Below are 72,089 nucleotides of genomic sequence, written 5' to 3' on the forward strand. Positions count from 1 at the left end.
GGAAACTGGCTAGTATCAGATACGTCGTTGCCAGAGACGATTTGCGTGTGGTCAGTGGCGTGTGTCAGAGACCTAGCGCGGTCAAGAACTGCCGTTCTTATAGGGAACAGTGGGCTCCCAGGAGCTGGTGATCAATTTCCCGTGTAAGGGGAAAATGAACTGTTGCACCAACACGATTGGACAGCTGGAAACCGACCAGTATAAACAACTGGTTCGTTTAATCATGTGACCTGCTGGAACGAAAAGGCTTGTGGAGCCGATATTCGGGTATTTAATCCTGGATGAGTCAAAACGAAAATATCTCACACTTAATGACAGTTGTAAATCACTTCTGCTACATCTTCGTCAACTCTGTATTAAGGGCAGCGATACATGGGTTTGCTTTCAATGCAGTGAAGTTGGAGCCGGAGAACGTGTTGCAAAATGTCACAGATTAGTGATTTGCCTCCCTCGTACAGGAAGAGAGTTATTCCATTGGGGCGCTAACCATCCCCACAGTCAAGACCGTTCTTGTTGTCCTCAGCCGTGAGTGTGCTGTGTGTCTTATAGGAAAGGTTTGCAAATGGGTGTAATGAGGGAGCACGTCTCCAAGATGTAGGCCCGCCTAACGCAGTTGGAGGCATTTTTATATATCTAGCTTTAATAGGGTCAAGGTGACGAAGGAGGCTGTATGTAGTCTGGCCACACTTAACTCCCACCCCCAGCTAGAAAGGGCTTAGTGCCTCGCTCAGGTCATCCTTGACTGATCTACATGTCATCCTGTCTTCAAGTCATTAAAAGGTGCCTCTGTCCATCTTCTTCAGTACAGTCAGGTTGGCTGAAAAGAGATCTCAAGCATAATGGGGAGAGTCCACACGAAAAATCCGTCTCTCAAAGCAGTGATAGAATAGATATCCACCAGGATTTTTCCCCCAATAAATTCTGATATAATTGATATCTACTCTATCTGAAGCCTATTTACAAAAAACATTACTCTTTTACTTGTTTCAGTCATTTGACTGCGACAATGCTGGAGCATCGACTTTCAGTCGAGCAAATCGACCCCAGGACTTATTCTTTGTAAGCCTAGTACTTATTCCATTGGTCTCTTTTGCTGAACCGCTATGTTACAAGGACATAACCACACCAGCATCGGTTGTCAAGCGATGTTGGGGGGACAAACACAGACACACAAACATATACACACGCATACATATATACATATATATATATAAATTCAGAAGAGTGGTACAACAAGGCACCAAAATTTACTGGAAAATAGCAATCGATATAATTACGACGCTATTGTATCAGGGTTTTATTTTGCTGGAAATTAATACATTTGTATTGAAATATACATATATATATACATACATACAACGGGCTTCTTTCACTTTCCGTCTACCAAATCCACTCACAATGTTTTGGTCGGCCCGAGCCTATAGTAGAAGACACTTGCCCAAGGTGCCATGCAGTGGGACTGAACCTAGAACCATGTGGTTAGTAAGCAAGCTACTTACCACACAGCCACTCCTATGCCTATAATTAATTGTATAAAAATTTCATTAAAATTAGCCTACCTAATTAAAGATTCTATATTATACCTATATAATCGGAATCAATATCATTGCTGTTTAAGCATTTTACAGCCTGACAACATATTCTATCAATACAAATAAAAACAAAAACACAGAGAAAAGACTACACATGCACGTGATTCACATTTTGCACTTGATGGTGCAGCAAAATCATGAAATGAAAATTAACACAATTGAAAAATAATCATAAACCTTTCTTTATTGCAATAATGATGATGATGATGATGATGATGATGGTGGTGGTGGTGGTAATTATGATGATGATGATGATGATCACAACAGCAACTGCAATTTAGTGATGACATCAGGATGGAATTTGGCCAAGATAAATGCACAAAAGCTCTCTTTATCACAGGGAAAGTGACAGAAACATTCAATGTGAAACTTGACCAACAGAATTTTATAAAGGAGTTAGAACCAGAGGAGGATTACAAATACCTGGTGGTATTTGAAGGGGATGGAATTAAGCATTCAATGATGAGGGGGGAGGAAAGATCAGAAAAGAATGTTATCGCAGAGTAAGGGCAATCCTCAAGACAGAGCTTGGTATTTTGGGATTGCATCGACCCCCAGGGTCATAACCTTTTTTTTTTTTTTTTTACTTCAACAAAATGAAAGGCAAAGTCTACCTTGGCAGAATTTGAAACATAGAGATGAACGAAATGCCACTTAGCAGATTGCCCAGCATGCTAACAATTCTGTCAGCTTACCACCTAATGATGATGATGATGATGATGATGATGATGATGATAATAATAATAATAATAATAATAAGAAGAAGAAGAAGAAGAAGAAGAAGAAGAAGAAGAAGAAGAAGAAGAAGAAGAAGAAGAAGAAGAAGAAGAAGAATCCTTTCTATTATAGACAAACAGACTGAAATTTCGGGGAAGGAGACTCATCGAGTTTATCGACCCAGTATGCAACTGGTACTTAATTTATCGATCCTGAAAAGATGACAGGCAAAATCGACTTTAGTTGAATTTGAACTCAGAATGTAGCGACAGGCAAAATACCACTAAGCATTTTGCCCAGCATGCTAATGATTCTGCCAGCTCACAGCCTTTCCAAATGTAGCGACTGATGACATCTTGGTAAGTGTGTTGCCCAGTGCGGTACCAGCTTGCCACCTTCAACAATAATAATGATAATAATAATAATAATAATAATAATAATAATAATAATAATAATAATAATAGACCAGATATAGTTGTCAAAGATCATGAAGAAAAAAAATGCTTTCTAATTGATGTATCAATACCAGCAGATGACAACGTTTCTCTAAAAGAAATGGAAAAACTTTCAAAATACAAAGACCTGGAAATAGAGGAAACTCGAATGTGGAATCTAAAAACAGAAACAATTCCTATCATAGTAGGTGCCTTAGGTATAATAAAAAATATTCAGACAAATAAATAACAAAAACACCAGGACTTACAAATATATATAACATACAGAAAATTGCACTACTGGGCACTGCGCACATCCTACGCAAAACACTTTCAATACAGTAACCATAAGAGCATCACAGCAAACCACAGCACATACCCAAGGCGCACAGAGCTGCGCTCGGTAGTGAAGTGAAAGCACGTTATAAAAATAAAACTACTGAATAATAATAATAATAATAATAATAATAATAATAATAATAATAATAATAATAATAATAATAATAATAATGATAATAATAATCACCAAGACCAGAAAAATGTTGACAATACATGGAGTCTTCCGACCGATGAGTAACACTGATAGGCTGTACTTATCCAGAACTGTACCAAAGCAGAAGAAAACAGCCTAGAGTGGTATATAGAAAATGCCATGGAGCCACTGTTGAAACACACGAAGAAGGCCGGCATCAGCAAAACTGAAGATTGTGTAAGTAAAGAAAAATTGAAACGGAAAAGTGAACAAATAGGTGCAGGAGTGGCTGTGTGGTAAGTAGCTTGCTTACCAACCACATGGTTCTGGGTTCAGTCCCCCACTGCATGGCACAATGGGCAAGTGTCTTCTACTATAGCCTCGGGCTGACCAAAGCCTTGTGAGTGGATTTGGTAGACGGAAACTGAAAGAAGCCCATCGTATATATGTGTATATATATATGTGTGTGTGTCTGTGTTTGTCCCCCCCACCAACATCGCTTGACAACCGATGCTGGTGTGTTTACGTCCCTGTAACTTAGCGTTTCGGCAAAAGTAGCTGATAGAATAAGTACTAGGCTTACAAAGAATAAGTCCTGGGGTCGATTTGTTCGACTAAAGGCGGTGCTCCAGCATGGCCGCAGTCGAATGACTGAAACAAATAAAAGAAAGAAAGAAAAAAGAAGAAAATGTACAATCAGTGTGCAAGAGATGTGAATGCCATGACAGATACAGAGGACCAGTGGCTATGGATGAGGAGGAGTGACCTGAAGATGGAGACAGAAACACTCATATGTGCAGCTCAAGAACAAGCGTTAAGGACCAATTATAGGAAGTGCAGAATTGACAACACTACCGATAACAACAAATGCAGAATGTGTGGTGAGAAGGCTGAAGTGGTATGGCATATCATTAGCAAATGCCTGAAATTGGCACAATACGAATACAAGAGATGCCATGATAATGTGGCAAGAATGATCCATTGGGAACTCTGGGGAAATCACGGCCTGCAAAGAGCAAAGACATGGTGTGAGAAAACTCCAGAAGGAATCACTGTAAATGAGAATTGCAAAATCCTGTGGGATGCAATGATCCAATGTGATCACCTGGCCAGACACCAGAAACTGAACATTGCTGGGGTGAATAAAAATGAACATTCAGTTCCATATTTAAGAGATGAGGAATCATGTCCATTATTTACATTTGACAGAAGAAGAATCGTACAAGATCAGAAATTTTGAGGCTTAATTGATATCTTCAAACCCGTACGTGTCTGGTGTCTTTTGTTTTTCAAAGCCCCAAATGGATAAAAGGCAAGGTAGACTGCAGAAAAATCTGAACTCAGAATTTATAGAGCCAAATTGGAACAAATACTGCAAAGCATTATTCTTAGAATCCCCTAACAACTTTGTCAATCCATATTGGTCTCAATAATTGATTTTAATATAACTCAAGGTCCCCCAAGTTTTGGGGGACAGAGGGTTAGAAAAAGAAGCAAGGATTGACAAAATATTGAATGGGAGAAAAGGTGATTCATTAGTTATGATTTCATATACACAGGTACACAGAGGGTTGCATGCAAACGACTATGTATATATGATGTGTGTGTGTGTGTGTGTGTGTGTGTGTGTGTGTGTGTGTGTGTGTGTGCATATATATCCTGTAAAAAATAATAATGGTATTTTTATATAAGCTTAAAGCTTATGGCAATCACTGGATTTCCTACACAGATAGGAAAGCCTTATTGTTTCTGTAGGGGGCTTATATGACCCTTTATTAGACTATTTTCCTTAGTCACTGCTTTGTGATTGCCATAAGCTTTAAGCTTATAGAAAAATTTCATTCTTATTATTTACAGATTTGTAAACACGGCACCGTATAAAAAAACCCATTTGCACTGAATACATATATATATTATGTATTATTTATATGTATGTATATACCTTGTATATATGTGTATACATACATACTCATTATATATATATATATATATATATATATATTTAAACATATACATATGCGTAGGTATGTATATATGTGGAATATATATTTAATTTCTATACATAAATATGCATGTGTGTATGTGTATATATGTATGTAGGTAGGTATGTAGGTGGAAGACAGACAAGAGTACAAGATATAACAAAACAAGGCATCTTCACTCAAGTTATGAGTTATTCTAGAATTGAGTGTAAGGGTAGTCTATACTGCTGATGTGATGTCCTTTGATTTTGTTTATAAATATCCTCCTTACAGCGTATAATATCAAGGCTACAGCTATACCAAGAAAGAAACTGCCAAATATACTTCCAACAAGAGTACCTGTAAAAATAAAAGTAAAAATTAAAATATTTTGTAAATATATTAAAATACAGAAAATGCATTTTTTAAACTTTTGCAAAGGTAAAATGTTTCTAAAGGAAAACCAGGTACAAAAGATGTAAATTTTTGAGCATTTAAACATGAATAGGAAGTTTTTTAAGTTCAGATCACTCCTGGTATGCAGACATTGCCCAAATGACGTTAATACCAAATTCAGGATTCATCAAAGGTTGAGACCTTGTGCCATACAGCCCCTAGAGACTACTCAGGCTCACAACACATAAATACACAGCAATACAATTACCTTCCTTCCACTGGCCCTGTTCTATTTAACATTTTTCCAAATAAAAGAAGAGAAGGGTTTATTCAAACCTCCCTTACGCGACAAAGGTGGTCAAACACCTTTGGATGGATCCCTCATCATGAAATATCAAACAAATGACTTGGTTTATGGTAGAAGTAACTTTTAAAGATTGAAAAGAAACGGTCGCAGAGGTGGAAATAACACTCTCTTTACTCTTTTACTCTTTTACTTGTTTCAGTCATTCGACTGCGGCCATGCTGGAGCACCGCCTTTAGTCGAGCAAATCGACAGCAGGACTTATTCTTTGTAAGCCTAGTACTTATTCTATCGGTCTCTTTTGCCGAACTGCTATGTTACGGGGACCTAAACACACCAGCACCGGTTGTCAAGCGATGTTGGAGGGACAAACACAGACACACAAACATATACACACACACATACATATATATATATATATATATATATATATATATACATATACATCTATACGATGGGCTTCTTTCAGTTTCCGTCTACCAAATCCACTCACAAGGCTTTGGTCGGCCCGAGGCTATAGTAGAAGACACTTGCCCAAGGTGCCACGCAGTGGGACTGAACCTAGAACCATGTGGTTCGTAAGCAAGCTACTTACCACACAGCCACTCCTACGCTTAATGTTGAGGTTTAACTGAAAAATCTTTATATTTCATCAGTGGCACAAGGATGAAGTTGTTAATCCATTGAACAACATCTATTCACTGAATCTAACGGTTTATCTTTCAAACCAGAGATGGAGATGTAAAATAATTTGGACTGTTGAGAGGTGTCGTTGGGTGCTTGATGTTGGTGAAAAATGACAATGTCTTTCTAAGGCTGCATGTAAAAGTAATTAAAACACTCATGAACAATTCACAGAAATTTTATTAACCGCACTGAGTGTTGTATGTGTTAGTTCTGAAAACTAACAGCACCAATTACATCCCAGGAGAAACAGAATACTGGGATCTATGACAATTTAACTGGGATATAGCAATCTGTGAGTGGACCATCACGACTGGGAAATAAACACACTCTATTCATGATGACAAAATCTGTGTCTTCTAAAGTTTGGAACGCCTTAGATAAATTGATCGAAGGACATGGTGCAACAATAGTGGACTGTACCAAGAAGATGTGGTCATTCATAAACAAGCTTGATTTATGGATAATTCAGTTTCAATGGGGTGAATTTGCCTTTATCAATCAGAAGCTGTAATTATCAGCTGTGCCAGCCATTTGAAGAGCTTGCAAATGGATATGAGAAGATGCTTCCAAGATATCTTCAACTTGAAGCCACTGAAGTGACTCTTTGACCTTCATCATTATGATGTTATTAACGACCAAGATCTTAATCCCAAACTTGCAGCCATTCTTCTTGAAGAAGAGGGTCAGATAACTGGTTTTGAGATCAGTGGGCCTGGGATTTTTTGATCATAAAAAGTGGGCCCGAATGTGATAAAGGTTGAGAACCACTGGAGAATGGAGATGTTGAGCAGCTGCCTCAACATTCTGGAATTGCCAGCCAAAACCACCTTTATATACAGCTTAATGAGAAAGTTCTAAAAAATTGAATCACATGATTGTTCAGTTAATTGGTCAGTCACATGAAACGACAATGGCTTAACCATAGTGTTTACTCAGCAATCCAGCAATTCACTTTCGAGTTTTCTAAAGGACTATCAAGTGCCATAACAAACAGGTGACTGGGTGGTTTTGTGATTTATGGGGGTTGGTTTGATAGATTAAAGACAGATTTGGGAGTTTATAGGGTGATTTAAGGGTTTCTAGTATGGTTTAGTAGTTTACAACATCCTAAATTCAAACAAAATCCAATCAAAACCATAAATATATGTGAAGGAAATACATACAGGTGTACATATTTTGTTATCTTTGAAAATGCATGTTCCTGTATATGTATGTGTGTGCATGGGCACATGTGAGCAGTTGTATGTGCATACATGTTTAATAACTGAATGAGTGTATGTATGCATGTGTATGCATGTTTTTATAAGTATGCACATGTGTATGTCATCATCATCATCATCAGCATCGTCGTTTAACGTCCGCTTTCCATGCTAGCATGGGTTGGACGGTTTGACTGAGGACTGGTGAGCCAGAAGGCTGTACCAGGCTCCAAACTGATCTGGCAAAGTTTCTACAGCTGGATGTCCTTCCTAATGCCAACCACTCCGAAAGTGTAGTGGGTGGTTTTACGTGACACTAGCACGAGGGCCAGTCAGGCGGTTATGGTAACAACCACATTCAAAAGGTGTTTTTTACATGTTACCTGCACAGGAGCCACTCAGGCGGCACTAGCAATGACCATGCTTGAATGTTGTTTTTCAGGTGCCACCGGTACATGTGCTGGTAAGGCGACGCTGGCAATGATCACACTCGAATGGTGCTTTTTATGTGCCACCAGCACAGGAGCCAGTCCATTACCCTGGCAACAAGCACGCTTGGATATGCTTTTAACGTTCCACTACTGGCATGAGTGCCAATCAGGCGGTACTGTTATTGGCCACATCAGCGATTTTGATTTCATTTCACTTGCCTCAACAGGTCTTCGCAAGCAAAGTTTATTGTCCAGTGAATGAGGGGTACTCATAAGTGGGATGGCTGCACCCTATATTCGAATGTGCTTGTAACATTCCACTGGCACGAGTGCCAATCAGGCTGTACTGTCATCGGCCACGTCAGCGATTTTGATTTTGATTTTGATTTCACTTGCCTCTGTGTCTATGTCACTGTATGCGTATGTGCGTTTTGTCAAATCATCAATGAAAAATTAAGTGCAATTGCATAAAAGATTACTTACTTTGACTAATCGTATCTTTACTACTTTGTGCCAAACTTTCAGTGCAAGGTTTTGAAGTTGGTTGTGTTGGACAACTGCATACCATGGGTCCTGGAAGGATGAAAGCGGCTGGTGAAGAAATAACATTTCAGTTTCACTCAAAACATCTAATTTTATCCCACAAAATGTAATTATTTTCAAATATTTTAATTAGTCTTTTCCACTTCCAACTTTACAACTTCCAACCCGAAAGATATCTTTCATGCTTTTTATACAGATTTAGCTGAGTTGTTTTATTTTGGCTTAGTTTCACATTATTCTTGATTAAGTCTATTCTTTTCAGACATTGTGTATCTGGGATCACACTATCCAATGTGCTTCCCCTGTTTTAGACAGTGGTGATTGATATCAGGGAGTTCTTTTTAGCAGGTGGTGCTGGTGCCATGTAAAAAGCACTGGTGCTGGTGCCATGTAAAAAGCACTGGTGCTGGTCTTAAATGTACCTGGATATACACATTTCTATACTCTCTCTCTCCTCACCTCTCCCTCCCTCTATCTCCCCTCCCCCTCTCTCTGTATATAAGTGCATGCATGCATGTGTTTGTGTGTGTGTATGTTTGTTTCTCTGTGTGTCTTTCATAATCACCTTATAACTGCAATTTGACCATGCTAAACAATAATCATTTACAGATTGTGTGAATAAAATTATATCTAACTCCAAGTATAAGAAACAGCCTAAGATCCTGTACAATTTCCATAAAATACATCAAAACACAACAAACAAACCATATAAAACCAAACCACCAAACATTAACAAAAACACAACCCCAACATGGAATCCAATTAAACAAATCAGAGAATTTTGTAACGGATGTCATTGTAATTTCAACGTAAATCACAGTGATTATCTCCTCTCATCTGCTAAAAATCAATTGCACTTTTAGGATATCATTCAAAGCCTGCAAGGTCATCAAAGTAATTTCAAACTCGTTAATGATTTCCTTTGATGTGAGAAAGGAAAACTGAAATTACTGCTTAGATGTTAATTTAATTTAGTATATATTCATTGTACTCCATCGGTTACGACAAGGGTTCTAGTTGATCCGATCAACGGAACAGCCTGCTCATGAAATTAACGTGCAAGTGGCTGAGCACTCCACAGACACGTGTACCCTTAACGTAGTTCTTGGGGGAGATTCAGCGTGACACAGAGTGTGACAAGGCTGGCCCTTTGAAATACAGGTACAACAGACACAGGAAGAAAGAATGAGAGAAAGAGTACAGCAGGGTTCGCCACTGGACTCTGCCAGAGCTTTAAGTGTTTTTGCTCAATAAACACTCACAACGTGTGGTCTGGGAATCGAAATAGCGATCCTACGACCGTGAGTCCGCTGCCCTAACCACAGGACCATTGTGCCTCCACAGTATATATTGGTATATCTAAATTCCCTTTCAGTTGTATTACAATTATTGGTTGTAATACAAAAAAGATTACACATAGGAGTTATTGTGTTTGGACACTGCTCACCTGCTTGATTAGCTTCTATATACACTACACACCTGTGATTTAATCTCTACATACAATATGCACTTAATATATTGGTCTCTATATACACTATGTACCTTGAGGATTAGTCTGTGCATACACCAAACTTACAGTGGAGTAAAGTTTGTGTGTACTATACGCTTTAGTGGTAAGTCTGCATACAATGCACACTTGAAATTGAAAAAGACTTCTCATGTTGTAGGTTTACTTCTGGAGAAGAGTCTTAGTTCCAAAGAAATATGAGGAATTATGTCTTCCTGTAACCCACTTAATAGAATCTGTTAAAAAGAAATGGCCTTCTGAGGAAATGGATATGTGGATTAGATTCCAATTATTCTCAGATATATGTTTAAAATGGAATCCATTTTAAGTATGTCCAAGAACAAATCTGTTTGTTGTTTGTAACGAAACTTCAAGAATATCTAAACATAGGAATTCTTTTTATTGCCTGGATTGTTTAATTTGTAATATGTTAACAAAGGTTTATACTTTTAGAACTAGAGAAAATAAATTTGAGCTCAGACATGAGTAGAAACAGATTAAAGAATTTTAATTCCTGAAAATTTAATACAATCATTCCTGATATTTTCTCAATACTTTTCTTATGAGTTCACTGTTCATTTGCAAGACAATTTCTTAGCAAAATACAAAGAACTAGTTTGCTGTTTGCATTCATTAGTCACATCTAAGTGTGTGTTTAAAACTGCTAGAGATGTTTCATGTGGTAATTGTAACCAGTATACCAGGTGTAATTAGAAGAGATATTACATAGATCCTGATTCTTTGATCAGAGCCAAAACTGAACAACATTTCCTGTTTTGCAGTAAAGATTATTTGCCAGCATAACATGGCAGTCCTGGTTTAGGACAAATGTTGCTGTAATTTAGCCCCAGGAGATATCGTCTCCAGCTGGCTATATGACATGATCTGTCATCATCATCATCATCATCATCGTTTAACGTCCGCTTTCCATGCTAGGATGGGTTGGACGATTTGACTGAGGACTGGCAAGCCAGAAGGCTGCACCAGGCTCCAATCTGATTTGGCAGAGTTTCTACAGTTGGATACCCTTCCTAACGCCAACCACTCCGAGAATGTAGTGGGTGCTTTTACGTGCCACCGGCACGAGGACCAGTCACAAGGTACTGGCAACAGCCACACTCAAAAAGGTGTTTTTTATGTGCCTATAATTTCGGACAAGGGAATCTAGCATCTTTACTCAGCTCAAAATTATAAGGACACAAATCATGTCGTATAGCCAGCTGGAGACGATGTCTCCTGGGGCTAAATTACAGCAACATTCGTCCTAAACCAGGACTGCCATGTTATGTTAGTAAACAATCTTTACTCCAAAGTACCGTTGCTGAATATCTCTCATTGTAAGATTTACAAATAGTAATTTTCACATTTCCTGTTTTGTTCTGGAAATTAAATTCTCAGTTAATAGAACTAAATGTTGTTTAATGAAATTATGTAAATCCTTCTGCATTTTACATTGTATTTTATTTATGCAACTGCAGTGGCCCACTCACATTATGCTCTTAAACAGATCAAAGTAAACATGAAAAACACAACCAAAATAGATTACTTACGAATGGTAGAAAAGTTAGGAACTTTGGTTTTGGTTTTTCTCGTAGAGCTTGGCTTTGTTGATGATTTTGAAGTCATGGATGTTGTGTGAAAATGTTTATTCGTTGATTTCTTGTTTGATAAAGTCGTTTTGAATGTAGTCTTGGAAGGTGTTGATGTCTGGGAGCTCGTGAAATGTATAACAGATGAAACTTTGGGCGTGTTTGAGGTGGTGCGTTTAGTAGAAGGAACAGAGTTTCTTGAAGGAGATGATTTAGTTGAGGCCTTTGAAGATCTTCGTGTGGTTGAATGGACAGAACTTGTGATGAAGGATGTTATTATAGGTTTGTTTGAGGTTTTATGTTTAGTAGTGTGAACAGGACGTGTAGAATGTGTAGTTGAAGATTTCAATGTATGTTTTGTGCTGTGAGATGCGGTTGATTTGAAAACTGAACTTGTGGCTGGTTTGCTGGTAGCTGTTGCCTTATATGCAGTCGTTGATAATTCCAATGTTTTTGTGGTTGAAGAGAATATTCTGTCTGCTGAAGACTTCCATATTTTCTCAGCCGTGATGTTCACAATCATCTTTTCCTATAGTTCAATATTTCAGATAACAAAAGATTTTACTAGAATTATACATGCAACAAACACTCACACACACACAACTGAATAACTGATACCTTATATAAACTCAACCTCATTCATTAATCCACTAAACAGAGATAAGTGACAGGTTTCTTCCAGGGAATAAAAGCTTCCGAAAAGCCTTTATGAGGTGTTTACTCGAACAGTGAGTAGACAATAAGTCTGGGCTGGGCCTACAACAATCATGATCATTAGTTCTTCTTTTAATTCTAACATCAAATGAAACGTTTGTCAGTTATATAACACTGTCATTGCTGTGTCATCTGTGCAGCAAAAGTGGATTGGGAAATTTATGAGTTGAATGTCTTGAGCTGCGATGATAGAGCAACCATTGACATATTAAGCCAACAGCCTTCACCAAACTGATTCAACTAGTATGGACGGTTTAGAGGTTCATCATCATCATCGTTTAGCGTCCGCTTCCCATGCTGGCATGGGTTGGATGATTTGACTGAGGACTGGTGAACCAGATGGCTACACTAGGCTCCAATCTGATTTGGCAGAGTTTCTACAGCTGGATGCCCTTCCTGACACCAACCACTCCGAGAGTGTAGTGGGTGCTTTTACGTGCCACCGGCACAAGGGCCAGTCAGGTGGTACTGGCAACGGTCGCTTCTGTTTCAAGAAAACGATACTCTGTTTGTTGCCATGACAGCTAGGATGCCTTGACAGCAAACAGTTTCAGCTTCCATGCTTAAATATCTACATCACTATCACCCTCTTTTTCTTGCATGTTTGCTTTAACTCCCTCTCTTAGTCAGCTTCTCACTTCCTAGAAACCTGTCTTCTTCACTCTTACTCTCCCTTTCTCATTGTTTCACATGTTTTCTCTCTCTTAGTCTCTTCATTGACTACACTTTTTCAGCTTCATCTCTCTCTCTCTCTATCTATCTATCTATCTATCTATCTATCTATCTATCTATCTATCTATCTATCTATCTAGCTGTCTATCTATCTCTCTCTCACACGTTCTTTCATTGTATATTTCGCTATACACCATCACGAAAACCAACATCACTACCAATTCCTCCATCGCCGCCACTCTCATAACTCATAACTGTTTACTTCAGGATCTTATAATTGTAATAATTACTTTTTAAAGCTATCTCTACAGATTTTCCATAGAAATTAGAACCAGCACTGAAAATCATATAGACGTCCTAACTTTCAGATACATAAATGTATTCATATATAAAGCATTGTAACATTCAGTGCTGGCTCTAATTTCTAAAAAAAATCTGTAGAGATAAATAAAAAGTGATTGAATTGCACTGCTAACACAGGTAGGACATAGTATTGACATATAAGCTTTTAATATACTTAGTAGTATTCTATAGTTACAAAATGAAATACAGTGTCCCTGCCAGTAATCAAACTGTGTTGATATCTAGATAACTATGACAAAAGACCAAGACCTCTGGAGTTATGCTGTGAATGAGAAGACCCAGCAAATAAAGTGAGTTCACAGCTGTAACCTACACCAGTGTCACATAACCAGCCCCAGCCCACTCAAAGGTATCTTGGATCATAGGGTGACATGCCATGCTTGAGGAGACCTATTGAGTCAAGTACATCAAAATCAAATCAAATCACAATCAAATGGAAATTGCAGTTGTGATCCCTGTGCCAGTGGCACGTAAAAAGCACCATCCAGATGTGGTTGATGCCAGCTCCGCTTTGACTGGCTCCCATGCTGGTGGCATGTAAAAAGCACCATCCGATCGTGGTCGATGCCAGCCCCTCTAGCCCTTGTGCCAATGGCACGTAAAGAAAGCACCCACTACACTCTTGGAGTGGTTGGCGTTAGGAAGGTCATCCAGCTGTAGAAACACTGCCAGATCAGACTGGAGCCTGGTGCAGCCTCCTGGCTTCCCAGACCCCAGTCGAACCGTCCAACCCATGCCAGCATGGAAAACGGACGTTAAACGATGATGATGGTGATGATGATGATATCGCATTTAATTGTATTTCAATGACTTAACATATGATAATTTAACCAGCAGATGAGTATATACAATGACGGAAATTGTGCAAAACACTTATAGCTCTCTATACATACCTTCAAATTCATTTTCATTTCAATTGAAAAATTCCACCGATTCATCATAAGTCCTTGGATCATCATGTATGCTATTTCATTATCTTTTATGCCACTTCGAAATTGTTTATTCTCTTCTTTAGGGGCATCCAGCAGTGAAGCAGAAAAAAATAATTTCTTTTTATCCAAATCAATATCCATCTGAAACGAGATCATAGATTAATACATAAGAAAATAAGGTTCTGATATTTTACAGTCAGTTTTGTATGTGTGCATACATATACACACACTGTTACTTCATTAGAATACGAAATAGCTAACTGGAAGATGTTTCAAACCTACATAACCACATTGCTGCCTTTCACATCTATTTGTCCCTTGACATAGGTATAGCTGAGTGGTAAGAAGTTTACTTCCCAACTACATTGTTTTCGGTTCAATCTCTCTGCGTGGCACCTTGAGCAAGTGTCTTTTACTATAACCCCAGGCCGACCAAAGCCTTATGAGTATTTTGTTGACAGAAACTTAAAGAAGCACTTCGTTTATATATATATATATATATATATATATTATTTTACTCTTTTACTTGTTTCAGTTATTTAGCTGCAGCCATGCTGGAGCACCGTCTTTTAGTCAAACAAATCGACCCCAGGACTTATCCTTTGTATGCCTAGTACTTATTCCATAGGGTCTCTTTGGCTGAACAACTAAGTTACAGGGACGTAAACGCACCAACATTGGTTGTCAGGTGACGGTGGGAGGACAAACACAGTCACACACACACACACATATATATATCAGGCTTCTTACAGTTTTCGTCTACTAAATCTACTCACAAGGCTTTGGTCAGCTCAAGGTATCATGTAGTGGAACTGAACATGGAACTGTGTGGTTCGGAAGCAAGCTTCTTCCCACACAGCCACTCCTACCCCTATATATGGTGTTAGTGTGTTTATGTCCTTGTAACTTAACAATTTGATAAAAGACACTGATAGAATAAGTACCAGACATTGATAAATACTGGGTTGGATTCGTTAAAGTTCGTCAAGGCAGTGTCCCAGTATGGCTACAGTCTAATGACTGAAACAAGTAAAAGATAGAGAAAAAGGTACACACTGAGATTGAACTCAGGAAAAATACATTTATTGATGAAATCAAAGTAAATATCATCATTGTAGTTGCTCTACCCACTAGTTACATTATATATTGTTGAGCCTCTCGGTGGTAAGGTGGCTGAGTTCCTTTCAAGCATTCGGCCTTATGGGGGCAAAGTGGCTGAGTTCCTTTTGAGTGTTGGGCCTCACAGAGGCAATGACCAAGACCTTTGGCATTATGTTGTGCTTGAGAAGAAGACCCATAAAGCCGAGCAAAATTGCAATCACGGCAGATGCACAAATGGTACCCATGCTGGTGACATGTAGAATCATCCATTACACTCTTGGAGTGGTTGGCGTTAAGAGGGGCATCCAGCCGAAGAAACAATGCCAAATCAGACTGGAGCCTTCCAGAATGCCAACCCATGCCAGCATGGACAATGGACGTTAAATGATGATGATGATTTATCCCAGCCACCACATTAGATACAGCATCATTTCTATCACAATTTCGTTATTGTATGTACAATCTTCTATTTAAGAATATAATCGGAAACATTACCTCTGTGTGAGCTATTCGAACAGGTGTTATTTCACTCATATTTGAAAGTGCTACTTGTAATTGCTGGACTGAAGAATGATCTGTCAGGTACCTTAGAATTGTCCTGTTTTTATTGTTCACTGGTAATAAATAAAGAGAAAAGCAGTGAATGAAAAGGCAATGAGAAAAACGTCTTTTTACATATCCGCTCGTATCTAGAGCAAGTTGGACAAGGGAGTCGATGTCTTTGTAGAGAAAGATTATTTTCTCACTGTTGGTAACAGAGGTAATAATTAACAAATTATGTAGTGCTCAGCTCAAACACAAAGAGGAGTAAAGTCACATGGAACTAAAAAATGGTAAGAATTGCAACAACAATACCAGTAAAAAAAAAGGCAAAAGAGAGTTCTCAAATCAATCAAACTAGGCATTTCATCCATTTGGGTATGCTTTTGCAGAAGGTAGTTTGACAATAATAAAGATATGTTATGGTGAAAGTGTGGATAATTTTTTGACTTCCCCTCATGTATTATATATATATATATATACACAGAGCCCTTCTTGAAGGTTGTGCTGTGTTGACAGACTTGCACTTAAAATACCCACTTTTTCAATCAAATTTTGTAAGTTACTATGGTGACAATGCTACCTCTATTTCTCTTTCTTTCTCCTTCTCTTTCTCTCTCTCCCTCAATGTATTTCTCTCTCAACAACAACTTTTTTCTTCCCCTTCTATTTAATACGAAGGTCTTTTTTAAAATCTAAGCTACATTCTCTATATGCTGAATGACGCAGAAACACACACACACACACACACACACACACACACATTCAAACTTTTTTAAATGACTATATATATTATATATATATATATATATATACACACATATAGATTTGTTTTGAAGTGTGTTGCATTGTGTTAATAGACTTGCACTTAAAATTCCCGCATTTTAAATCAAAACTTGTTAGTTATTATGGTGACAACACTATCTACCTACCTACCTATCTATCTATCAATTTTTCACTCTCTCTCTCTCTCTCTCTCTCTCTCTCTCTCTCTCAACAACTTTTTCTCCACCCCTTCTAAAAATACATTGTGACATATGTTCTCATTCTTCCCCTTCTTTTCCTCCCAGTAGTAGATGTTGTGACGGACAGACGACAATCCACTTCTCTTTTATAATATAAGATCTGAAAGAGAAACGAAGTTTGAAGCCAAGATGATCAATAGCTCTGCTGGAGAAAGAAATTAGTTTAGCAGTTAAAATAAACATCAATTTGAGCAGCGATACATATTGTTATAGCTAAAAGCAGAAACAGAGAGACAGAAAGACAAGCTGGCAGACAAGGAAGCAGATGGATGGATGTATGGATGGATGGACAGACAGGTGGGTGGACTGACAGATGGACAGACAAACAGACGAATGGACAGACAGACAGACAAATAGAAAAGATCTACTGAATCCTTACCGTAGAACTGGATTGTAAAATGTACTTTATCAGAATAACTCGCACACGGAGTGATGTCAAAAGTGGACCAAGAAGGAGGCGCTGTATCAAACTGATAAATATTATAAACATATGCTTCTGGATTACCAGGCTGCAAGAAAAAGAACAGTTTGGTTCTACCTTAATTGATAAAGGGAGAGGATATTGTTGGTGATGGATGTGCTTATTTTAAGGATGAGTTGCAGCACCATGAAAGAAAGAGAAGGATTGTGATGTAACAAACTAGAACAGACACTGAACTGTAGAGGATAGTTGGACAGATGGAAACTCAAAACAATGTGACCTGAAGTCATTTTTTATGCCTGGTATATGTTTCCAAGTCCCACATGTTGATAATAATGTAGCAATCTGTCTTCAGATGAAATGTAACTCTCAGTTGTGATGGTTTATTTGCATGAGATGCAGTCTGGGACTTGGATTCTTTATTTCACGGTCCATTATGTTCCTATGCGCCAGTAGGTTCCAACATAGACCACAATGAAAGTGGACAAGATGAGCTCAGTCAACCTGCGCTGGATTAACCATTGAGTAAAATAAACACACACTAAGGGCACCCAGGGAAGGCGACACCACCGAAGGGGTAAATGGTTTATGACACGTAAAAAAATATTGCATTAAAGTTGTCAAAATAATATTCTTTTCTACTCTGAGCACAAGGCCGGAAATTTTGGGGGAGGTGGCCAGTCAATTACATCAACCCCAGTACACAGCTGGTACTTAATTTATTGACCCCGAAAGGATGAAAGACAAAGTCGACCATGGGTTGTCAAAATAGTATTCAAAATAGTTTATGCGAAAGGAAATTTAATTTCAAAGTGTTCATGGTATCACAGTGAAGACCAGATTGCAATTATACAAAAAAAAGTAGGAGAAAACTTTTCAAATATAAATAAAATGAAATTATACAAAAATAAACATTATTTTTCATCTTAGTTTTGCTTCATTTTGAAAAATAAAAATTTATTTTATGGTTTACTATTTTGAATTACATATAAATGGAGGCACCAAAATCTTTTTACTGCTTAGCCTGTCTGTGGATCTTAATCTGGCCCAGTAATCAACAAAGCATGGCATTTCTCTTTGGTCTCGTGTACCTCAGCACAGCATTTGTGGTTAATGAATTTATTGATACAGCTTAAAATGAGAAGGATAGTGTTGTGGTATTAATACAGTCGGTAGAGGTAGGGAGGCTCAGAAATGTAGTTTCCAGTAAAATAACACAAATGATACAGAAATTCATAACTTATTGAAGTTTGTTAAAACATCAAATACAAAATGTACGCACCATCCAAACATCCACACGGAAGATGACAAGTCTTTCAGCAGTTTCACCGATATTGTCTGTCCAATTTTTCTGAAAAAAGAACAAAACAAAACAGAGGACGTTGAAGACTTCACAATATAAGATTCCATAAATGTAAATAGAAATAACTATTTCTACATAAAAAGCACTCACTACACTCTCGGAGTGGTTGGCGTTAGGAAGGGCATCCAGCTGTAGAAACATTGCCAGATCAGAATGGAGCCTGGTGTATCCGCTGGCTCTCCAGACCTCAGTCAAACCATCGAACCCATGCCAGCATGGAAAACGGACGTTAAACGATGATGATGATGATGATGATATATACATGCATGTATATATATAAATATATACATAGAGATAACGAAATAATTTTATTCTCAAACTCAGGATAATGCTAGTAATACAGCATAATCTAGCCATATTTTGCAGAAAAATCTGACAGCATTATCCTGCGTTTGAGAATAAAATTATTTCCTTATCTTTCAATACATCTCAATGCTTCTAAAGCAAACTTTGTTTGTTGACTTTCAACGTCAGTTGAATTTAATATCTCTAAATGGCACATATTCTCACCTGATGACCGCATACACTTGATGGCTTCTGCTATGCTGAGTTCTCAACTGGTGGCACTTGCATGTGCAAGGTGCGTGCAAAACATATATATATATATATATTGTTGTATTTCAGCATGGTTGTTTGTTTTTTTGACACTATATATTTTTCCTTCACTCGTTTATTACTGTTCTTTTATTATTTCACTCCAATGGAGTAAGTGGAGCAAGAACACACATGGAAACAAAAAGTGTCACTAAAGAGGTCACAGATGTGTGACAAAAGAATTCTGGACAATGGACATGAGTTAAGATAACAAAATAAGAACAGTAATAAATGAGTAAAGAAAAAATATATAGTACGTGTGTTTACTTGGCAAAAACAAAATGACTATCCTGAAATACAACAATATCTGTTTCAGTACACGATTTCACATCCGGAATCTTGCAAAACGAATTAATAAACATAAGATATATATAGGGAGATGTACTTGCATAGCAAGTGACTTGATCTGAGATTGTGTGCTGAAACGAAAACAATTGCAGCGGGGAAGATGTTTATAAGCCATTTAAATTTAATTTGTCAAAATATTTTCATTGCCTTGAAACCATGACCTGTTCACTCACAGAATTTTGTCAGTGAACAGGTTGCGATTGCAAAGCAATGAAAATAATTTGACAAATTAAATTTAAATGTTGAAGTGAATTTAACAGATTTTGTGCGTTTTTAAATGGCTTATAAACATCTTCCATGCTGCAATTGTTTATATATATATATATATATATATATATATATATATATATACAACTGGCTTCTTTTAGTTTCCATCTACCAAATCCACTCACAAGACTTTGGTCGGCTAGGGGCTATAGTAGAAGACACTTGCTCAAGGTGCCACATAATTTCTATCTCGTTGATTAGATAATTGATTGATTTGTTGTTCTGAGTTATTGATATTGACCTGGCTTTGATACTTATCTCGTGTTTTCATTTACATCAGAAGATAAGCAAGTTATTTATGTAATCGAATATACCATAAATCCTCGAGTATAATCTGCACTTTTTTCCCAAAATTTAAAGGTCAAAATTTCTAGTGCGTTCTATATACGAGGTTAAAAATGAAAAATATTTTCTTAGCAAAATTTTCTAAGTGATAAATATGTAAAGGCAATTTACTTAATATCTATTTTTCACTGACGTTATAACTGTTATTTCTTTATTTTCTAGAAACAAAGTGCACAAAAAAGCTACACATTTGCATTATGTTATATATACAATAATAATAAAGACGTTACCGTATATACGTTTACAAACCAAGGACGTTATATACACCTCCTTGGCTCAAGTTAGAGAAGGAGTGCGTATTATACACAAGGTTTAGGTTTTTCAGAGGTACAGCCCCCTAAAAATCCTCTGCGTATTATACTCAAGGGCGGACTATACTCGAGGATTTACGGTACTTGAAAATAAACTACATTTTTCCATAACATTGCATATTTGAAGAATGGCTCAAAACAATGTATGTGAATGCATAAATTTATTGAACTTATGACATATTTGGGTGGTGGTGGTGGTGGTGGTGGTGGTGGTGGAATAGGACATAATTTATTTTCCAATTTTATTTAATGACTATTTGAAAATGAATTCAAATCCTTTAATTGGATTTCAAAAATTACCTGCGTAAAATACCATTCTATAGTGATGTTTTCATTGGATGCCTTCTCAAAATGATATCCAGTCCACACATTACACATCACACCACGGAGTTGACGCTAAAATTACAATGATATTACATCTAATGATATTACAGCTCAGACAAATTGCTAAAAGTAGGGGGATGAAATATTTAATCAAATGGATTCGACCAGAGAAATAAAGATGAAAACGACAAATGTTAATGGAACAAAGTGATAAAGTCTCACTGCCTTTGTCACATTCTAAAACAACTGGATGATGCTTTTAATTCTAAATAAATGAAATAAGTATTTAGAAATGAAATAAAAATTATTTAACATAACCAAAGTTCAAAATTTCCCCAAGATGAAGGCTGGAGGGTATATCAGCCAAAATGTTGTGTTAACAACAAACAAGATGAGGACAAATATCCATCAAATGTAAATAATGTAAATAACTATTCATCTCTTAAATATAGAACTGAACCATGAATTTGTTGTTACATAATACATACCATTCCAATATATTCAAAGGTGGATTTTTTCAGGAAGAAGAAACTTAAGGCATCAGTCATTTTCAATTTTGAAGAAAATCTTTCCACAAATCGATCACCAATCTGAAGTTTCTCAACATTCTGGCATTGTCCTGTTGCTTTGATAATTGTGTACTTGTGACCTGTAATCAAATCAACATAACTGTATTAATACAATAAATATTTTAAATTGGTCATAGAACTTGTCGTAATATGTTAAATTACATATAAAAACTATAGATTTTTTTAATTTACTCATTTTCTGGTTCTACTTGTAAGTTGTGGCATTCTTTTATTTGTTTTGGTCATTAAGCTGTGACCATACTGGAGCACAATCTTGAACAATTTTAATCAAATGAATAGATCTCAGTACTATTTGCATCTCGTGTAGAGATTTTAGAACTAACTACTTGGCTGAATGTAAGATCAGCAGGAGTGTGTTTATTTATATATTGCAAACTAGGATGAACGACTGCCATGTTTAGCAGACAGGTATAACCAGTACCAATGAAGGGTTATACCGGGAAACCAGTTGCTCTATTGATTCTTGTCAGTGCTAGACAGGAGTTGTTTGCTCCTTTGTTTGCAATATAACGGACACAGATAATGTATCATTAACCAGCTGTTAAGAAGAGTAGTAACAGTGTTCAGTATGGAACAATCGCATTGAGGTGGTAACGCCCATTACTTTTTAGAGTTAAACGTATTTTCATTATAATGTTGCAGATAAGACCATACATACATCTGAAATGTTATTACGAGTTCAAATATGCCAGTGACACATTCAAACTTCATAAATACGCCATTCACTGTGTTTTGTCAAGGAGAAAATTTCTCACTGTACACAAATGGTGTAAATGCACCTAAACCAGATCACAGCACCACCTATCTAGACTGCGAGATGCTAGCATTTCAGAGTGGTTATCTCCTTTTCAGTCCCAGAAACCCAATGTTGGCTCTGTGTGCTAAGAGAGACAACCTCTCTTTTGTTATTCCAGTCAACATATGGCAGCTGGCTGTGCAAATTGATGGCTTGTCATGATTAAATTATGGGGTCGGAGCGCTAAGCAGTGATACGCATAAACGACATGTCGATCTGCTCTACCAGTCGATGTATATTCACTGGAATGATATAAAAGAGATTGTCTCTCTTATCAACTCACAGTGCCGCCGTTCAGTCTCTGTGACTACAGAGGATATAACCACTCCAAAATGTTTGCATCTCACAGCCTGGATAGGTGGCGCTGTGAGCTGATTTAGGTGTATTTACAACATTTGTCTACAGCACGAAATTTACTCCATGACAAAACACAGGGAATGGCTGCTGAAGTATCTGAACTGATAATAAGATTGCATTTATACACATCACTGCTTAGCTCTGCCACCTCGTAATATATATACATTATATCTCACAAACTTTAAAACTTGTCATAAATATTTACTATCTTACCAGTGTAGTAGTCATATATGATTATATTGGCACCATGGGAGACATTTTGGTTTTCTATTTCATGCAAGACATATTTCTTGTTCATGTCAAATATTAACTGTAGAAAAGTAAAAACAAAAATAAACGATCGTTATATATTATCTGCAAAAAGTAATTATAAATCATTCTTGAAATGCTGAACTTAGAAAACAGATCTCACACAATTATAATGGATCCTAGTTTTTAAAAGGTTTCTTACCTTGCAAAATTATGCTAAGAAAGGGATCAAAATTATACTGTATAGTATGTGCGAATGCTTAATTCTAAGTTCGAGCCATCCTTTTTATTATGTTAATGGGCTTTGTAAAAATGATCTTAGTCAAAATTTTTCATGTCCACAGACTCCTAAATCTAAAGCTTGAATTTATCAAACATTTATTCTCTGCTGTGGTGCCGTGATAAGCAAAATGGTTTCGGTTCTTGGCTGAAACTTCAGTTTTGTCACAAATATTCTCAAGAAATGATTTACATTTGACGGATATTTGTCCCCATCTTGTTTGTTGTTAACACAACATTTTGGCTGATATACCCTCCAGCCTTCATCAGAGGTCATAAGGAAATTTCATACCTGGGTTCTTATTCCTAAGGTATTTTTCGATGTTATTATTATTATTATTATTTTATGTTTGACTTTTGTTTTGCATTTGTACAAGTTGGATCCAAGTCTCACCCAGAGACCTCAAGAGACAAGTTAGAAGTTCATGTAGGTGTTATGCCTAGGGTACCATATATTTGGATTTGTACAGTTTTGTTCTAGTGAATGTTTAAGAAACCATAAGAAAATTATGTGTTTGTTTTAAAATTTGAGATCACATAGACAGTATTTTACGTAGGATATGGGCAGTTCCCATGAGCACTATCTTTTGAACTTCAGCCATTTTGGGGTTTCCTGGCATCTGAGCTAGGTAGTAATCAGCCCGTTTCGCTGTCATTCCCAGGGCACCTATGACAATAGGTATTGTTTTCGTCTTCAGATTCCACATTTTGCTAATTTCTATTTCAAGATCTTTATATTTGCTCAGTTTTTGGTAGGTCTTGACAGATACGTTTATATCGATTGGGACAGTCATATCAATGAGGAGGCATGATTTTTGTCTGAAGTCTTTCAGTATGATGTCTGGCCTATTTGCGTCTATCTTTTATGTCAGTTTGAATGGTGAAGTTCCAGAGGAGTGCGATGTGACCATTTTCAAGTACTGGGGGTGGTTTGTGTTCCCACCAGTTTTTATCATGGGGCAAGTCCAGGTTTTTGCATATTACCCAGTGAATATATTGTGCAGCTCTATCATGCCTGTTGAGATACTCTAGGCGCAAGCAGACTGCACATGGAGACAACATGATCGATGGTCTCATTTTGTTGTTGGCATATACGACATAATGGGGAGCTGCCGTTCTTTAATATGTTCGCCTGGTAGTTCTTTGTAGGTAGGCATTGATCTTGGGTTGCTATGATAAACCCCTCTGTTTCTGATTTCAAGCCAGAGGCCATTAGCCATTGATGGGTAAGGGCTTTGTCAATATCTGCATTATTCGCTCTCTTTGGGTATTTGCCATTGAGAGGTTTTCCATGCCATTTTTCAGTCATAATATCTAAGGCAGCAATTTTAGCACAGGTTTTCAAGCGCTTAGCTTTTTCTGCAGGTGTTTCTAGTTCGTCTAATTCTTGAATTTGTTGCAATTGGAATTCACTTAGATATTCCTTTGCCTGTTTTGTTACTGAGTAAGATGCTTTCTTGCTTTCATGTTTTGAGACAAGTTTTAGCATCCAGTCCTCAGAGTTTTTCAGATAGGTGTCTAGGCCAATTGTGGCTACCTTCATTGTTAATGCCAGCTGTAGAAGTCCACGGCCTCCCTCTTTTCTTGGCAGATAAAGACGTTCTATATCTGCCTTAGGGTGGTGCATTCTATGCATTGTCAACAGTTTTCGTATTTTTCTGGCAACATTACATATTTCAGTAATTGACCAGTTAACGATATTATTATTATTATTATTATTATTATTATCATTATTATTTAGGTCACTGCCTGGAATCGAACTCAGGGTTTTGGGGTGAGTAGCCCACGCTCTTAACCCCTATGCCATATGCCCATGGCTGATATACCCTCCAGCCTTCATCAGGTATCTTGGGGAAATATCCGTCAAATGTAAACAATGTAAATAATTCCTCATCTCTTAAACATAGAACTGTATTCTCAAGAAAGGAGTACATTTCTTATCTAAAGAGCTCAGTCTTACCTTTTCAGTAGTTATCTTCTCGAGGAATATTTTCTCATAGTGCATGGCGAAGACATTTGGTATTTTAGGCAAGGATATGTTATGAGATTTCATATTTTCACAGAATATTCCAAATGGTAACTAAAATCAGAAATTATCATATCAAGTATTCTTTTAAAATTACTTCTCTAGATAACAAGGGTAGCTTGGAGTAGTGCTCATGTGCAGGTTCCATGGACATCAACACATGAATCTATCGTGGTTAACTTTACAACGGTGGAGGCGCAATGGCCCAGTGGTTAGGGCAGCGGACTCGCGGTCATAGGATTGCAGTTTCGATTCCCAGACCGGGCGTTGTGAGTGTTTATTAAGCGATAACACCTAAAAGCTCCACGATGCTCTGGCAGGGGATGGTGGCGAACCCTGCTTTACTCTTTCGCCCCAACTTTCTCTCACTCTTACTTCCTGTTTCTGTTGTGCCTGTAATTCAAAGGGTCAGCCTTGTCACACTGTGTCACGCTGAATATCTCCGAGAACTACGTTAAGGGTACACGTGTCTGTGGAGTGCTCAGCCACTTGCACGTTAATTTCACGAGCAGTCTGTTCTGTTGATCGGATCAACTGGAACCCTTGACATCGTAAGCGACGGAGTGCCAACAACAACACAACTTTACAACAAGTTAAACACAGCAAGCTCTAGAAGAGAATTGACCAAAAACAGGAATTGAAACTGGGCTGTAGAATCAGCCTGCTTCGCTTCTAAGACGTTTTTCAATAGAAGAATGCAGAAATTACTAAGTCAGTCATAAATATTGAGGAAACAGGTTATTTATATAAAATGACATTATGTGTCCCATAAACGTCTCCTTTTTTAACAGAAAACCTTTTAAAATATTAATTCCTTCATGGAAAATTCCTGATTCACTTCAGAAATTATATATGTCTTTTATCTCACCTGTATATCTTCATAAGTAGGGTTTGTGTGGAAACCAACATAATCATTTACAATGATTCCATCTACTTCTTCGAATTTTACCCTCACAATATTGTTAACATCTGGTTTTATTTCAGGAAACGTCCATGAATCTTTAAAATATGAATGCAGATATTACTTACAGTCATAAAGCCTGGTTGAGCAATGCTTCTTTCACAACTTGTCTTAATCACTGGACTGCGACCATGCTGGGACAACGCCTTGAAGGGATAATGTGACCAAATTGACCCTAGTACTTCATATTTTAAAGCCTAGTACTTACACTATCAATATCTTTTTGTCAAACAGCTAAGTTGCAGGAACGTAAACAACACTGGTTGTCATGTGGTAGTGGGGACAAGTACAAACACACACACACACACACACACACACACACACACATGTTAATGTGTGTGTGTGTACACTGGCTCGGGAAGGAAATAGGCTCAGGGTGTTCAAACCCAGGTCCAGAAGATTTTACAAACTTCTTTTTTTATTATTTATTCATGTTCTTTGTTCTTTGAGAAGAAACCTAATTCAAGGTTCTTTTTACAGATCCCTTTTTACTCACTGTTTGCTAAACCTGAGAAAAGTAAGTAGGGAGGCAAATTTTGATTTTGAACCCCCTAAATATTTTAGGTGGTGCGCTTGCACCCTCTGTTTTCTGGTCCCATGTATATATTCTTATTCTTTCATTTGTTTCAGTTATTTGACTGTGGCCATGCTGGAGCACCACCTTTAGTCGAGCAAATCGACTCCAGGACTTATTCTTGTGTAAACCTAGTACTTATTTTATCGGTCTCTTTTGCCGAACCACTAAGTTACGGGAATGTAAACACTCCAGCATTGGCTGTCAAGTGATGGGGGGATAGACACACAAACACGCGCGCGCGCGCGCGCACACATGACAAGCTTCTTTCAGTTTCCGTCTACCAAATCCACTCACAAGGCTTTGGTCGGCCTGAGGCTACAGTAGAAGACACTTGCCCAAAGTGCCATGCAGTGGGACTAAACATGGAACCATGTGGTTGGTCAGCAAGCTACTTACCACACAGCCACTCCTGTCCCTATATTACGTAAAAGAATAGGGACTTGGAATCCAGGCAGGTACCTTATTAACACTCAGATACAATCCAGGTTCTGGCTAACCACATGAAACGACAGGGGCCATACAAAACTCCTTAAGATAAACAATTAATCAGTACTTCACCTGATAGGTAAACCCTGAGTTTGCTCCATTGCATTTCATACAACATAGAGAGGATATAATGAAGACATCAAAAAGAAGAATGGAGAATTATACATCATCAAAATTTCTTTATTGAAGCAATATTTTCATAAAATTCCAATCCAACACATGTTTCTGCTGGATAAATGTCCACGTGTCCTTTGATGTAGCAGTTATATGCATTTAGTTGATTCGAATTTAAATCAGTCGCAGTACATGTTTATCCCAGGCAGATATTACTGTGCAGCTTTGTTCAAGGTTTTACCCATCTGGGTGGGTGAAGCGAACTGAGTATTCAAGTCTTAGACAGTTCTTTGTAAAGTATGTTCATGGTGAGTGACCATAAAACTTCAGGGTAGAGGACAGTAGAGTTAGCATTGAAATACAATATGACTATAACATTTTTAGATATTAAGGGAACAGAATATTTTATTACACTTAGAAGGAGAAAGATCCTTAATTAGATTAGGAGAATGTACCTTAATTAAGATGCATTCACACCATAGACCACTCATAATGAAAATATTATAATCTATATATATAAAACTGAGAATGTGTGCCTGTCTGCCTGTCTGTATGTGTGCATCGCTAAAACTTGAGAACTATCCAACCAATTTCATTCAAATTTTACACATGCCTTATTTAGGGTCCATGCAGTGCCATGGGCCAAAACAATTGTCAACTTCTTGCCTAATGCGAGCCCAGAGCAATCTCTTATCTTTTACACTATTTCAGTATTACATGTCAAAAGTGAAACAATAATATCTCTATTGTAATGTGAGATAATACTTTCAGTTTAATACTTTCACTATCAATACTGAAACTATTATCTCACATATATACATGAATACACACACACACTCACACACACACACACTCACACACACACACACTCACACACACACACACACTCATACACACATACAACCAACTACTTACCGGCAATGTATGCATGTAACTTAATTTCTTCTTGGCTTGAGTAATTGAGACACAATTCGAAATGGGTAGAAATTATCTGACGTACTTGAGCCATATCTGTTGCCACCTGAAGAATTTGTGGAATCATTTCAGTGAGAAATACCTCTCAACATCAATTCAATGAAATTCTATTTGATGATGATGATGATGATGACGACGACGACGACGACGACGACGACGACGACGACGACGACGACGACGACGAGGAGGAGGAGGAGGAGGAGGAGGGGGAGGGGGGGAGGGGGAGGGGAGGAGGAGGACGACGACGACAATGATGATGGTGAGGAGGAGGATATTGGTGATGATGGGGATGGTGATGAGGATAGGATAGAAAGTGTTGATGTGATACAGGTAAAATTGGTCAATAGTTCCAAAGTCAACAACAAAAGCAGTGACGTGGCAATTAAAACAAAGCAAAAGCTTGTTCTGAGTTCTTTTTTTTTTTAATTGTAATTTCGCAAACTGAGTAGAGAAGTCAGAAGAGAACAATGCACCAAATACAGTTCCAGATTTAAGAGACGAGGAATTATTTGCATTATTTACATTTGACGGATATTTGTGCTCATCTTGTTTGTTGTTAACACAATGTTTTGGCTGATATAACCTCCAGCATTCGTCAGGTGTCTTGGGGAATTTCGAAACTGGGTTTTCATTCCTAAGGTATTTTTCGATATTATTATTATTATTATTACATCGAAAAATACTTTAGGAATGAGAAGCCAGGTTCGAAATTTCCCCAAGACACCTGATGAAGGCTGGAGGGTACATCAGCTGAAACGTTGTGTTAACAACAAACAAGATGAGGAGAAATATCTGTCAAATGTAAATAATGTCAATAAGAATACACCAAATGTAAGCCTTTCTACTATAGGCACAAGGCCTGAAATTTGGGAGAAGGGGTAGTCGATTACGTCCACCCCAGTAAACAACTGGTATTTATTTTATTGACCCCTGAAAGGATGAAAGATAAATCGACCTCAGTGAAATTTGAACTCAGAACATAGGTGAATGAAATGCTGCTCAGCATTTCATCCAGCATGCTGATGATTCTGCCAGCTCACTGTCTTCAATACAGCAACTATAACAACAACATTCTTTTTTTATATCGTGACTGTATGTGTTTAAATGGTAACAGTTACAGCTATGCTTAGGATTTTTCATCATCATCATCATCATCATCATCATCATCAACATCATCATCAACATCATCATCAACATCAACATCATCATCGTTTAACGTCCGTTTTCCATGCTGGCATGGGTTGGATGGTTTGACTGAGGCCTGGAGAGCCAGCGGCGGCACCAGGCTCCAATTTGATCTGGCAACGTTTCTACAGCTGAATGCCCTTCCTAACACCAACTGCTCCGAGAGTGTAGTGGATGCTTTTACGTGCCACTGGCACAGGAGCCAGTCAGACAGGCCTGGCAATGATCACATTCAGATGGTGATTTTTACATGCCACCAGCACAGGAGCTAGTCGGGGCAGAGCTGGCATCAACCTAGTTTGGATGGTGCTTCTTATGTCCCACTAGCACAGGAGCCAGTTGGGGTGGGAGAGGGTGGCATCGGCCACATTCAGATGGTGCCTTTTACGTGCCACCGGCAGAAGAGCCAGTCGGAGTGGGGGATGCTGGCATCGACCATGTTCAGATGGTGCTTTTTATGTGTCACCAGTACAGGAACCAGTTCAGGCAAGGGGGAAGGAGTGGTGCTGGCATCGACCACCTTCGGATGGTGCTTTTTATGTGCCACTGGCACAAGAGCCAGTCGGAGCAAGGGGGCTGGCATTGACCATGTTCAGATGGTGCCTTTTATGTATCACCAGCATGGGATCCAGCCAGGGGGCACTGCATTGACTACGTTTGGATGATGCAACAGGATACTGTTGATGCAGGTAGCTGGTCCCTCAAGGGGGTCAACCTTTGGCAGACTCTCCTCCACCCATTCATTCTCTACATTCAGCAATCTGTCATAATGGCATCTTCAAGCCTCTTTCCTTGCAGAATCATTAAATGCAAGTGCACCATCATCCATGCAGACACATTTCTATCACACACTGTCTTGCAATCCGAAATACTTCCGCTCTTTGGTCCTCACATTCCAGAACATTAGCAAACTTCTTTTCTGCTACTCTCTTGGCTAGATATACCTGTCCCCTAGCTTCCCTTCCCTTTTGGTTATCTGATACAGCTCCCTGTTACCCACCACTTGTCCAGTCCTTCAAGGCTTGTTTCTTTGCTCTAATGGCCCTGTCTACAGTATTGTTCCACCACCATGTTACCATAGGTCTGGAAAGGATTTTCATAAGTATAAGCTAACAAATTCTTTTTAGATGAATTATACTTTCCCTGGCATATAACTGGTATTTAACAATAAGGTGAGGGAGGTATTAGGTGAATAAGGAACGTAGATTTGTTTTTCTCATTTTCAGTTCATCACTTTTTTATTTCGTTTTTGGATTTGGTTTGCAAGATTCTTTATGTGAGTTCGTGTGTTGAAGCATATTTTGTTGTGTCTGGGGAGAGTCATTCTCTTTTGGTGCCTTATAATTTAACACACTCACCGGTAAGTGGAAATTTTACCGGTGAGTGTGTTAAATTATAAGGCACCAAAAGAGAATGACTCTCCACAGACACAACTTTTTTTCATTGTTAGACATTTACACAGAACACAGTGGTTCAAAGAAAAAAAAGTGGAGTGAGTTTGTGGAGTCGTGTTCATAGTAGAAGAATCTGTGTTGAGGGGGAATGAAGACTTTACTTGCAAAATGGTGTTAGTGTAGGCGCTTGTTTTTGCTACACAGTAATTTAACAACCATAGCTGTGAAAACAGCCAAATGCAAACATAAGCCAGTTGTTATGCTTCACTCAGGTCACTAAACCTATGGCATTCATTTCATCTATTTGTTATATTTGTCAAGTTCTGTCTTTTCTCTTCAGGTTTGGTGCCATTTATTGTCCTCTAAGACAATTCTGACTGATGACATTAACAATGGAAAACTTGGAATGTGTTTCTATATAATTCAAGGGCCATATTTTTGCTGGAGACATTTTACTCCATCTGAAAGATTCGGTTTTTGCTAATGAAAATATCCGCAAATAGAATTCAAACTGTGCAAATTCAATCTGAGGGAAGGACCTGCTCCACGAAATTATTTTATAGGTACCCCAGAAACATAAAAGGCACAAAAATGATGTAACTAATAAATCAAAATTGAATTAAAAACATATGCATAGAAAAAGTTCAATCTATTTTATAAATAACAATTTATTAATATGAAGAAACATCTTACCCAGGTTCCATGATGTGAAATTTGAAAAAGTGGTATAGTCTCTGTATGACCAGGTACACAGGGTGAGAGCTTTTGCAGTGGATTTACAGAGCAAGAACCTATTCTTGTTCCTTTCAAATCTATATTAAAAGATATGTGTATCAAAAGAAGATATGTGTATTAAAAGCTGACTATATCATCTTCATTTACATACATACACACACACACACAAACACACACACATACATACATACATACATGGCGGTTGTCTACTCTTTATACAGCGTTTGACCACCTCCTGTGCCTACACCTTAGAACCCTCATGGCATCTGATGTGGCTTTTTAAACCAGACACTGTTTTGAAAAGACACCCACATAGATTGCACATCCGATTTGGACCACCAAGAGCTACAGTTAAGTTCTGATCTTTGTAGATCTTAAAATGTCTTTTGAGGTCTCCGTTGGATTTGCAAACCTTCTGGCATACCTTGCATTGAAAGGTGTGCACAGACATAGGCAGAATAGTTGGTGGAGGTTAGTTTTCCATGGGTTCGCAAATGAGATTTGAGCCCAGCAAAAGAAAGGCATCGTCTGCCACAAACTGTGCGCACAGAAACGTCATTGTGATTCACCTCGATCGTAACATTCTTCCTTAGATCTCTTCTTTTTTTTACATACATACATACATACATATATACACATACAAACATACATGTATGTATGTATGTATGTATGTATGTAAGTATATGTGTATGTATGTAAGTATGTGTGTATGTATGTATGTATGTATGTATGTATGTATGTTCTGCAAGGAAGAGCCATGTAAAAGTGGCAACAAACATTACTGTTTCGAACTGTTATTATGCGAATCCTTTTCAGAGATTTTAAAACCAACTCCTTTCACTCATTGCAAGATCAGCAGCTGATTGTCGCTTCTTTGCTTCTATATTGTGAGGAGGGACGGATAGCTGCCATCTCTAGCAGGCGAGCATCCAGTACTGGGGACAGTTACACACCCAGAAAGCAGCTGGTCAGCTGTTCTTGCCACGCTGGGGTAGGAGTGGTTTGCTCCCTTGCTTGCAATATCACAAGCAGAGGTTGTGTGTCATTAACCAGCTGGAAAAGAAGATGTCTTCCTTGGGTTAAAAAGGTAGTGGCATTGTTCTGTATGGAACAACCACATAAAAGTGGTGACAAACATTACTGTATATATATATATATATATATATATATATATATATATATATATGAGAACTTTAGGTTAGTTAAAACATTATAACCTAAAGTGTGTTTATGCCTAAGCTTGGCACCGATACTACTGAATATATGCATGTGCTTGTGTGTGTGTGTGTGTGTGTGTGTGTGTGTGTGTGTGTACACATATGGATTGATAAGTGCTTCTATTTATAATTGAGGAAAAGAATTGCAGCTCCTGGAATTGTTTCGTATTAACGATTATTCAAACAATTGAAAAAATGAAAAAAGCATGACAATATATAAGCAACAATATTTGCAAGCATATTGAAATATTGATTAACTGTCCATGGGTGCCTCAATTGATTAGAAATTTCTTTATAAATTCATTTAGTCAATTAGTACATTCATCTATTCACATGGAAAAACAGGCATGGCAGTGTAGTAAAAAGCTTGCTTCCCAACCACATGGCACCAGTTCAGCCCCGCTGTTTGGGGCCAGCCAAAGCCTTGTGAGTGAATTTGGTTGGCAGAAACTGAAAGAAATCCATCATATATTTGTGTGTGTGTGTGTGTGTGTGTGTGTGTGTGTGTGTTTGTGTGTTTGTGTGTGTGTGTGTGTTTGTGTGTGTGCGTGCGTGCATGCGTGTGTGTGCGTGTTTGTGTGTGTGTGTGTGTGTGTGTGTGTGCATATGTATGTGTGTGTAAGGGCATCCAGCTGTAAAAACCTTGCCAGATCAGATTGGAGCCTGGTGCAGCCTTCTGGCTCACCAGCCCTCATTCAAACCGTCCAACCCATTCCAGTATGGAAAGCGGACATTAAACGATAATAATGATGATGATGATGATATATATATATATATATATATATGTATATAAACTGGATGTTTTCAGCTTCTGTGTACAAATCCATTAACAAGGCTTTGGTCAGCCCAAAGCTATAGTCGAAGACTTTTGCCCAAAGTGACACATGGTTGATGTCATTAGAAATGATGGTATTTTTAAGTTTCTGGTATTTTTAAGTTTCTGGAATTTCCATCAATCTGCTGCTTACCTGTGACTGTTGTTACAAGTTGGTTAAAGTTGTAATCATACAAACAATGTGTAACGTGAGTTAAATTTGTGACTGTTAGCTTCGAAATGTTCTGAAAATAGACTTCGTGCAATAGATTTATAGTTGAGCTGTTGATGAGTTTAGACTCAACTTGAACTGAATACTTCTCTGGTAACGGGAATGACAGCAGTCTGACTAGACCTGACAGAAATAAGACAACACTAAAATTAGATTCAAGGAGAAATCAAATTAAACTGAGAAATAAAATATGTTTGTACATTATTTACATTTGACGGATATTTGTCCTCATCTTGTTTGTTTTTAACACAATGTTTCGACTGATATACTCTCCAGCCTTCATCAGGTGTCTTCAGGAAATTTCTCATTCCTAAGGTATTTTTCGATGTTATTATTATTATTATTATTATTATTATTATTATTATTATTATTATTATTATTATTATTTATTATTATTATTATTATTATTATTATTATTATTCATGTCACTGCCTGCAATCAAACTCGGAATAATAATAACATTGAAAAATACCTTAGGAATGAGAACCCTGGTTCAAAATTTCCCCCAAGACACCTGAAGAAGGCTGGAGGGTATATCAGCCGAAACGTTGAGTTAACAACAAACAAGATGAGGAGAAATGTCTGTCAAATGTAAATAATGTAAATAATGTAAATAATGTACATAATTTCTCATCTCTTAAATATAGAACTGACAATCTGTTTGGTTTACGATAATTTCAGTTGTTGTTTAAGTTTGTGCCATAATTGGAAGTCTAACCAAAGTTTCATGTTGTTTTGTTCTGTTGAATGTTGAGGAGTTTTCTCCTAGAAGATGAATATGTTATAGTGATCCTACCAAAGTTTCCTTCAAAGCTAAATTAGTGGTTAGCATGCCAGAAGTGTCTACTGGAGTAGCCAACCCAATGTCTAATTCACTAAACTTACAGCAAGTTATGAGCTTTCAAACTTCCCATATTGAGCAAAAAACAGATAATGATGAAGAAAATGAGAAGAAAATGGACAGGAATCAATAAAGAGTTTGTAATGTCCACTACAAGGATTAAAATCGCTTTGTGGAAGAATAAGAAAGGACCCTACTGAGAAGAAAGTGTACGTCTTACCAGTGACAGTGCAGTTCCAGGGCGTTCCCCATGAAGAATTTGGGCAACAGGTCAAAAATAAAATCTGCATCAAAAGTGATATTTTCCGTAGAAGCATTATCGGATGTAATTTCAATAATTCAATATGGATATCAAGCTTATATTCCTCAGTGATCTCTCTAGCGTGGATGCCTGGCAATTATATGCCAAAAAAAATGGTAATTCTGGAAATATACGGAAAGAAAAATATTACAAATTTATAGTGTGTGTGTGTGTGTGTGTGTGTGTGTGTGTGTGTGTGTGTGTGTGTGTGTGTGTGTGTGTAGATACATACATACATACACACATACATAGAGTGAGAAAGAAAGAGCGAGAAAGAAAGAGAGAGAGAGAACGAACGAAAGAAAGAAAGAAAGAAAGAAAGAAAGAAAGAAAGAAAGAAAGAAAGAAAGAAAGAAAGAAAGAAAGAAAAAGGAAAGGAAAGGAAAGGAAATCGAACATAGAAGTCTTGTATATATATATATATATATTAATTATATATGTTCTCAATACCATTCTAATATCCTTCCTAAACTCAAAAGTTGTTTCAGCGATTTTATTGGATGGTGAAAGACAATAAAACTTTTGAAAGAAAATTAAATTCTGATCTAACGAACAAGAACGGAATGTAGCAATTAATTTCATGACATTTCGCGTTGCATTCTTTTATTCTTTGGATGATTCATAAAAAATTGTTACATGCTATTGATTCTACGTGAATCGTCAAGTATCTCAGTTGCTAAACAGTGTACACCAATATTTATTGTACTGTTGATAGTGGAGGCGCAGTGGCCCAGTGGTTAGGGCAGCGGACTTGCCTCATGGGATCGCGGTTTTAATTCTCAGACCAGGCTTTGTTGGTGCTTAGTGAACAAAAACGCCTGAAGCTCCACGAGGCTTTGGCAGGGTGGGGCGAACCTTGCTGTACTCTTTCACCACAACTTTCTCTCACTCTTACTTCCTGTTTCTGTTGTACCTGTAATTCAAAGGGGCCAGCCTTGTCACACTCTGTGTCACGCTGAATCTCCCCGAGAACTACATTAAGGGTACAGATGTCTGTGGAGTGCTCAGCCACTAGCAGACTGTTCCGTTGATTGGATCAACTGGAACCCTCGTTGTCATAACCAACAGAGTGTCACAATTGTACTGTTAATATTAATGTGGCATTTTAAAATGGTGAGCTGGCAGAATTGTTAGAGTGCCAGGCTAAATGCTTAGTGGAAATTCTTCCGTCCTCACATTCTGAGTTCAAATTCCGCCAAAGTCGATTTTGCTTTCATCCTATCAGAGTTGATAAAATAAGTACCAGTTATGTACTGAGGTTGATGTAATCAACTTACCCCCAGCCCTCAAATTGCTGGCCTTATGCCAAAGTTTGGAACCAATATTTATGCTATGAACGGAAACACAAATAATGAAGAATACAGATTACGACCAGACAGCCATGCATCTGGCAATTACATTTATGTGTTCCATCTTCAGGAACTTATGCCATCTCCAAATGTTCCATTATTATTCCATTAACAGACAACCTAACAATCCAACCAATAAACAAGTCTCTATAACAGTGCTTCTCAACCATTTTCTACTTGTAGACCTCTTTGAATCCTATCTTATTCAGAGTTAAGCCAAGATTATTATTCTAGTATCTTCCATTCCCTCTGTGCACTGAAGCACAGCACAAAGCTTTTTGTTGAGATTTTGCTGTTGTTTTACAACAGCAATGGGATTTTAAATATTTATGTCTAACAAGGCTTTTTTTTTAACAATATAAATTTTTACGTATTAAATCTGTTCCCAATTGTTTTAGTTAGTTGAAAAGTAGGGCTTGCCCTGAATTCACAAGTTAACTTAAATTCAAGCTCCATGAAAAATAAGATGGACCAATTTTACGAAACCCTGGAAACTGGAAAAGATGCTAAATATTCAAGAAGTGTTCCATAAGTGTTACAAGTCTTATAACACATAAGTGTTGGAAGAGCCTTTTGTTTGTCATACATTGCTATTCTTCGTGGTTGTAGTCAGCTCCAATAACTTCTGATTCAGCAAACCCTTAATCAAAGATATTCTAACCATGACTATCCTAACTGCTTTTTCTATACATGATGTAATTTGCAAAGACAAGTGGCCTAGTGGTTAAGGTGGTGCGTTCATGATCAGTTGATCGTGGTTTCGTTTCCCAGACCATGTGGCACATCATGTTCTTGAGCAAGATACTGATGGAGGGTCCTTTCTCTGTGTTTACTTGTCCTGTTTTCCATTTTTTTTTCTTTGTTTACGTATTTCATGTTGTCTGAGACGTTGGTGATGTCCTGTGCCCATATATGCATGTATGTATATATATATATATATATTATTTACTATTTATTATTTAGTTGAATGCCACGCATCCATTTCTAAGTAAGTTCATCTTCACCTTTTTGATGCGACTCTCTTCTCTATAGTGTTTTCTTCCTCTATCCTTCTCTAATTCCCTTTTTCTCCCCCTTCCTCCTTCACCGTTTTTTATGTCTCTCTCTCCTCCTCTTTCCCTCTCGTTGCTCACACGTGACCATTGTCCATCTTTCTTTTCCCCACGTGACCATCTTTCTTTTCCTGCATAGACGTTCAAAAGAACGGACGTTTTTTTTTCTCTCTTCTGTTTTCCAAAAAATGTTTCTCACAGCATTCACTCTTTTGCTCTCGTTCTGGTCTAATGACCCTCCATGTTTGTATGTTTTCGTTCGGTTTCCTTGTATGTCTCCACTGTCCTGCTTTTGTTCCTAACTTTGACTCTCCATAAATCCTAAATTTTATTTTAGAATTTATGGAAACAACTGTCTTTGAAGACTCATATTGTCACTGAATGCACGAAATGACGAGTAGATAGACAGCTGACAACTCATGAAGGGTCCTTTCTCTGTGTATACCTGCCCTGTTTTCTATTTTTTTCTCATTGCTTACGTATTTCATGTTATTTGAACCGTTGGTGACGTCCTGTATCCATATATGTATGTATGTATATATATATATATATATATATATATATATATATATATATTATTTACTATTTATAACTTATGATTAAAGATGTGTTAAAGAATTTTCTTTCTCTTCTTTTCCTTGGATGTGTGTGTGTGTGTGTGTGTTTCAAATGTTGGCACAGCAATTTCTGGGAAGGGGATAGGTCGATTACATCAATCACGAAAGGATGAAAGACAAAGTCTACCCTAGCATGATTTGAACTCAGAACATAAAGACGGACACAATGCCGCGAAGAATTTTACCCTGCGTGCTAACGATTCTGCCACATTATACATACATTATACATACATACATACATACATACATACCTACATACGTGTGTGTGTGTGTGTGTGTGTGTGTGTGTGTGTGTGTGTGTGTGTGTGTGTGTCCAGAGAAGAAGCACACTCTGAGATGAAGAACAGTGTATATATTTTAATGGGGAAGGCCAGTTAATGGGATTACCCTAGGTTTCCCAATCCCATAAACCGGCCTTCCCCATTAAAATATCTATTTATATATATATATATATATATATATATATATATATACATGCATACATATAGATAGATATATACATGCATAAATACATACACACACTAGCAAACAAGTACGCACACATACACATACAAACACACAAACATACGCACACATACATACGCACAAATACATACGCTCACACACAACACACACACACACTTACATATATACGTACGTATGTGTGTACCTGTGTGTATCTTCCTAACTGTCCTTGAGTTGAATTCGATCGATCAGACCTTTGATCAAAGATATTTTAGCCATATCCACCCCCTCTTTTTTGTGACAGACAGCTGAAATGCCATTGATTATGTTTAGCATTAAATTCGCCCATGTATCCTTTCCTTATTCAAGATAACAGCAGCGTTGGATTAACCATTTCGCAAAATAAACACGTGCTTGGGCTATCAAAGGAAGGGAGACACCACAGAAATGGTAAATGGTTTACGGCACACACAAAAATCTCTTTAAACTTGCTAAAATAATATTGGAAGTGGTTTATATGATCGGAAATATAATTTCGAAGTGTTCATAGCGTCATAGTGAGGATTTGATCAAAGACTTTGCAATTAAAAAAAGAAGAAAATTTTTCAAATATAAATAAAATGGAAGTATACAAAAATAAACATTATTTTCCATCTTTCTGTTAGTTTTGTCTCATTTTAAATAATAAAAATTTATTTTAAGGTTTATTATTGTTTATATTTCAAATTACATATACATCTTTTAAGTGCTTCAGGCCTCTATGGATCTTAATCCGGCCCTGGGTGACAACGTTCGATCTGAGGGAGATTTGGTTGCTATTCCAAGCCATTGAAATCTATTCACTTGGCCTTTGAGCGAATTATAATACTCACCATTTTTGCTTTACGAATCTCTTCTAAATCTTTTTTTTTTTCCTTGACTTTTTCAATTTCTACCAAATTGGTTTCCAGTTGCTTAATATCATCTAGTAGATCTTGTTCTTTTTTTACTCCAGATTTTTTTAAGAATGAAGACTATGAAATAGTTTTCCCTCTGATTTCCTTTAACAGCGTTTCCAAAAACAAGTGAGCATTTATAATAAATTCAATCTCAGGTATATTAATTGAATTAATATCTGTCAAGATCTAAAGTGGGGGCGTATTGCTTAACCACGCCGTTAATGGTTTCCTTCACCGCTGAGACGTATTTGGGATCTCTTAATAGGAAGTTATTAAATTTCCACTATGTACATTTACGGTCTTCTTCTTTGGAAAATTTTATTTTGATGTCTACAAGAGAACGGTCTGATCTGTACCCAACCTTTATAGAAGACTGGCAAATGAATGAATACAAATTCTGTGACACCGGAAAGAAATCTAGCCTTACTTGTCTAATAGGCTTTGAACGTCTCCAAGTATAGCCTTGTGTTTCTGGGTTATGATCTCTCCAAATATCTACAAGGTTGAGGTCCCCTATCATATCGACCACTTGCTTTCTAGCGTTAGGATTAGTTACATGTTGATAACTGGAAGTATCTTAAGACTTGCAGACAAAGATTAAAATCCCCGGTCATTCATAATTTTATGCTTTCTATGAGACATAAAGAATTACAGTGGATTTCTTCACTTACCTTTTAGCAAGGATCCTGATACGCTACAATACCTGTCTGTGAGTCCGAGAACCAAAGTTTGGTTTAGTCTAACATGAGCTGCAAAGAGTTAAGTGCAGAGTGGATATGTTGAACTTGATACAATGGAGATGTAACGATGTCTTTCGTCACGGCCGATTGTGTTAATAACTCTAAATATTTATTTATAAGTGTGTGTGTGTGTGAGTGTAAAAAAACTCCTGCTACTAAATGAATAAATATTTCCACTGTTTTTTGTTGAATTAAGTACAAACAGACTTTTGACTATTGTTGGACCTTACTCCATGATATGCGGTGGTGTTAATGGGAACGGTTCGCTTTCAATTTGACAAGATATGAAAAAGCTGATAACAGAATGTGCGTGTATTGCAGAGAGGAAGAGAGCATATATATATATATATATATATATATATATATATATATATATATATATATATAGAGAGAGAGAGAGAGAGAGAGAGAGAGAGAGAGAGACGGACACACAGACAGAGTAGTAGTAGGTGGCGGCATCACGGTTTTGTTATGATGTTCTTCGAAGCTCGCCTTCTTTTCTGTTATGTAATTCCATTCGAGTTGGGGATTTTTTTTTGTAAGTGAACTACACATCAGAGATGTTTTGCTCCGTGCAGAACCTGCGGAGCAACTGAAAGACGTTGCAAGCGCCTCTCCCAATGTTGTCTCTTTGTTAGTAACCCTCTCTCTATCTCACAAGCTTTTTACCCCTTAGTCTGCATGTGGAGACTGACCCTTCACCTACCGGAAGGGTTCTATCTGTCCTCTCTTGTAAAACGCAACTACCTTGAGCTTGCCTCGACTAGCATACCTATCTTCCTCAGTGGATTTTTTCAGTTGTTTGGAGTTTAAACATAACTTCTGCATAAAATAGTGCAATGATTTTGCTGGGAAACCGCAGCAGATGACTTCAATGGAAAATGAGTCTGCATGCCATCCTTTGACAAGATCCTTAATTAAGCCCTTGAACTTAGCTTTCTTCAGTTGGTAAGAAATATCGAGCCTGCCTTCCCAGTGCACTGCAAGTTCAACCACAAGTAACTATTTTTGTGCCCTTACATTAAAGAAGTGCTATGCCAGGTCAGAGCAGTGTACCCACCAGATCCAATTGCAGCACCCTGTCAGAGGCTTGATAGAACTGCTATTTTTGTCTCAAGAGCTTTATCATCATCCATTAAGAATCAAATACCTTTGAACTTTATCGAACAGACCTTTGATCAAACACTGACGGAAATATAATTTCTTGGTACGACGTTATTTTTTCTTAAACAAATAAATCAGTCATTTTGAAGAAAATTGTGATTGGTATCGATATCGAGTTTGGTTTACCTTATAACTAATTATGTTGTCTTACCCACTATTCTCAATAATTAATTGAGGGCTTTCGTGTTCCTTCCTGTATTTAATTTTGTCTTTTTGCTATTTTGAATTTGGCTGTTTGTTGGTCTCAACTACCGCAGGTCCCTCCACTTGGCAATTTCCGTAAGGATTGCTTTCTCCCTGTACAACTTTTCTCTTCTACTCTACGTCATCAGTTGGAAAATGTGATTCTGTGTAGAAAGAGTTGCTCTACACTGCGCACAGGATGGGTTTTCTTCTTTGCTTAAGATTTTAAGATTATTTGAGGTTGGTAAGAGGTCAACAAAGCAAATTGAGAAGCTATGCTGGAAAGTCCGCGGCATCGTTCACATCGACTACAGTATAAGCTAGCTTGAATCATCTGGTTTGAACTGGTACCTGTTGAACGATGGTAAAATTCACATCTTGTACATTTGTAAGGGACGACCGTGCGAACTCAAAAAGGAGAAATGGTGACGAATGGAAAAACAGAGGACTCCTTTTATTTAAACGCGTCACACGGTCGAACACAAAATAATATATATCAATAATGATATACATGATATGTTATACGACGATAACATAGATGACCAGTAATGAAAGACCACAACCGTATTAGATGAATAACAGATATATTTATTGTAGCGTTAAAGATGTATGTCTGTGTGAGAGTGTGAATGCGACATATAAGAACATAATCAAAGACAGGCCGTCATGCAAAGAAAAGTGTGTATGTGAGTGATACATGTGTGTATGAGTGTTTACAGCAAATAGAAAGAGTCAATAACACGTGAGCAATTATACCAGATCTTTAGTACACTATAGGAAAAGTTCTGTATGTGAAAGTGAGTTGGCTGAGTGTGGCAGAGCTGATCACTAGTTGTGATGTCGTGGCATCGATGCCGGGCCGTGATTCTTGTTATACAGATGTTCGTCGCTGGCTGAGAATTTCTTGTCTGTTTAAGAACTCTTGTCTGTTTATTTATCGTGGTGAAGTTGAGTCACCTAACAGAATCGAAGAGAGAGATGTGCCGCGGAGGTTTGGTTTGGTGTACATAGTAAGTCGTGTTGACGCTGGTGGAGATTGATGCTGGTTAGTAGTAATCGTGTTGGTTATGACGATGATGCTGGATAGTAGTCGTAGACTCATTTTGCTGATGCAGCGACGGCGGTGGTCATCGTTGGCTGGACGAAGCTGTTGAAGTGGTCGCTAGAACTGCTGCTGCTGTCGTGTGGTACACGGAACAGTTCTCAAAGAGAAACTGGACCGAGACGAATTTGTGGGGTATGAGTTGATCTATATATAGCGTTAAGAGGGCTCCAAATGACTTCAGAATTTTACTCTATCACGTGACCTTATTAGGGGCCGTGATTGGTCAGTTTGCGTTCTGGCGGGAAAGGTTCGAAGAAGTTGCCGATTCGAATAATAATCAGTCACGTGATGACAAGGAATGGGTTCTCTACTACGCTCGCATTTATTTATATTTAAATGAGAAGATTGTATGTAATGGCGATAGTAGTTTTGTATCTAGTGACGATAGGTAGTTTCACTACACATTGTTGGTTTTGAGAAGTTGGATCGCCCGTTCACAAAACCACACACGGTTTCTATAATTCTTTGAGATGCTAGATCAATTTCAGTTGGTGACCATTGCCTCCATTTGAAGTAAAACCTTTGCAAACGTGACCATTGACACGTCTCGAGCAGGGCCAGCTCACGGTACCGGCAACTCGGGCAGTCGCCCGGGGCGCCATTTGCTAGGGGGCGCCAAGGTAAACGAGATAAAGACAAGGAAATTTCTACGACCGTCAGCTTGTACATGCCAAAGTTCAGCTTGCCTGTGGCGCCGGCAACCCTAGGGCTGGCCATGGTCTCCAGATGAAGTATGTTTTTCTTGTTTCTTTGCTTTTCATTTAGATTTTTTTTTACTTGAGTCCCAAGACGTCCGTCCATTCCTCAAAACTTTTGAACCAAAGTTTTCATCTTGCTCCGACAAAATGTGAGGCTGCCATAATTTTTAATGCAATCGCTCTAAAGACTAAATCTGGGTTTGCTAACCACCCAACAAGCACAAAAGTTTGTGACGATTATTTCTAGGAGCCTCCAACCGAAAAGATGTTAAAATCATTACATTATTTGATTATTAAAATACTTTCAAACCAAAGATAGTCTCTTGAGGTGCTAAAATTGGTTGTCAAATCTCACTCAAATCACACCCGTACCTTTTGTTTTGTTTTGTTTTTAGACTGAATTATATTGTTGTTTGAAGAAAATATAAGATGGCTCTTGCAACGCCTTTGATCTCAAATCTGCTCGTTCAGAGCCGACCTGGACCTAAGAATAAGAAAAGTACTAATGTACTAAAAGCAAAATCTACTAAAATACTCGAGAACAGTTTTACGCTATTTCCATCAAGTAAATTGTTTTGTTTTTCTCAGAAGAAATAGATAATTTAATTATACATTTTTATATATACCCAGGCCTATTCCCCATTTTTTTTATGAGTGGGTGGGTAGCCACAACAAAACGCATACCATTCATTTCCCAGCTCAAACAGGCCAGCCCCATCCTATGCTCGGCTTAAGGCATAAAACGCAACCCCTGATATCACAGCGGGGCCCGACAGCATATGCTGGTTTACCTCCACTGCATCATGCTGGTTCCGTACCCCTTTGAGCATCCGTCCGCAAGCACTCTCCAAGCTTTCCTATCATTAATAAACTCTCTTGCCTCTCTCACTCCAACACCTCTAACCACCAAATCTTTCTTCATTCCATCCACACAAACCGAGGTCTGCCTCTGATTCTGCTGCCTACCACTTCTGCCTTCATCATCCTCTGCTCCTCATTCATCCTCTCCATGTGGCCAAACCACCTCAACATTCGTCTATCCATTTTGGTTGTTAGTTTTTCTCTCATTCCTGCTCGCCTTCGCACTTCCTCATTCCTCATCCTTTCCACCCGTGTCACACCAACCATAGCCCTCAAACACATTTAGTCGCCTCCTTTCCGTCTCTCTCAGACCCACGTCTCTGCGCCATATGACATTGTCAGCACAATCACGCTCTCATACACACCTCTTTTCGCTTACATACTCAACCTCTTATCTCTCAGCACACCTTTCACAACTCCAAGTATCTTACTCCCTTCCCTCCCTCTATAGCCCACTTCCTCAGCCAACCCCTCCCCCCATCCGTCGTCACATGTGATCTCAGATACTTAAAAACACTCACCTTTTCTAACACCTCACCGTTTACACTCACATTCATCTTGCCAGCCATTCCATCTCTCGAACATCTCATCACCTGGGTATGACTCTAAACTACATCCGGTAGGGGGTTCCTGGAGCCCTGTTTTCGGGGTCTGAGGAACGTGGAATCACCTCTTAGCCACTATTGTTCCCAGATCTACTCTGACCCGGAGTGGTAGCACCTGTAAGGGCCCCAGCTATAGGTTAACTAGCACCCCACCCCTGCGGCTGGGTGTGTGGGACAGGTAGAATACAGTCGCCGTATTCCCTGCGTGTTGTAAGAAGCGACTAAAAGGGGTAGGAGCGAGGGGACTGGGAATCCACCCCTTTTAGAAATTCCTGCTTCTAAAAAGACAACAGGAAATAATTTAATGAAATTCATTAAAACTTATCAAGGTTTTATCGTTATGTTATGCTTAATAAAACGGCAATCTACTTTGTTAGTCCAACCAATAGTCTGTTTTATTCGCATTTCATTACAAACGAGATACGCTCCTACTCTCACATTACTAATTGCTTTACTACCTGACCATTATTTTTCTGGGTGAATGAAAGATAAAATCATTCCTTCACACACTCTGTATGAAAAACGATAAGTTAGTTTTAACCTATTTAAAGTGTGCAGTCATGAACGTGTTAACTCTAACTGAACTTTTATGTTTACGAATACTTCATGCGTTATCATTTTTGTGTCTAAAGTCTAAACCTTGTTTCTGGTCACTGTTCAGTATTCGGGTTTTGTAGTTTTATCACTGTTCGCATTAGTTGAAAGTAATGCCCTTTAAACTCATCAGGACACGGCTAAGTCGCTTTGTGGAATAATTCAAGCGGTTGTAGAATTAAATTGTTTCAATTTACTTATCTTCAGGGATGGAAATGGATTTGGGGAGCTAGAATTACACTAAGGTCCTTAAGGGTCCACTTCAGCGTGTGGTCTACCTGACTATTTATTCTTTAGCATGCAGTCTAACTCTAATCTAATTCCAACCCTAACCTTAATATTTACCCTAAACCTCAAACATAATCCTAGACCCTAACTCTAATCTTAAATCTTAAACTCGAACCCTAAACCCTAACCCTAGTGTGAAGATCTAAGGTTTTCAAGTCGGAGGCACCAATTGTGGAGAAAAATGCAACCACTACAGTTGTAGCGTAACGATGTAGCGACTGTTGATGTGAAAAACAACGCCATTGTAACGCGCAGATGAAGTGAAGAATAACATCAAGGAATAAAGAATAATATTCGCCAATTCATTTGCCTGCAGTTGTTAGTTATAAATATATATATATAGTAGTGTGGAGGCGCAATGGTCCAGTGGTTAGGTCACTGGACTGGCGGTCATAGGATCGGGGTTCCGATTCCCAGACAGACCGGACGCTGTGAGTGTTTGCTGAGCGAAAACACCTAAAGCCCCACGAGGCTCCGGCAGGTTGTGTTGGCGAACCCTGCTATACTCTTTCATTACAACTTTCTCTCACTCTTTCTTCCTGTTTCTGTTGTACCTGTATTTCAAAGGGGCCAGCCTTGTCACATTCTGTGTCACGCTGAATCTCCCTGAGAACTACGTTAAGGATTCACGTGTCTGTGGAGTGCTCAGCCATTTGCACGTTAATTTCACGAGCAGGCTATTCCATTGATCGGATCAACTGGAACCCTCGTCGTCGTAACCGACGGAGTGCCACAACACATAGTAGTGATTGTAAATAATCGACATGTTGATGGCTCGCTGGCTGGTAATTGGTAGTGGTGCGTTCTGCTGACCGAGAAAGAAAAGGTAAAGATTGCTTTGTGCTGGCAGAGAGAAAGAAGGGGTAAAAATTGCGTTTTGCCTTTCTGCGCTAGCGAAAGATGCTCCTCGGCTAACCGAATGAAAACCGAAGAGGGCGAGTGAGAGAGAAATGCTCTCCATCCATCATATAGTGTGTGACCAGGAAGTAGGTCAAACCTTCAACAAAGGACTGACCCTTCCGTGACCAGCAAAGGTCCTAGGAGGTGTGGAGATGAAATCACAAAAGACCACACACTTGTCTGACAAGCAAGTGTGTGAATTCAGTTTTGAATCTCAGGTCGGCAGGGTCAAACGAGCTCCTGCAAGATCATTTCACAGAGTAGACTACGGATACTACGGCAGACCGCACACTAAAGTAGTACCTCAGTTAGGCTGAGGTTGAGAAGGAGTGGCATGTTAGACACTATAAGCGGCAGCACCCCTATCACGCATGAAGTAGAGGGACACCATCCCATGCACGTATGTCAAACAATGACCGGCAGCACAGACGGTGTGTCGCCAAACGAAGGCTTTCGATTGAAAGTTTAGGGAGAAGTCATAGACCTCAATATTGGCTTGGTACTTTATTTCATCGACCATGGAAGGATGAAAGACACACAGACTTCGGTGGAATTTGAACTAAGAACGTAAAACCAGAAAAAATGTTACTAAGCATTTTGCACGAGTGCAACAATTTCAGGAGAGGATATGTCGATTACTTCGGCCCCATTGCTCAACTGTTACCTATTTTATCGACCACAAAACGATGAAAGGAAAATCGACTTCGGCGTAATTTGAACTCAAAACCCGAAGACGGACGAAATGCCGCTAAGCATTTTTCCCGGTGTGCTAACGATTCTACCAGCTCACTGCCCTTTCCCGAAAAGATGAAAAGGGGCATAACTACAGGGTTTTACCCCCCAGACTTTGAGAGGTTATGCCGATGAAAGGTAAAGCCGACCACGGCGGCAGTTGAACTCAGAACATAAAGACGGATGAAATACCGCTAAGTATTTTACCCGGCGTGCTAACGATTCCGCCAGCTAGCCACCTTAATCGTAGCATTAATATTAATAAGGAATCCACTTGGGTTTACACCGGTACAATGGCGTCCAAAATCGGCAATTGGCAAATTGCTTTGGATAATATCATTGAAGAATTCGACAAAGATGGTTCTTTAGAATATTTCCGAACACTCACCACTAATCAGAATAGGATTGAGTTTATTCTAAACAAAAATATTATTTTGTACGTTATTTCTTTCATACTGATGTCATTTACCATTTACGAACTTTCAATGTAACAGCATTTTACTTTGCAGATGATAATATTTATTTGAGGATTTCATTTCTCACAATACATTGTTTATATATTTGCGAGGGTTTTATTGTGTGTGTGTGTGTGTGTGTGTGAGAGAGAGAGAGAGAGAGAGAGGTGGAAGCTTCTTTTGACAAAAATATCACCTGGTTTACATCGAAATAATGTTTTGTGTGTGGATGTGTATATATATATATATATATATATTAAAGGATTTGAACTCAGCCGTCGAAGACGACGTATGAGCGTTCAACTTTTGCCGAACAACCTGCTCCAATAATTTGTTTATAATGATCAATTAGCACGTGCTGTTCATTAGCTCACTCTCGCTCCGTCAAATCGACGTTACCTGAACCGGTGCACAGTGTAACACACATCAGGTGTCGAAGTGATCGTAAAGCAAAATGAGATGAAGTGTTTTGCTCAAGAACACAATGCACCACCCGATCTTGGAATTGAAATCACGATCTTGCGATTGTGAGTGCAACACCCTAATCACTGCCAAGCTAATAACCTAGTGTAGAACTCAATATACACGTATTGCAGAAGAAAATGTTAGCTGAGTAGAGAGATGAATAAGAAAAGGAGATGACACAGGAAAAACAATGGTTATGTTATGGACTTCATTAGCTTACAGTGGTTTCTTCTATAAGATGCAGTAGACTCGTAGTTGAGTGCCTGAATAACACACTGTAGCTTCATCGGAGCCTCGAAGATGAAGTGCAATTTATTTAGGAAAAAAGAATTACATTTGTGCAATATACAGGGACCGCATTACCAGTGAGAAAGTTATTATTGATGTATATAAAAATGGGTTTATCCAAAAGGCAATTAGATTTATTGGTGGAAAAAGTAGAAAGACTTATATGTCATAAAGTACAAGGACAAATTGGCCAATATGATCCAGAGTACACTATTTTAAATAAAATATTCGAAGACCTCAGAGTACTTTCAACCTGAGGCTATGAAACTTTTAAGCTTATAATTCTGTTGAGAGAACTTCAGAAATTATTTCTGTTTTGAAACCAAAGCAGAGTTTTGGTTATGGAAGCATCTCATCCTGACTTTGAAAAGTCTTTTAACTGATACCTTTTGTTTATTAATTAGGCAACCTTGACAAACTTATAAATTGCTTAACTTATTTGTATTTTCAAAAAACTCTCTTCCCCTTTCTCTATTTGTTTGATTTATGAAAAATATCATTTTTTATCCTTTTTTTTTTTATTTTAGTCATTTGACTATGGCCATGCTGGGGCACCACCTTGAAGAATTTTTACTCAAACGAATCAAACTCAGTACTTTTTTTTAAAGTACTTATTCTATTGGTCTTTTTCACTGAACAGCTAAGTTATTGGAACATACACAAACCAACACTAATCGGGCTTCTTTCAGTTTCCATCTACCAAATCCACTCACAAAAGCTTTGGTTATCCAGCAGTTATAGTAGCAGACACCTGCCCAAGGTACCAGGCAGTGGTACAGAACCCCAAACCTTGTGGTTGGGAAACAAAGTTCTTACCACACAGTCATGTCTGTACCTTCTTTAACTTTTTGATTTTGTTTTTTTATTTCTTAGGATTTTCACAGAAATAATGCCATACATTTATACAACTATAGAAAGTCAACAGAATAGACACATTTTCTGAAATAAGAAGAAAACACCAATCAGAATATTCTACTTTTTAAATTGTATCACTATAGAATTAGAAATGAGACCTTAGATATTTTACAGTTTAGTTTTATAGATATTACAGAGATGTACTTGCATAGCAAGTGACCTGATCTGAGATCATGTGCTGAAACAAAAACAATTGCAGCGTGGAAGGTGTTTATAAGCCATTTAAAAACACTCAAATTCAACATTTAAATTTAATTTGCCAAAATATTTTCATCGCTTTGAGACTGTGACCTGTGCTGTATTTATATATAGCTTTATATTTAGTCTAGCAGTAGTCTACCCTTGGGCAGGTCTGTGCCATAGCTCTTTCTATATGACCAAGTGGGGTGGGGGAGCTGTACTCTCCCTTGCTACCATTAAGTAGATTATCAGAACTTCAGCTACCATGACTAGACTTGAAATGAAGACTGGAGAGGTTTGCTGTTTGCATTCTCCAGGCAGGTGGGATTTGAACTCAGAACAAAGGAAGCTGCAAAATATACAACAAAGCATGCTTCCCAGTCTGAGAATCAAACTCACACTCTTGCAGTCTTGAGTCGAACGCCCTAACGACTGGGCTACATGCCTTTACATTATACAGTTACCTCACTAATTAAATTCCAGTTACTGAATACAACTGTAAAATATCATCTTACCAATCTCTATTTGGTGTTCTACAAGGTGACTTCCATGACACTCCTGTTTATGATCTACATGAACAACATATCTCTGACTTCAAAATTATTCAATTTTATTCTATATGCCAATGAATCATTGATTTTCTCTTCTGCAGATTTTAAAATCTGAAGAGAACAAATACAAGGAATGGAATCAGTGACCTTTTAAAAGTACCAAGTTGGCTAATGAAAAATAAGATCTCTCTCAACTTCAAAGATATTAAATATATGTGGCCAGTACCTCCTGACTGGCCCCCATGCCAGTGACATGTAAAAAGCACCAACTGAACTTGATTGATGCCAGGCCTGCCTCACTGGCTCCTGTGCCGGTGGCACATAAAAAGCACCCACTACACTCTCGGAGTGGTTGGTGTTAGGAAGGGCATCCAGCTGTAGAAACATTGCCAGATCAGAATGGAGCCTGGTGCAGCCTCCTGGCTTGCCAGACCTCAGTCAAACCGTCCAACCCATGCCAGCATGGAAAACAGACGTTAAACGATGATGACATGCTCTTTCATTATCAGAAGAAACATAGTTCCTCAGACACATATATACATGCACACTCACAGCGCACAACACATACACATGTATTTGCAAATGCACACATACACGCACACCACTTTTTAGACTGGTTATTCCAATAATCTCCCACTCTTGGATAGAAAATGTACTTCTTTTCAAATTTCCAAATTCTATACTGAATTCGTCAATGCATATTATTTTTATTAAAACTGCATTTTTACCTGCAATTAAAACTGCATTTTTACCTGCAATTAAAGCCATCTTTACTCAGTTTATGGTTTTAGTATCAGTTCTCCATCGCTTGTTGCTTCAACTTAAAGAATTTGCTTTCAGGCAATCCAAAATTCAAGCTATTCATTATGTTCAATACCTTGATCAGCTGAACAACAAGAATCTATTGATAAATCATTTATACATCCTTTTTATTATTGTTGCTGTTGTTTGTGTTTGTATTTCATTCTATGTATATATATATATATATATATATATATATATATATATATATATATATGATTTTTTTTTTTGTTTGGATTTTTTTAGAAATATTCCTTGGATCTCTGCCTATTTGGAGAATGCTGATAAACTACACCTGAAATCTGACAAAAAGTCAGTAGCAGCACGACAAAATGGCAACAAGGCATTTCAAAAGAAGAACTTTGCTGTGGCTCTGGAACATTACACTAAAGTTAATTGTGTTCTTTTGTTTTAATTCTGGTCAATGAATGCAAGATGGCTTCACTGGTAGAGTACGCTAGATGGGAAAATGTTGTGAATTGTTTTGTATTGTAAGGTAATCAAGAGAGAAGGGACAGTTCTAATGATGTTTTGTGGGCTTTTCCAGCCTGGTGAGATTGATTTAGCTGGTGAATAAAGTACATTGCTTTATTCTTTTACTTGTTTCAATCATTTGACTGTGGCCATGCTGGACCACCGCCTTTAGTCGAGCAAATCGACCCTAGAGCTTATTCTTTGTAAGCCTAGTACTCATTCTATCGGTCTCTTTTGCCAAACCGCTAAGTTACGGGGACATAAACACACCAGCATCGGTTGTCAAGTGATGTTGGTGGGGGGAACAAACACAGACACACAAACATATACACACACATGCACACATACACACACACACAGACACATATATATATACGACAGGCTTTTTTCAGTTTCCGTCTACCATATCCACTCACAAGGCTTTGGTCAGCCCAAGGCTATAATAGAAGACACTTGCCCAAGGTGTCACACAGTGGGACAACCCAGAACCATGTGGTTGGTAAGCAAGCTACTTACCACACAGCCACTCCTGCACCTCATCATCATCATCATCATCATCGTTTAACGTCCGCTTTCCATGCTAGCATGGGTTGGACGATTTGACTGAGGACTGGTGAAACCGGATGGCAACACCAGGCTCCAATCTAAATTTGGCAGAGTTTCTACAGCTGGATGCCCTTCCTAACGCCAACCACTCAGAGAGTGTAGTGGGTGCTTTTACGTGTCACCCGCACGAAAACGGCCACGCTCGAAATGGTGTCTTTTATGTGCCACCCGCACAAGCCAGTCCAGGGGCACTGGCAACGATCTCGCTCGAAAATCCTACAGGAGCCAGTCAGGCGGTACTGGCAACGGCCACGCTCAAAATGGTGCATCTCATGTGCCACCCGCACAAGAACCAGTCCAGGGGCACTGGCAACGATCTTACTTGGCTTGCCGGGTCTTCTCACGCACAGCCCATTTCCAAAGGTCTCGGTCCGTAGTCATCGCCTCGGTGAGGCCCAATGTACGAAGGTCTTGCCTCACCACCTCAGCCCAGGTCTTCCTGGGCCTACCTCTTCCACGGGTTCCCTCAACTGTTAGGGTGTGGCACTTTTTCACGCAGCTATCCTCCATTCTCACCACATGTCCATACCAGCGCAATCGTCTCTCTTGCACGCCACAACTGATGCTTCTAATGTTCAGCTTTTCTCTCAAGATACTTACACTCTGACGGGTATTCACATTGACATTACACATCCAACGGAGCATACTGGCTTCATTCCTTGCGAGCTTACGTATGTCCTCAGCAGTTACAGCCCATGTTTCACTGCCATGTAGCATGGTTGTTCGTACGCATGCGTCATACAGTCTGCCTTTTACTCTGAGTGAGAGTCCCTTTGTCGCCAGCAGGGGTAAGAGCTCTCTAAACTTTGCCCAGGCTATTCTTATTCTAGCAGCTACACTTTCAGCGCACCCACCCCCACTACTAACTTGGTCGCCCAGATAGCGGAAGCTATCGACTACCTCTAGTTTTTCACCCTGGAATGAGATAGAAGTTGTTTCCTGTTTGTTTGCAGTCTTTATTGCACCTGAACATCTGCCACAAACAAAAACTAACTTGCTAGTTAACCTGCCTTTGATGTTGCTGCACCTCTTATGTGTCCATAGCTTGCACCGGGTACATCTTATAGAGTTACTACCTACTCCTTTTCTACATACTGAGCAGGGCCATCTACCTGAAGGGGTTTGTGTTTTATCTACCTTCCTACTTATTAGGATTTTGGTTTTAGCTAGGTTGACTCTAAGGCCCTTCAATTCTAGACCTTGCTTCCACACCTGAAACTTCTCCTCTAGTTCTGATAGTGACTCCGCAATTAGGGCAAGGTCATCAGCATAGAGGAGCTCCCAGGGGCAACCTGTCTTGAACTCCTCTGTGATTGCCTGGAGGACTATGGTAAATAATAGGGGGCTGAGGACGGAACCTTGGTGGACCCCTACCTCTACCCGGAATTCATTTCTGTACTCATTTCCAACCCTCACCTTACTGGCAGCATCTCTGTACATGGCTCGCACAGCTCTCACTAACCATTCTTCTATCCCAAGTTTCCTCATTGACCACCAGATAAGGGATCGGGGGACCCTGTCAAAGGCTTTCTCCATGTCAACGAAAGCCAGGTACAGAGGTTTATCCTTAGCTAGGTATTTCTCTTGCAACTGTCTCACTAGAAATAAGGCATCAGTAGTGCTTTTACCTGGCACGAACCCAAACTGCATCTCATCTAAATCTAAATTGATTCGCTCATCTTCATCTTTATCATTATCCTTTGATAAATAATAAAATGTACAGAAAGTTGGTCGTCTTCTGTTGGTTGTTTTTCCTCGCATTAGGTACTAAATGTGGTTATTTTGAGAAGTCCACTGTATGGCGTTATTATTTTCTGTAATAATGCCCTTTATATAAATATAAACAAATAATTATATTCTTGGGAATAGAAATTTCCCTTATGAATTTTTTTACACACTGGCTTCTTGATAAAATTCTTGTAAAAGAGTTTTATCCCTTTTTGAATTTATTTATCAAATACAATTATATATATAGATAAATAATATTTGATTAGTTTAAATGTACACAAATGCATAAAAATAATTTTTAATTCCATTAGACATTCTAAAATACTTTTAAATTTCATTCAATTTTGAAAAGGTAAAATCAGACAAAACTTATGGGATGACCTGATATATACATAAATCTGTATATCCTACTTAACATGTATGTACTGTAAGAACACCATAATACTGTAGGATTCATCTTGAGGAAGCATCTTGTATAGACACAGAGGGCTAAAAAAGCACAGAAATATCAGGTGCACACTAAAAATATCCAGGACCGGCTGTAGAACTGCTAGATCACATGATTTCTGCATGTTCCATCATTGATACAGGACATCATTTTTCATCTGCTGCTAATATGTCTGTGCTTTTTAGCATTATACGTCTGCAAGAAATGTTTTCTCAAGACAAATATGGCATTCTTACTGTACATCTACAGTAAGTAATATATCCAGATTGCTATTTGAAACTAATATTGGAGCCATCACTAATAACTAATATATATATAAAACACCCACTAACTCTCTGAGTCGTTGGCATTAGGAAGGGCATCCAGCTGTAGAAACTCTGCCAAATCAGATTGGAGCCTGGTGTCACCTCCTGGTCCACCAGTCCTCAGTCAAATCGTCCAACCCATGCTAGCATGGAAAGCGGACGTTAAACGACGATGATAATGATGATGATATATATATATATAAGGAAATAGACAAACTAAGAGAAGGAGATGCTATTGTTTTAACTCTGGTCAGTGTAGATATCACAAAGCTATGTCACTTGTGATCTTTATAACAAAGCATAAGAATTCCTGTCTACTATTGCTTTCAGTTACTCAAGTCTATTTTCCCTTTCTTTCTCTTTTCAGAGCCTAACATTGGCACCGTTAACTTCCGATGACCTTGCTCTTTCTTATTCGAATCGATCTGCAGCTCTCTTTCATCTCGGCAAATACCAAGTCAGTATTAAGCAAACATCTAGCTATTCACTTCTTTTCTTTACATATTGGTTTCAAACTTTGGCACAAGGCCAGAAATTTTGGGGAAGGGGTTTAAGTTGATTACATCAACCCCAGTGCTCAACTGGTCCTTACTTTATTGACCCCCGAAAGGATGAAAAACCAAGTTGACCTTGTCAGAATTTGAACTCAGAACGTCCAGACAAGCAAAATGCTGCTAAGTAATTTACCCGATGTTCTAACAATTCTGCCAACCCACCTTGTTGCTTCTTTACTTACTGGGTAGCAAAATGTCGATGTAATGGCAAAGCTACATTGAATGGAAATATCAGCTTGGTTCAATCCTCAGTTACAACTGCTTCATATCTTGCACTTGTTCTCTCATAGCATGTGTAATCTCTACATTCGGTGATGCATCTGTGGGGCCTCCCACAGATGCATCACCGAATGTAGAGATTACACATTGGGTAGAGGCAATTGAATTTCCCCCAGCGTATTACTGGGATTTAGTTTATCAACCCTGGAAGAATGAAAGGCAAAATCAAGCTCATTGAGATTTATATTCAACATAAAGGAGAGACAAAACTAATTCTTGAGAGAAATCTAGTTCAGTGCTTTATTCCTTTTGTCCCCAAACTGACCTCTCAAGAGGTTAAAAGCTTCTTGTTGTTACCAAAAACATTTTAAGTTATAGATGATAAGTAAACCAATTGAATAAAACAAGTATATTCTTTTCTACTCTAGGCACAGGGTTTGATACTTGGTGAGGTGGGGGCAGTCGATTAGATCGACCCCAACACTTGACTGGTATTTAATTTATCAACCCCGAAAGAATGAAAGGCAAAATCGACCTCGGTGGAATTTGAACTCAGAACGTAAAGATTTGGACTCCAAAGTCACTTTCAGCACAAACGTCAGCTGAGGAGACTGGATGGAAACTGACGAACCTAATGCTGGGATACAAGCTGGAGCCGACAGAGTGAAAATATGAAAGAATGTGTTAAGTAACACATGTCAGTATATATGTTATAAATAATAAATATTTTATAGTCAAGACAAGCGAGACCGTAGTCATGGCCAATGCTGGTGTCAGGTTAATGGCACCTGTGCTGGTAGAATGTAAAGAACACCCACTATGCTCTGAGCGTGGTTGGCGTCAGGAAGGATGTCCAGCCACAGATAAAATTGCATTTCAAAACACAGCACTTAGAGCAGCCATTATTTTCGGAACAACCTAATATATTCACTTTCCATTTCCCTTCAAAAGAATATCTTCTGTATAAATATCAAATCTTTTACATTTCTTCCCACCAACCAGGCATGCATAGCTGACATTGAAGAAGTCAAACAATGTTCTTGTATTCCTGCACATCTTCCATCGAGACTCAGTCTTCGGAAAGCACAATGTCTTTTCTATCTTCAACGCTACAAAGAAGCAAATACTGGTAATTATGTATATTTTTTTTTGTTTCTTTGTTCCTTCATTCAGTCTTAGGAGATTTATTCATGGAATTTTAAACCAATAATCAGCACACCACAAGCATTGTTTGATTACGTGAACGTTGTTCGAAAACAATTATTCAAATGGAAAATTGTATGAATGAAAATTATTCAAAAGGACAATTATACGAAATGTTAATTATTCTAAATTTTTTATTTTATTTAAACAAAAATGATAATAATTAAAAATCAGGTACACAAATGATATTTATTTCGAATAACTGCTTTTCAAATAATTGTTTGTGAACAATTTTCATAATACGTCCCTTTTTTTCTTTTCTCTCTCTTTCACTCTTTGTATCCTGAAGTTAGTGTCCTTATATTGATGCTGTAATCATGATAATATGATGGCCAAGTGAGAAATAAGGCACCAGTCTACATGACATCTGTTGGAACCAACTCATTAGTTCAATGTTATTGGGTTCCAACTCACTGAACACATTTTGTTGGATAGTACACTTAATTCTACTTATCTAGGTGTTGAAAAAGACTACCAGATTATCTAGGAATATTATTTAAGATAACTACCAAAGTTATTTTTAAGGACCAATTGCCTGCTGTTTGACCCCTACTTCAGTGTAATAAGCTAATCCTTTCAACTATAGACACAAGGCCTGGATTTTGTGAGGAGGGGAACAGTCAATCACATCCACCCCAGTACTCAACTGGTACTTGATTTATCGATCCCAAAAGGATGAAAGGCAAAGTCGACCTCGTCGAAATGTAATAAGCTAATGACAAACCAGACTGTGCCCTGTGCATGGCAGCATTTTGTTACTCATCTTTTTAGACACTTTTATTGAATATCTTTCCTAGGTATACAGGGAAATAGCTGTTGACTATTAGACTTATCTGAAATTGAACTGTTGGTTGTTGTATTAAGCTAGCAGTAAATATCTGGTGTTGCTCAAATAAGTAACATTAATCCTTCAATATTCAAATCTCTATGACAAATGCAGAGCTTATTAATTCACATCATTTTAATTAATCATGCATTGTTGGGTGATATGCTGTGCTTGTGAAGACCTGTCAAACCCAGTGAAATTGTAGTCGTAGTTGATGACAGTGTTGTGTGACTGGAATTCGTGCCCATGGCACATAAAGAACACCATTCAGGCATTGGCCCTCATGGAGGCAGTGACAGATAACCAAGACCCCTGGCGATATGCCATGCATGTATAGACCTGTCGAGCTAAGTGAGATTATAGTCATGGTCAATGCCAGTGTCAGGCCATTGGCACCCATGCCGGTGGAATGTAAAAAACACCCACTACACTCTCAGAGTGGTTGGTGTTAGGAAGGGCATCCAGCTGTAGAAACCATGTCAAATCAGATTGGAACCTGGTACAGCACCCTGGCTTACTAGTTTTCAGTCAAACCATCCAACCCATGCCAGCATGGAAAGCAGACGTTAAATGATGATGATGATTATCTGGCAGCTTTGAAGTTTCAATACTGTGATTGTTTATTTTTAGAATGACATTGTAGGGGAGGTGTGAGAGGCTGGATCTCACCGGTTTGAACACAAAACTAGTAGAGTATTTGAGCTGGATATAGCCAGTTTAAATGTTAAAGGGTTAGGAGAAGATGAAAGGGAAATTATAATGTAAGAATTGAGTCTAATATAAAAATGGATTTTTTTTCTAATTTAATCACAGGAAGATGGGCTCTGTGGCCCACAACCTTTCCAGTTTCCTATGAGATTAGGAAGAAACAGTGTTTCATAGGTTAGTGCAGAAGGAAGCAGCACATCAAGATATTAGATTATGCTCCCACTGGAGACTCAGTTGGAATCATCATCATCATCATCATCATCATCGTTTAACGTCCGCCTTCCATGCTAGCATGGGTTGGACGATTTGACTGAGGACTGGTGAAACCGGATGGCAACACCAGGCTCCAGTCTGATTTGGCAGAGTTTCTACAGCTGGATGCCCTTCCTAACGCCAACCACTCAGAGAGTGTAGTGGGTGCTTTTACGTGTCACCCGCACGAAAACGGCCACGCTCGAAATGGTGTCTTTTATGTGCCACCCGCACAAGCCAGTTCAGGGGCACTGGCAACGATCTCGCTCGAAAATCCTACAGGAGCCAGTCAGGCGGTACTGGCAACGGCCACGCTCAAAATGGTGCATCTCATGTGCCACCCGCACAAGAACCAGTCCAGGGGCACTGGCAACGATCTTACTTGGCTTGCCGGGTGTTCTCACGCACAGCACATTTCCAAAGGTCTCGGTCCGTAGTCATCGCCTCGGTGAGGCCCAATGTACGAAGGTCTTGCCTCACCACCTCAGCCCAGGTCTTCCTGGGCCTACCTCTTCCACGGGTTCCCTCAACTGTTAGGGTGTGGCACTTTTTCACGCAGCTATCCTCCTCCATTCTCACCAGCGCAATCGTCTCTCTTGCACGCCACAACTGATGCTTCTAATGTTCAGCTTTTCTGACTAGAACAAAAGAGAATTCACTAAAGTCATCTGAAGGCCAAGTGATGTTAAAATAGGCAAAGATTGGGACGGAAACCCCAAAACCATCCATCCAACAAACTCCATCATTAGTTTGCATCTTTCCAATTTATCTCATAAAGGTTGGCTTAACTTGCTTATTCCTCCCCCAAGACATTGGTAGAACATGTTTGGCCAAGGTGTAACGGAGAAGAATCAAACCCAGGACCACATGATTGTAAACTTCTGAACCATATAGCCATCTATGCCTGTACCCTAGGAGGCTCTTAAGAAGGTGTTGTGCAGTGGAATATCCTGGAAGCAGGTGATTGCAAAGATGGTGAATTTGTTTGCAAAATTTACTTTGCCATTTTCTTCAACAAAATAAATTCCAGCAATGTACTATGGCTGATTCAATTGAATATACACTTACCCCTATGAAAACTGTTCTTTTGTCTGTGTAAGAAATCAGTTATGAGACTATAACAACTGCAAAATGAAAGAACTTGAGGGTCCAACATGCAGTTATGAGTTCAACACTTACTATTGAAACCATAGTGTTATGCTCCTAAGAAAAGTCTATGAGTTTGCTTGCCTCAGGCCTAATCTGGTGCCTAGTTGAGACTACCATCTGGTTTTTGGATACATCTACTGGAGTTCATTGTGTATGGCAAGCATTCAAACCAAAATCCCAGGCCCCTCTTCATTCCTATTTTTCTTGTAGACAGATGTTTCAACTAGACATCAGCTTCTTCCGTTCTACAATTCTGGGATGTCTCTGGTTACTGCTCCTCCTAAGCTAACTTTTCTCATAAAAAAAAGCTGTCTTAAAATTCCAGATTCTTGTAATTTCTCCTCCAATTAACATTATCTCTTTATATACTAACTCAGAAAAATGGATGCAAATCAGTATAAAATTTTTCTTCAATTTTTTTTTGTTTTATCTTTATCTTACCAACATTTATTTAAAGAATTGCAAGATGGAATGAAGAACTTACAGCAGAAAACTTATGATGATCCAAAGAAAAAGGGTTAGATATTTTTTTAATTTACATTTATTTCTGTTTATTTGTCTTTGTGTGTGTGTGTGTGTGTATTTCAAATCCTTGTTTTCTTTTTAATTTTCTAATAACTTTCTCCAAACTTCTGCCGTTTCTATCAGTTGACCAAAATCGTTCGGTGCTACATACCCAACTGAAATATTTACAATTTAAACTCTCTCAATATTACTGTGTTGCAATTCTGGCTGATATTCATCCACAGAGGACCAAGCACTACTCCATCCTGATCTCCATGCTGTAAGTTGAAGGGCAAAACAACATGCTGCTAAATGAAGGAGAAAAAGTGCTCAAACAATCATACACAATAGAAAATTACTATTTGTAAATCTCACAAGAGATATTCAGCAACAGTACTTTGGAGTAAAGATTGTTTGCCAACATAACATAGCAGTCCTGGTTTAGGACGAATGTTGCTGTAATTCAACCCCAGGAGACATCGTCCTTATATTTCCTTTGGAAATATGCTGTGTGTGAGAAGACCCGGCAAACTAAGTGAGACCATAACCCGTGGCCTATGCCAGGGGTGTAACCAGTCCACTTATGCGTACCTTTCCTTCATTGGACACTAAACTCTGCTTGCGAAGACCCTGTTGAGGCAAGTGAAATCAAAATCAAATTAAATTCACAAATTTGATGACTGGCACCCGTGCCAGTGGAGCGCTAACAGCACCATCCAAGTGTGATCGCTGCTAGAGCAGCTGACTGGCTTCCGTGCCGATGGCACATAAAGAGCACCATTCGAATGTGTTCATTACCAGCGTCGCCTTACTGACACTTGTGCCGGCAGCACGTAAAAAAACATTCGGTCGAGGTCGTTGCTAGTGCCGCTGGACTGGCTCTTGTGCAGGTGGCATGTAAAAAAACACCACTTGAACATGGCCGTTGCCAGTACCGCCTGACTAGACCTCATGCCAGGGACATGTGAAAGCACCCACAACACTCTCGGAGTGGTTGGTGTTAGGAAGGGCATCCAGCTGTAGAAACATTGCCAGATCAGATTGGAGCCTGGTGCAGCCATCTGGTTCGCCGGTCCTCATTCAAATCATCCAACCCATGCTAGCATGGAAAGCAGACGTTAAACAATGATGATGTTGATGACGATGACATATTCTCTTAGAGAATAAATATTGATGAATTATGAAGCAAGTAAATATTCAGTCTTGCCAAATCTTATGAATAGATGAATTTTAATGTGATAGTAGTGCTTGATATCATGATGTAGAGCTAATCAAAAGAAAGACATAAGGCTAATCAAAGGAAAGGAAAAATGATAAATAAAATAAATGTATATTTTATTGTGGGCACTGAGAAGTTCAGTGTTTCACAATAATAACTTGTAGTTTTGTACAGGATGGAAATATAACCACAAGGTACTGTGAAGCATTCAACCTTATGATACCCACCAAAATATTCATACTCTACAAATGAATTGAGTTCTTTCTTACTTCAAGAGATAGTTGTATGTAGTACTATGCTTACACACACACACACACACACACACACACACACACATTTATATAATTTTCATCTTTTCTTTCGTTAGTTCTTTATTTTTTCTCTAACTTTCCTTCTTTTTCTCTTTTGTTATTCAATTATCTTCATTCTTTCATTTGTCTTTCTTGTCTTCAATGTATTTACTAATTTTTTTTCTTTCTTAACAGAAAGTTTATTGTCTGATTTTGGAAAATGGCTGAAGAAAGTAGAAACAAAATTGTAAGTAGGAGAATTTGCAAATTTCTGGAATGTTTACGAATCATAAGTGAAGTTGTATAAGTTTTAACGAGTTTGAAAGAATGCCTGTGTCTATGGGGAAGCACATACAATTTTGTCTTTAAAGTTATTAACATGGAATGATGTATTGATTGGGTCCAAAACTATTCTGGCAAGGAATGAAAACCAATGTCTAAAACTCCATCACCACAGACAAACTCAGAACCTCTCGACACTAATCGTCGTCATCATCACCATCATCATCATGAAGACCATCAACATCATCATCATCACCATCACCATCATCACCATCGTCATCATGAAAACCATCAACATCACCACCATCACCATCATCATCATCATTTAATGTTTGTTTTTCCATGCTGGAATGGGTTGGATGGTTTGATAGGGACTTGCAATGCCAGGATCTGCACCAGGTTCCATGGTCTGTTTCGGCATGGTTCCTACAGCTGGATGCCCTTTCTTAATGTCAACCACTTTACAGGGTGGACTGAGTGCTTTTTATGTGGCACCAGCACCAGCAGGGTTGCCAAGTAACTAGCAAGACAAAGACCCCTTGGCTGAGAGAGGGAGTGGTTCTGAGGAAGGCGGCTTTGTGTCGGTTGAGAGATACAACAGAGGAATAGAGACAGGTGTCTAACTATAGAGAAGATACTTGGCACCATTAATATCAAATAAATATTCTTTGAATAACATCCTGATCGTTTAGGAAAGGAATCCTATATTGAATAATGTTGTCCAAGATACACGGTGCCTGGAAAAGAGATGGAAGAGTCACTGATGGAATACATTTAACCCCTTAGCATTCAAACTATCCATACCCAATCCAAATATTCCACCTGTTTAAGTCTAGATCTGATCCCTCACACCTACCTTACAATGTCATTCTAAGGCGGTGAGCTGGCAGAATTGTTAGCATGCTGGGTGAAATGGTTAGCGGTATTTCGTCTGCCATTGCGTTCTGAGTTCAAATTCCCCCAAGGTCAACTTTGCCTATCATCCTTTCGGGGTTGATAAATAAAGTACCAGTTACGCACGGGGGTTGATGCAATCGACTTAATCCCTTTGTCTGTCCTTGTTTATCCCCTCTATGTTTAGCCCCTTGTGGGCAATAAAGAAATAAGAAGCTTGCTTCCTAACCACATGGTTCCGTGTTCAGTCTCACTGTTTGGCACCTTGAGCAAGTGTCTTCTACTATAGCCTCGGGCCAACCAAAGCCTTGTGAGTGGATTTGGCAGACGGAAACCGAAAAAAAACCTGTTGTATATATGTATATTTGTATGTGTCTGTGTTTATTCCCACAACATCACTTGACAACCGATGTTGGTGTGTTTATGTCCCCGTAGCTTATTGGTTCAGCAAAAGAGACCAATAGAATAAGTACTAGGCTTACAATCGACCCTGGGGTCAATTTGTTTGACTAAAGGTGGTGCTCCAGCATGGCTGCAGTCAAATGCCTGAGACAAGTAAAAGAATCACATCAAACTCTTGAAGCTGTGAGTTAAATCCGTGATTACTTGGAACCAATGCAAATGAACTGGCATTACTACATTTGAGGGAAGAATCTGAATGCAAAAGGGCTGACCCTAATTTTGTTCAGTCAGGGTTGATTTGAAGCTAAGCCATAATACCAACAAACCACGTCGAAGAAAACTACCACCCACCCACCCACCCCATCATTAATTGGGGTATTAATCAACAGAATTAATTTTCTTTATTTTATAGTGAACTGGAATTAACAAATGATATCACCTCAACTCATCTGCTTGACACTAACAATGTCTTGGAACCCTGTACCAAAGTTAGTTATGGCACCAATTCTGTCGTTACTTGTGCATCCAGTGCTGTCGAACTCCATGACAATAGCAGTTTAGGCCGACATCTTCGAGTAAGTCCAGGAATAACTTTGTCATTTGTTTCAGGAATTCTGTTTCAGCAGATAATTTAGTGGTATCTGTTAGAAATTTTCATAATTTAAAGTACATGTTACCGGCAAAAAATTATTCTCTGCTTCAGTATAAACTATTTTCCTCAATAATTCAATTAATGACTCATTTCACATAGTTAATCAATTAATGTCTCAGTTATATATTTAAGAGATGAGGAATTATTTACATTATTTACATTTGTCCTCATCTTGTTTGTTAATACAACGTTTCGGCTGATATACCCTCCAGCCTTCATCAGGTGTCTTGGGGAAATTTCGATCCTGGGTTTTCATTCCTAAGGTATTTTTAGATGTTTTTATTATCATTATTATTATTCAGGTCACTGCCTGGAATCGAATTTGGAATCTTGGGGTTAGTAGTCCACACTCTTAACCACTACACCATTTTGCTTAGTTAATCAATCAATGACTCATTTTGCTTAGTTAATCAGTGTGTGTTTCTTCATATAGCATTCGAGTCAAAAGTTTTGCAATATTTTGGTAACATAATTGCTTTATTTGTCAAGTTACTACAAAAGCAGCCAAAGTGGAGGCCATTCTGTTGCACTGTCTGAGGCCACCTTTCTGCCAGTTTGTTGTATAGTGAAACAGTACACCCCTCCCGGTAAAAAGTGGTAGTAGCCAGCCATTATGAATAGACCAGTAGCCAGTCGACAGTAGAAGGGGAGAAGGTCGAGAGTAGGTGTAGACTGTGTTGATAGTCGTGTCTGTGCTGATATAGTAAGTCATACTGAGATACTGAGTGGACATTACAACGATCCAACCTTGTGAGGATAATAACACTGTATGACTGGGGGTTGGACAGTGCCAGGTAGAAACATTCTATTCATCATCATCATCATCATCATCATCATCATCGTCCGCATTCCATGCTAGCATGGGTTGGACGATTTGACTGAGGACTGGTGAAACCAGATGGCTACACCAGGCTCCAATCTGATTTGGCAGAGTTTCTACAGCTGGATGCCCTTCCTAACGCCATGACTTTGGAATATAACAATATCTGTCAGAGCAACAACCATCGTCAAAAGACAGATACAAAAGTGGTAAAAGACTGCTTTACAACACAGTTCTTTGATTCCATGTTGATACCAGTTCTTGTCTTTCAAGATAAAGAATTCCTTCAGTGAAGTTTCCTCCTACGTTTGGTTGATGAAGCATTGTAAGCAGCAGGAGCCATAGAAGGGAACGAGTAATAATCCAAGGGGGATAGTTTTCTGTAACCCTGACATGCATAAGCTGTGATTAAGCAAGGGGCCGGCTTCTGGAACCTGTTGCCAAACATGGGTCTTTCGAACACAAGGTGATGCTCTGTGTCTGGTGGAATTATGAGGGGATAATCCACTACGAGGTCATTCCACACAGTCGAACCATCGATGCCAACCTGCACTCCGAACAGCTGCAGTACATGTATGCCATTGTGTTACAAAAATACACTGGCATTCATCATCATCATCGTTTAACATCTGCTTTCCATGCTGGCATGGGTTGGACAGTTTGACTGAGGACTGGTAAGCCAGAAGGCTGCACCAGGCTCCAATCTGATCTGGCAAAGTTTCTCAATCCGGTCATGTCAACAGCACTAAAATAAGTGTTGTTTGAGAACCAACAAACCAAAGAAGCCACAACTTTCAAACACATTTACCCTACGTACAACCGTATCAGTAAATAAATTACAACCACTCCTTGAATACGTAATATCATCATCATTGTTTAACATCCTTTCTCTATGCTATATATACATACATTGTATATATATGTCTAAATATTTACTTGTTCACTGCAACTGTTTTTGATGTTTCTCAATATTTTCAGGCTAAACACCCTCTCAAAGCAGGAGATGTCCTTATCGTTGAGAAGCCGTATGCTGCTATCCTCCTACCAGACTACTATTTATCTCATTGTAATTACTGTTTTGATGAATTAGTTTCTCCTCTACCGTAAGTACCATTCTTGACACCATCTTCAATATTTTCTCTCTACTTTGCTTTCTCTGTTCCTTCTTTATTATCAGTCTTCATAACAGCTTTCTTCTTTTATCACTTGCCATTATCATCATCATCATCATCATCATCACCAGTAACATTACCTCCACTGCTGCTGCATCATCATTGTCATCATCATCATCATCATCATCAAGGCGGAATATCAGAAAGATATAAATAATCCATTCCTCAGTGTCTGCATGTGTCGAATGCACTTCTTGTGTCTTAGCAAAAGGACCCTATAAACCACTCATCGAAGTAGTTTGCACTGAATGACCTTCCTTCTGACCTTCCATGAAGCAAGGAATAAAAACTTTCAATGGAAACTTGGGTTTGTCTGCCTCAGTGAAAAAAATGAATTATTAGAATGATGATGATGATGATGATGTAAAATCAACCCCTCCCCTGCCCTGACTGGCTTCTGTGCCAGTAACACGTAAAAAGCACCGTCCAAATGTGACCAATACCAATTCTGGCTCCTGTGCCAGTGGCACATAAAAAGCACCATCCAAACGTGACTGATGCCAGTGCCGCCTGACTGGCTCCCATGCCGGCAGCACATAAAAAGCACCCACTACACTCTCGGAGTGGTTGGCATTAGGAAGGGCATCCAGCTGTAGAAACATTGCCAGATCAGACTGGAACCTGGTGCACCCACCTGGCTTCGCAGACCCCAGTTGAACCGTCCAACCCATGCCAGCATGGAAAACAGATGTTAAACAACAACAACGAGGAGGAGTAGTTCCTGTTCCATAGTGAAGATGGTACCATTCTTCAGTTATTTAAACTAATGTCATGTTGTTGGCTGGTCTGAAGTGATGACTAGTTGAGTTGCTGAATGAAAATGTATTTCTCAGGCTGCATGAAGAAATAACTAAACAACACCTGAAAACATTTAACAGAAGATTTTATTGCGCATAGTGTTTTAATTGTGTTGGTCTTTTACAAATAATTACAATAATAATTAAATACTAGGGGAAGACATACTGCTTGGAGCTTATGACAAACTTACTGATTTAGCAATCTGTGGCTGGCCCATCACAACTGGAAAATAATTGCATTATATTTGTGGAGATGAAAATTCCTCTGTGTATTGTCAGCCATCTGTCTTAACTGGCTGGAGATGGCAAGAATGGAGACCCAACATGCAGCTTCCCCAACTTTCTGCCTGGTAAAAAGTGAGACATGTGAATGAGTCAGCTGGTTTCAATGCTCTGCTAAAAGTTTTGATGCCACAAGTGGCTTTCTATAGGGCACAAGCAGAAAGTTCTAGAAGAGTGGATTATTTGATGGTTTGATGCTGATTGGCTGCTTAATAGACCAATCACATGAAACTATTGCACTTTGCTCATGGTGTCTGACTGCATATCCAGAGATTCACTTTCAAACCACTGCTACACTAACATCAATCAGTGATCTGTGTTTTGAAGTCAACATAAGTATTGAACCTATGCCCATCTTGTAAGTAGTCTGTTTTATTATATTTTCACACATTGTATATATTGATAAGTCTGGAAAATGAAAATTATTATTCTGTACATTATAATTTCATTCATCTTTCTTCTTTTATGCTCTTTCCAGCTGTCAAAGATGCTGTAATGTCCTTTACTGTAGCCGTTTGTGCCGTCAACAAGATTGGTCGTCCTGTCATTATGTAGAATGTTCTTTTCTGAAATTATTGCATTCCGTAAGTTATTATGTATATTTTTTCCTTTGATATCTTTCGTCATCATCATCATCGTCGTTTAACATCTGCTTTCCATGCTGGCATGGATTGGATGGTTTGACTGAGGACCAGCAAGCCAGGAGGCTGCCCCAGGCTCCAATCTGATCTGGCAAAGTTTCTACCGCTGGATGTCCTTCCTAACGCCAACCACTCCAAGAGTGTAGTGGGTGCTTTTATGTGCCACCAGGATGGGAGCCAGTCAGGTGAAACTGGCATCAACCATACTCAAATGGTGCTTTCTACATGCCACCAGCACATAAAAATAAAACATTTCTTGTATAGTTCCTCTCAAAAATGTCTCCATTTACAAATCTTAAAGGAACCTTTCTGAATTGCATTCATAAAATACCTTTGCAAAAGTATATTTCTTCAAGTCTTCTCCTGCAAGTAACTTGCCTTTCAAAACCATCGATTCATTTCCTTTGTTTCAATGCCTCTCCACGTTAAACATCTTACTTTTAGCATCATCCTACATTTATCTTTGTTTACGTATTTTTTGTGTAAGTTATTTCCTAAAATAACAATTTATTCTAATTACTCCCACCAAGAAAACCTCGTTGTATGTTCTTCTGATTACCTTTCAGAAAACTCTCCTCGTACACAAATCTTCCAGCAGATACCAAAGTATCAATGGGTCCGTTAATGTAGGACTTGGGTGGGAGGCACCAGACAAAGTTGATATTTTTCCAAAGAATTACCCTTGCCCTTAAGAAATCATGATTCCTAATAATGGGTACAAGGCTTCACAATTTTAAGGGAACGCACAATCAATTAAATCAGACACAGTAATTGATTCTCACTCATTTCTCTCCCTCTTGACCTCCATATTGTGTCCACTCACCTATACCATGGCCCTCACTAACCACAAAGGACTGGCCTTTATCCCCAGAATGTTACCTCACTGGTCTCAAAGGGCCTAAAAAGGTTTTAGGATCTATTCTTTCATTCTGGCCAAACCAATAAAAAATTATTTTATTAACCCCAGAGGAATGCAAAACAATTAACTTTGTTAGGATTAAAACTCAGAGTATAAGGATGTGACAAAATACCACAAGGCATTTTATCTGTTGCTCTACCAATTCTACCACCCTCAATGCCATGCAAACCCTGACCTGATGTTAATTCCTATTGCACTCATTTAATTTCATTGCTTTTGAGATAATCCTAAACATCCTCTTACATCCTCTCCCTTGATAGGAACAAGTTATTACCATTCTAAGAAGCAAATACCAACAGAGCAAAGTAAAAGAGAAAATAGAAAAATACAAAATACAATAAATGCAGCAAATTTTGTAGAGAAATTTTAGTCCTTGGGTGTTTCAACTGATCCCATTAACAGCCATCATCAGATTCTTACACGTCGGAAACTTATTGTAAGATCAAAATATCATTCTAACCTTAATGTGCAAAGCGTTTCTGCATTTCATATTTCTATTGCTTACCATTTGCATCTTATTGTTAATCCTCAATTCAAAGCTTAGGCTTAGTGAAGTTGAAATGTTGAATGAACATGTATTTTTCTCCATATTCTGCATTGTTAAATGCCTCTCTTCACTTTACCTGTGCAACAGTTGTCTACTAAAACATCACAGGTTACTTTTTAAAAATAATTCTACAGGTTGGTATTGCCCACTTAAGTCTGAGAATCATCTTGGTCACTGGCTTCCAGTATCTCCTCGGTAAGACATAAAACTGATTATCTTCAAAACTCTTTCTCTCTCTCTCCATGTCTTCATATATAATTATATATATATATATATCATCATATCAATTTAGCATCCGCTTTCCATGCTGGCATGGGTTAGATGGTTTAACTGGAACTGGTAAGCTGTACCTGGTTCATATATATATATATATATATATATATATATATATATATCACCTCCTCCAATGTCCCTTCCCCTCTAAAAGGATTTTCATCTCGCAAGGTTTTGCAAGTTAATTGGTGACCCTGCCAGTATTGGTGCCATACAAAAGCATCCAGTCCACAGTATAAAGTGGTTGGTATTTGGAAGGGCATCCAGCTGTAAAAATCATGCCAAAACTAACCATGCCTGTGCTTAGTGCCACATAAAAAGCACTCAGTCCACTCTGCTGAGTGGTTGGTGTTAGGAAGAGCATCCAGCCGTAAAAATCCTGCCAAAACAAACACTGAAGTTTGGTACAGTCTCCTGCCTAGCCAGCTCCTATCAAACCATTCCACCCATGCCAGCATGGAAGGCTGACATTAAGCGATGATGATGATGATGATATATGTACACATGGGGAGATAGTCTTTAATAGTCGTTACATGTGGCAAATGTGCAGTTATATTAAACACCATGAATGTACAAAAAAACAGACACCCTCAAATTTTAGGTAGGGTTCCTTAGAAGTAGTAGACATTTTCTGTTACTCAGGTGACCAAGTTAGTTGTGGTGGAGTTTGTTCCGAAAGCATAGATGCTAGAATAAGAAGAGGCTGGGTGGAGTTCAGAGAGTTTCTATGTCTGTTAGTAATGAAGGAGTTCTCCCTCAGAGTGAAAGGCAGACTGTATGATGCCTGCGTATGGACAGCTATGCTGCATGGCAGTGAGACATGGTCTGTGACTATTGAGGATATGCAAACGCTTGAAAGAAATGAAGCCTGTATGGGCTTCACTGGGTGGATAATGTCAGTGTGCTTATATGAGAGAGTGTAAGTGATTTGAGGGGAAAACTGGGTATACATGGCCTCAGGTGTAGAATGTGAGAGAGAAGACTGTGCTGGTTGGGTCATGTAATGCATATGAATGAGGACAGTTGCATCAAGAGGTGCTGATCTCTAATTGTAGAGGGAACATGTGGAAGGGATAGACCCAGGAAGACATGGGACGAAGTGGTGAGAAAGGATCTACAGACGTTGGGACTGAGAGAGGGGAGGAGAGGGGACCAGGACACTGGGTGGTTTGCTGTGCTTGAAAAGACACACCAAGCTAGGGAAAAGCATGGTTGCTCTTGCATACAGGCTTGTCCCTTGCAACCCTTTCCAGCTGAGCATCCCTAATCTTGCAGACTTGTAGGTGCTGGTGCTATGTAAAGAAGCACCTGCAATACACTTTGTAAAGTGGTTGGTATTAGGAAGAGCATCCAGCTGTTGAAACCATGCCAAAACAGACATGGAGCTTGAAATGGTGAGAAAGAATCTTCAGATGCTGGACCTCACAGAGGGGATGACAAGGACCGAGGCTTTTGGTGGTTTGGTGTGTTTGACAAGGCACATCAAGATAAATAAAATCATGATTGTCCTTGCACACAGGCATGTCCCCTTCATCCCTCTTGAGCTGGGTGATCCTAATCTTGTGGGCTTGTTGATGCTGGTGCCACGTAAATGCACCCATGCAGGTACCTTTTAAAAGCACCCATTACACTCTGTTAACTGATTGATATTAGGAAGGGCATCCTGTTGTAGAACCCAAACCAAATCAGACTGGAACCTGGTGTAGCTCTCCAGCTTGCCAGGACTGGTCAAACTGTTCCACCCTTGCCAGCATGGACAACGGACGTTGAAGAAGGAGGAGAATGTCATTTGATAATGGTTGACTCTCCTGAGGTCATCCAGCCTTTAACAGGTTTTGTCTTACATCCTACTGGGTGTCCAAAATCACCCAAGCTTGGTAGCATTACTCGTTTAGTCACAAGTGGCCCAACAACAAAACAGGCAGTTCTGAGTTACAAGCCACACTCGAGTGTGACCTGATATATGCATATGTGTGTGTGTGTGTGTGCATAATATATCTTTATTTTACTTTAGTTTCTCTATATATGTATTTGTTAAAAGATTTCAAAGAAAATCACACCCAAGGCACATCTCTTTCTGGAATTGCTGGTCTTACTGATGCTGGTTGCTATGAGACTAATTACTTATCTGTCTACAAACTCATGACTCACTCCACTGATATACCTGTTGAAGATCAGCTGCAATATTCTACGGTGAGCTTTTACAATTATTGCTATTTCGGTAACCACAACATTTGTAACTACAATCGATGATTTTATTTAGCTTGATGTTTCTTGTCAAACACAGCAAACTACCATAATTCTTCATGGCAGTGCCCCAGCATGGCTGCAGTCTACTGACTGAAACAGGTAACGGATAAAAAAAGATAGAAAATATTACCTGACAAGGCTACCATGGTTGTTGGGTGGTTAAGGTGCTGGAAGGGTAAACATGTAATCATAAGACCAAATCTGTCTACAAAAGGTCATTGTGTTATGATCCTGAGCCAAGGATATAATTCGGTTGTCTTAAATTGACCTGGTCTTAAGTTCCACTTGATATTTCAAGGCTGAGTAATCAGTGATTGGTAGGTCATTTGGCTTTAAAGAATTCCAGCCATTCTAACAAAACTAATCTTAAATATGCACAAAAAAAGATAAAGGTGAGATAAGAAGCTTGCTTCCTAACCACATGGTCCTGGGTTCAATCCCACTGTGGCACCTTGGGCAAGTGTTTT

The 72,089-nt window shown here is 38.7% G+C and overlaps 2 protein-coding genes across 3 annotated transcripts in view; one reads left to right on the forward strand and one right to left on the reverse strand.

The window, feature by feature from the left end:
- Nucleotides 1-5,271: 5,271 nt before the first annotated feature.
- LOC106867833 (uncharacterized) lies at nt 5,272-40,707 on the reverse strand. 2 transcript variants are annotated; one of them, XM_014912862.3, is made up of 17 exons: nt 40,353-40,707; nt 35,201-35,403; nt 34,062-34,262; nt 31,835-31,953; nt 28,503-28,608; nt 26,318-26,448; nt 25,384-25,503; nt 23,109-23,205; nt 21,641-21,801; nt 21,129-21,224; nt 18,883-18,951; nt 17,559-17,688; nt 16,110-16,228; nt 14,475-14,654; nt 11,794-12,361; nt 8,677-8,766; nt 5,272-5,536 (listed from the first exon to the last, which is right to left on the reverse strand). In XM_014912862.3, exons 2-17 carry the CDS (start codon nt 35,295-35,297, stop codon nt 5,394-5,396), a joined length of 2,427 nt encoding a protein of 808 aa, XP_014768348.1. In that variant the 5' UTR covers nt 35,298-35,403; nt 40,353-40,707; the 3' UTR covers nt 5,272-5,393. The 2 variants fall into 2 exon arrangements, with proteins under 2 accessions (XP_014768348.1, XP_014768346.1); XM_014912860.3 differs by having other exon boundaries at nt 8,677-8,784.
- A 7,091-nt stretch (nt 40,708-47,798) lies between these two features.
- The window catches only part of LOC106867826 (protein-lysine N-methyltransferase SMYD4), a 31,161-nt gene continuing 6,870 nt past the window's right edge, over nt 47,799-72,089 (forward strand). The window contains exons 1-11 of the mRNA XM_014912851.3: nt 47,799-47,987; nt 51,453-51,597; nt 55,135-55,224; nt 56,543-56,669; nt 60,136-60,195; nt 61,887-61,938; nt 63,682-63,844; nt 65,720-65,844; nt 67,471-67,576; nt 69,234-69,294; nt 71,414-71,565. Of these exons, the coding sequence (XP_014768337.1) occupies nt 47,845-47,987; nt 51,453-51,597; nt 55,135-55,224; nt 56,543-56,669; nt 60,136-60,195; nt 61,887-61,938; nt 63,682-63,844; nt 65,720-65,844; nt 67,471-67,576; nt 69,234-69,294; nt 71,414-71,565 (1,224 nt within the window). The 5' untranslated portion in view covers nt 47,799-47,844. The remainder of the gene's footprint in view (nt 47,988-51,452; nt 51,598-55,134; nt 55,225-56,542; nt 56,670-60,135; nt 60,196-61,886; nt 61,939-63,681; nt 63,845-65,719; nt 65,845-67,470; nt 67,577-69,233; nt 69,295-71,413; nt 71,566-72,089) is intronic.

Source organism: Octopus bimaculoides, chromosome 5, assembly GCF_046866305.1.
Source record: "Octopus bimaculoides isolate indiv1 chromosome 5, ASM4686630v1, whole genome shotgun sequence".
Classification (NCBI taxonomy): Eukaryota; Metazoa; Mollusca; class Cephalopoda; order Octopoda; family Octopodidae; genus Octopus; species Octopus bimaculoides.

Excerpts from the sequence above, each read along its gene's own strand:
- LOC106867833 (XM_014912860.3), bottom strand. The coding sequence starts at position 35,297 with ATGCTTCTACGGAAAATATCACTTTTGATGCAGATTTTATTTTTGACC. Across the intron at positions 34,263-35,200 it reads CTGGAACTGCACTGTCACTG|GTCTAGTCAGACTGCTGTCA; the intron begins GTAAGACGTACA and ends TATTTCTGTCAG. Across the intron at positions 28,609-31,834 it reads TTTCACATCATGGAACCTGG|GTGGCAACAGATATGGCTCA; the intron begins GTAAGATGTTTC and ends CAAATTCTTCAG.